The 60551-nt window shown below is 42.9% G+C and overlaps 1 protein-coding gene across 4 annotated transcripts; it reads right to left on the bottom strand.

Moving 5' to 3' along the window:
* Window positions 1-1308: 1308 nt before the first annotated feature.
* On the bottom strand, window positions 1309-42542 carry ACSL1 (acyl-CoA synthetase long chain family member 1). 4 transcript variants are annotated; one of them, XM_074588314.1, is made up of 22 exons: window positions 42422-42457; window positions 40799-40882; window positions 33228-33455; window positions 26750-26864; window positions 26290-26354; window positions 24897-24998; window positions 20999-21098; window positions 20660-20838; window positions 17873-17905; window positions 17645-17696; window positions 16771-16844; window positions 15647-15724; window positions 13194-13328; window positions 11521-11655; window positions 10495-10590; window positions 9435-9507; window positions 8616-8704; window positions 4700-4816; window positions 4009-4152; window positions 3356-3457; window positions 3206-3277; window positions 1309-3003 (listed from the first exon to the last, which is right to left on the bottom strand). In XM_074588314.1, the coding sequence occupies exons 3-22, from the start codon at window positions 33420-33422 to the stop codon at window positions 2863-2865; spliced, it is 2097 nt and encodes a 698-aa protein (XP_074444415.1). In that variant the 5' UTR covers window positions 33423-33455; window positions 40799-40882; window positions 42422-42457; the 3' UTR covers window positions 1309-2862. The 4 variants fall into 4 exon arrangements, with proteins under 4 accessions (XP_074444415.1, XP_074444414.1, XP_074444413.1 ...); XM_074588313.1 differs by lacking the exon at window positions 40799-40882 and having other exon boundaries at window positions 42422-42542; XM_074588312.1 differs by lacking the exon at window positions 42422-42457 and having other exon boundaries at window positions 40799-40897.
* Between the last annotated feature and the right edge of the window lie 18009 nt (window positions 42543-60551).

Below are 60551 nucleotides of genomic sequence, written 5' to 3'. Positions count from 1 at the left end.
TTTGATGGGATGTATGAAGAACATAAACCTTAGATCCAGCTCTCAACCCTCTCGGCATGGTGACATCTCACTCCTTTTCCAAAGAAAAAGAGTGTCAAAAATTTGGAGTTCCTTCAGAAGGGAAGGAATGTATAAAGGAACATACAAAATTACACAAGAGAAAAAGTCTACCGTGACTGGGAACATTAGCGTGCTTGTTATTTCACAGTAACATCAGGACAGCTCTAAACATTATTTTGGTGGTGATGCTTAATCAGTGATGGTCTGATGAATCTGCCCAAAAAAATCTTTCATGCCATACCACTGATGAAAGCCATGTGCATGGTGTAAAGGGGAAAGGGGAAGAATAAAGACCAAGTGCAAGGTCCTCCATCTGGGTCAGGGCAATCTCAAGCACCAACATAGGCTGGGCAGTGACTGGCTTGAGAGCAGCCCTGAAGAAAAGGGCTTGGGGGTGCTGGTGGACAACATGAGCCCCTACTACAAGGAAGATATGGAGGTGCTGGAACGTGTCCAGAGAAAGGCCACAAGGATGATCAGAGGGCTGGAGCACCTCTCCTAGGAGGACAGGCTGAGAGACTTGGGCTTGTTCAGTCTGGAGAAAAGGCTCCAAGTAGACCTCATAGTGGCCTACCAGTATCTTAAGGGGGCCTACAAGAAGGCTGGGGAGGGACTTTTTAGGATGTCGGGTAATGGTAGGAATAGAGGGAGTGGATTAAAACTAGAGATGGGGCGATTCAGACTGGATGTTAGGAAGAAGTTCTTCACCATGAGGGTGGTGAGACACTGGCACAGGTTGCCCAGAGAGGTGGTGGAAGCCCCATCCCTGGAAGTTTTTAAGGCCAGGCTGGATGGGGCTCTAAGCAACCAGATCTGGTGGGAGGTGTCCCTGCCCAGGGCAAGGGGGGTGGAACTAGACAATTCTAAGATTCTATGATTCTAACACAGGAAAGACAACCACCACCACCCCAAAAGCAGCATAAGAGTTTAAGAAAACCCCAGATTTCACTCAAAAGTTGTTTATGATGATGGTAAGACCACTACCTGTCAGAAACCCTACTGAAGACATGGAGCATGGAACAAGTTACATACAAGAGCATCCCTTTCTTACAGATAATGGCCAAAACCTTACACATAAGTATTAGACTAAAGCAGAAAGTTGCCTTCCAAAACAGTGTCAAAAACCAGCATTTACGCTCTATTTAATGTTTGCAGCAGTGGAAAGTTTTACAGCTTGTCAGTCACCAAGTTACAGCTCGGCTTGTTGGTCAGCAGCACCTTTCCTTGATAAACAAAGGCTTCACCCAGTTGAAATGCAGAAATATTTATTTTGGTTTCCTTCATTGGTTTTGAAAATTGTTTTGGTTTTATAAAACATAGAAATAGCCAACACTAAGCAAACATTTGAATTCCAATGTAACAAACTACTGCTCTAACAGTTGACTCAGATTTGTGTACCTTAATTGCACACATGTATGAAATTATGCTACAGAGTAGTGCATTACAATCACACACAAATCTTAGTGCAAACCCTTGTTGTGCTTGTATTTTACATATATCCATGTTTTCAAAAAACAGCAATGAATGCTAATGCAAAACCAACTCTGTTAAGGATAGCAAAAGACTTATGCTGTAATAAGGCTTATTTCTGCTGATTTCTCAAACAAAAAGGTAACTAGTCATTTTGTAATTTCTCTGGGAATTAGGTTCTTATCCCTGAACAAATACCCATCCTGTGCCAACACACCATTCTGTTGGCATATTTAAATACTTCCAATTGCTGCAAAGCATCAGGCAAAAACAAAAACACATTCTACCTGACCTATTTTGCTATTCAGTGAATACTCAGTGGCTCGTACGTAAAGCACAGAAAACTGAGAGGTTACATCAGAAGCTCTTCTGCTTATAGAGGACCTGGCACATTTTTTTTTTTAAAAAAAAAATGCATTTTAAATACACGTTCATTGCAGGGAAACAAGTGGCTAGTACAGGCGCAGTGACTACCTGACTGTTAGCATAGCCCGCAGCCTCCTGAATGGTTTTGGTTTTAGGTCTCTAGCGTTCTTGCCAGAGTTCGGATCTGTTCATTTACAGGGCTGGCGTTACTCTGGGGGCGTGTTAATGTAGCAAAGGCTGCGCTGGCTGAATGAACCGTGTCCGCACCTTCAGTGCGGAGCCAGCACATACAGGCTTACTCTGAGGACTTCAGCAGTCTCCTTTGGGTAGAGTTCTGACTTCTACCTTACAAAAGCAGATCTCAGAACTGGCTGCAGATACAGAAGGGAGAAAAACCACTCAGATGCCTTGCCCCAGTTAATACCAGGACTAATGCAAGATGCGATACCAGCTGTACAACTGTAGAGGTGGGGGTTTTTTGGTGGTCGGGGTTTTTTGTTGTGGGTTGTTTTGTGGTTTGTTTTTTTTTTTTAAACAGATTAAGTAGTCCTTCTGAGGATGCAAGATACTTAGAGGCATTTTCAAACCCACTAAATCCTTTGCAGAATTGACAACTGTGAGATAGGCTGCAGACAGCAAACATGCTGGCAATAAGAAAACCTTAGCTCCTTGGTGAAGGAGAGTCCCATTTTTTTTGGCCAAGGAAGTCTTAAATAACTTACATATAGTTACCATTTATAGTTAAGGCTCTTTTTGGAAATTGTAGGTCACCATAAAAACAGTATGCAACACAACTCGACAGTAAGGCAGTGTTCCATTTCTTCAATGTTCCTATGGCAAGTACCCATTTTTGTACAAGTTAATGATTGCACAGTTTCCTTCCCTATGTTTGCTGTAGTTAAATTACAGATATGAAGGCCAACAGTAGACATCAGACGTGTGCCACTTTCCTCATTCCGTTCGCAGTTACATTTTGGCATTAGCATAGAGTTCATCTATCTGTGACTGGAAATATTTTCGCAGTTCTGGTCTCTTCGCCTTCAGTGTCGGTGTCAGCAGGCCGTTTTCAATAGAAAACATTTCAGTGTGGATGAAGATGTCTTTAACCTGAAAAATAAACAGTTACTAGCCAAGCTGCATTCCTGGGAATAGACAAGGCCATTAAAAAGAGACTGCCCAGAGATCATAACAAAGCCCATCACTTTAAAGATTTACAGGTGCAAATTAAAACCAGTTTCCACAGAGTCATATTGTATTGGTAGTGAGAAATTTAAAAGAATGAGGTGTTCAGTTCTCATTAGCATCTTACCTGTTCAAATGACTTCAAACCAGATTCTTTCCCAATCCTCAGCATGTCTTCCAGAATGTGTTTTTTGAGGTCCTGTGGAGACAGGAATACATTATATAGCTTGAAACAGTTGATGCAGAACAGCTAACTGTTTCGTTAGGTATGACTCACCTTGTTTTTGCATAGCTCTTCATATGAGCCTTCAAATCCCCTTTTCTTGGCCCAGTTGCGCAAAGTCTCAGGATCAGGTATCACAATAGCTACTAAGAAGGCCTAAAAAAGGAATTTTTGTCAAGCTTTTTTTTTTTCCTTCCTTTCTTTTTAAAGTCAACACTCTGGTTCCTACACATTTCATACTCTGTGTTAGGTTTTGGGCAGCAGTTCTCATCCTGCTGTAAAGTCAGCAGCTTTCTGCTACTTGGGCACAGGAGTGCAGTTCAGAAGCTTGCACTTAACAAGAGTAATTCTCTTAAGACCCACATTTCAATTTACAGTTGTAAAAACCTGGACATCTTGGGTTTGTGGTTTGGGGTTTGTTTTTTTTTTCTTCGATTTTTTTAAATTGTTTTCCCTGCACACTGTTAGCAACTTATGTACAGTCAGTAAGTTAAATTACTCCAGCTCTACTACCTAGTCTGAAACTACATCAGTAACATGTTATAAAGCTGTTGGAGTTGAAAGCGCATTCAGAACCAATATGTGTAATGTTAAAAGAATTTAATATTCCAGTCCCAAAGTTCGGGGTAAGGGGAAGGAGGAAAGGAAGAATCTTTTCTGCAGTCTCCTTTTGCATTTATTTTTTAAATTACCTGAAGAATGCTTACCTGCAAGCTCTCTCCATGGACAAACACTTGAGCAAGTGCTTCACATCTCAGGTACACGTTTTCTATTTTCTCCGGTGCTATGTACTCTCCCTGGGCTAGTTTAAAGATGTGTTTTTTCCGGTCAATGATCTTCAACGTACCATTCTGTTGACAGAGATAACTTCCGCTCAGAAGAGGCACTTCAAGTCAAAAACCAATCTGCACAGCTTAAGCATGCCACACTAGATCACGTAACATACCAGAATTAAAGCATAAAAACCAGAGCTTGTTTCTATGTATTTCAACTTCAGGTATTACTGTGCAACCTTAGTTAAGCTTTCAGCAACAGACCAGAAGTGCTATTGCCTGAATTCTGGCTTAATACAAACTTAAATGCTGGGAATGATCCAAGACAGTTTAAGGTACATCATGTAATACAGTAAAATAGAGGTAGAGCCAGAGTACTGCCAAACTAATGTTAGAAGAAAACAGGCTCTGCACCCACCTAACTTGAACTAGGGAAAGCCTCAGGATTGGCGCTGCTAATACTTTTTTAGCCCCAGGCGCACAGATTTACTTACAACAGTCATTTATCCTCCTCCTAAAGTTACTGTCTTTCACTGAATTCGTTGTGTTTAATACCAAATATTTTGTTTGTTAAATTACTGCTAATAACTACAGAAGTACATTTCAGCTATATAAGTTAACTTACTGGTAGCCATTTCCCAATATCTCCTGTGTGAAGCCAGCCATCTTTGTCCAGAGCTTCCGCTGTTTTTTCTGGATCTTTCAAATAGCCACGAAATACATTTGGCCCTTTCACACACACCTGAAAACAGCCATTTGTTAGTGTGTGCTACTATGAAGGGAAGTTAACAAACACTCTTTGCAATGAACGCTTTCTCCAGTGGTTCTCAATAACCCCCCACTAAAAAGGCAAGCTGAAGTTTACGCATTAGTACAGAAATCTCTACTCGTGGTTTTTGGAGACGTAACATTTTCCATCAGTATAAAGTTTGATAAGAAGCAACTGGAAGCATCTGTTCTCTTCTAGTCTAGCAGCAGTGTTCCTACCTGCTATTTGAGTTACCTGAATTTATCACAGGGAAATTTATTTTTTATCTGAAGAAATTCTGCTGGATCCAGAAATATTACCCTCGGCCTGGAAATGTGTCTGTTTCAGCTTTGGTAAGCAGCAGGGGCATTGTGCTAAGACTAGTGACAAAAGAGCTGTATATCAAGCAATTGCGTGTTTGTTGTCCAAAATAACAACTTAGGGCTTAGAGCACTCAAGACTTCTCTACAAAGGAAACCTGCAATAAATTGAAGGTTGGCTGGATTTGTCTACCAAGTGGAAAACTAAGAACAACTTCTCTAGATATAACTGGACATCTATGCATGGACATTATAAGGATCAAAGAACATGCTTACAAGGTGTGAGAAAAACACCAGCAAGATAAAAGGTTTATGGATGAAGAGGTTGCTAGAGAATCAGGTCAGCCCTTACAAGCTAAATTAAAACAATCTGCAGTAAGAGAAGATAAAAGTAGAGCAATTGGTCAGGAACATGGAGTAGAGAGGGCCTGAAGTATCCAGAGATGATCCCAGACTTGGGTATTTTCTCCTCAATGTAACACCCAAGGTCGTTTAAGTTTTCTTTGGTGGGCAGAAGGGGACACAGGACAGGACTCTTGTTATTTAAGGATCAGCAGGACAATAAAATACCTCATTAGAAGCGAGGACAGAGACATAGGCAAGATAAGCAAGACTGAAGCTTGAGATGCCCACTGCACACAATTGTTAAGGAATCAAAAAAAGGGGTTTTTGGAGTCCAAAAACCTTGAAAGCTCTACACAGGAGTCCTCAGATGCAAGAAAGGATTCAAACCATCACACCAGCTTGGGAGTGGCTTGGCATGCCTGGATGACAGGGGAAATAAGAAGGGTCTGATCAATTGTATCAGGGCTCTAGAACAAATCTAGCGGAATGGGACAGAAAATCCAGTTTTAAGTTAAGGCCAAATGGATAATAACTATCAATAGGGGCTGATAAAATACTAGGCCAACTATTGGTCTAGAGGATTAGTACAGTTATAAAATGAGCAAGGAACTGGCCAAACAATCTTCACGCACTAATATAAATTCTCAGACTAGAAGAAGTTACCAGTGTAGTTCAGAGAACATTTCCTGAAAAACCTCATCCCAAATATTTTCAGTGCTTACCTCAGCATAAATACAGACGTGCTGTGAACTACAATACAGTGAACAGGAGATGTTGTCAATAGGAGGGAGATGAGAGTGTTAGTGAGGGTTCTGATGACCTTGTAGAAACAGCACCAAAACTCATGACCAAACCAAGGTCATGTTTTAAGAGCAGAGTCATTTCTGCTATAAAACAGAGCTTATCAGGAAGGATATGAGTAGAGAACTCTGTACGTCCCAGTCCAGTCTAAGGCTGGCTGATCAAGCATTTCATTTGTCAGGGCTCCTACAATCACAGGGTGGCAGCAGGTGACAGCTTTTCCCAGTAGAGACAGCAAGCCATTTATCTGTATCCTCCTAACTGGCACTAAGACCTCACCTGCATATGAGCATATAGAATTCAATTCACAAATTTATCCTTCTTGAACAGTGATAACTGGCAAAAGTGAAAAGCAAGGCTGACAGAATGGAGAATATTGAAAGCGTACTCAGAAAGGAGGACTAGGAGTGTTTAATCCAGCTGAAGAGCAGATAGTGAGGAGGAACAACTGTTTTAGGCAAAAGATAACCAGAGCCGGTTCTACAGCTACGGGCTTCAGTTCTGTGAAACCAGTTACAACACTTATTTGTTAAATTCACACTGAGGAAGGTACAAGTGAAAGACTAAGATAGTACCTGATAATAAATACAGTAGCCCCTTAATGCAAGTCCAAAGAAACTCCTAATGCAGCAAACTTTCACAGTAAGTGCAAGCCAAACGTTTAGATTATTTTTTTTAAACTGCTTAACTGTTTCTCATTATGACAATTCGTACGCAGTTCCTCTATCAGACCAAGCTTTAAATGCACAAAGTGAAGCAAAAATTGCCGATGAAGACTGAACATGGAGTCATATACAAGACAGGAAAGAATCTTGACATTGCTCTCTACTTGTAAACAGTTTCACAGAATCGCAGAATGGTTCAGGTTGTAAGGGACCTTAAAGATCATCCAGTCCCACCCCCCTGCCCTGGGCAGGGACACCTCCCACCAGACCAGGTTGCTCCAAGCCCCGTCCAACCTGGCCTTGAACCCCTCCAGGGATGGGGCAGCCACAGCTTCTCTGGGCAACCTGGGCCAGGGGCTCACCACCCTCACAGCAAAGAATTTCTTCCTGATATCTAATCTAGATCTCCCCTCTTTCAGTTTGAGGCCGTTACCCCGTGTCCTATCATAACATTCCCTGATCCAGAGTCCGTCCCCATCCTTCCTGTAGGTCCCCTTTAGGGACTGGAAGGCCGCTATAAGGTCTCCCCGGAGCCTTCTCTTCTCCAGGCTGAACTCCCCCAGCTCTCTCAGCCTGTCCTCACAGCAGAGGGGCTCCAGCCCTCTGATCGTCTTCATGGCCTCCACTGGACCTGCTCCAACAGGTCCATGCCTTCTTGTGGTGCAGGCTCCAGAGCTGGTTGCAGTACTCCAGGTGGGGTCTCCCCATAGCCGAGTAGAGGCGCAGAATCACCTCCCTCCATCTACTGGCCACCACCAGCCCCAACTAAAGCCTTCAGTATTACTGGGAATTAAAGCCTAATGATTTATCTCTAGTCTCATACAAGTTACAATCAAAACAAACGATGATTATATATTGTTTGCAGTTCAGATTTGTTACTTTCTTAAGCTACTTTTTATTTATCCATTTCTCACACACCAACTGCCCCCAAAGCCTCCTGAAAGCTTATGAAAGACAGTAGTTAGTTTGCTTTCAGGGTCTGGGGAAAAAAATAAATCACTACATCAACATATGTTCAAGTCTATATACAAAGTTCAAGCTTTATATATTTTACTTGGGGAAAAAAATATTGGAAGAGAGATCATGTAGCATTACATACAAAGGTGAGTTCTCCAAGGGCAATTCGTAAAACATACAGTTTGTGCAGGCTGCAGAAAAAAGTTCAGAGGAATGTTCAGGCAGTTGTCACGAGTCATTAGCAGCCTTCATGGTATTTTATCTCCATTTCTCTTAATGGTGTTCCAGCCACTTTAAGTTACCTCATCTCACACATCGCAAGCTGGGTAACAAGCTACACACATCAATACTTGGCAGGGGGTGGGGGGGAGCCCTCTGCTAGCATTTTACTGACGGACACGTGCAGCGTGAGATTGTGAGCTTGTCTGCTATCTCACAGCCGGAAGGCAGCATGTGGTCATACAGCCATAAATACATAGTAATCTGTTATCCACAGTAAGCTGCATTTTCTCCTCTCCAATACACTGCTTTCTGTTTTCCTTCTGTGAATCGTCAGCTGACGTTGCATGCAGGCAAGGCAGGCATCTGATTTTAGGTAGCCATGTTCAGCACTTTTAATTAACTCAGTTACTTGTTATTTCTGGAACAAAAAACATTTTCCAAGATTCCAGAAGAGGCTTATATTGACCTTGTGAAATTACTTACCTCACCCTCTCCTCTGGAAGCCAAGTAATTCATTTCTTGTACATCAACAAGCTTGATGATACTGCATGGCATGGGTGCTCCGACATGCCCTGTTAAAAACAGTAACGCTTCAATACCCTGAACTGCTTTTTAGTCAGGTTCGTAAAACAGTAAAAGCTGGTTACATGCTAAAGTAAAAGAGATGGAAAGCTGATTTCTGGTAATGTACTACACCAAAACCAGTACAGTAATAGCTTAAGTTTGCTGGGACTGAAACATTCTACGATTCTATGATTCTATTAAATTCTGAGATATCTCTGGAGTGTTACAAGCAGAACCATGTACTTGGGTTTGCTTTTTCTCATAAGCTGGATGGACATATTTAAGTAGCAAAAGTCCCACTATAGTTTCAATTATCAGTATTACTTCAGTTAGGGAGCTAGAGATATAACAGCTGAAAAATGGCAGACCATTTGTTCCAACACCAAAAGATGCCATTTAGGTTTCCAGCACTGTGTTTATACACAAAAGATTCCTGTAAGAGTAGATTATACACAGCAGATTCCTGTAAAAGTAACAAGGGTTGATACTATGACCTCCCCTCTCCTAAATCCGCTTCAATTTACAAGGACAAAGCCTATTACAAGCTTGGATTACTGAACGTTCCTAGGTTTTTAGGGGTAGAAACTTCAAGGGATCCCTTCAAAACTTTTTTAGTTCACTCAAACGTAAACAGAATCTTATGCTTCGTGACAGGTTTACTGAGGACTAAATAATGTGATCAGGGACCTCTCGAGCATCCTGAAGTGTAACAGACAGGCAGAGCGTTAAACACCATACCTGCTGTCCAGTCGCCAGGCAGCGACAGCGAGCATCCAGCTGTGCATTCAGTCTGTCCATAACCTTCATAGAACTAGGACATGAAACCAGACAGTTATTTGAAATGCTTACTTTTCAGCAGCTTTTTTTCATAAACATGAAGTTTGCTTCTTTTCCTAGTTGTTTAAATTTGAGTTTAGCAAAATCCTCAGCATCTTCTAAAGAGAATATCGCTATAGTAGGGTTTTATCACAATACACGATTTAAGTGTTAATATTCCACCTTCAGTTCCACTATTGGCTCAGTTTCACTCAATTTTACATGCTATGTGGCACCTGTCTAGATCAAAACAGAAAGCAACAGATGGAGAAAGAGGAAGAAACTAAGAACAGTGGCACTAGCCATGACTTCATTTAAGGACAGGTTCATCCAAGACAGCCAGGAACGGAAACCCCATCACAGCTCTGTGATTATTATATACAAGACACGTTATCCTTTTCTGCGCAGAATGCATTGCTACACCAGCACACTACTGAAGAACTTCAAGAAGTCACAGAAGCCTCACATCTTAGTGTGTTTTCTATCCTTGAAATTTCAAGGCATTTGGTTCCATCCTGTGCCATCGTTATTCACATTTTACCTCAAAAAGCATATACTTTGAAGAGGCTCTGAAGATAAATGCAATATGCGCAATCTGATTCTCTCCAGTCTCATCTTCAAAGCAACAACATGACAGTTACCATCATTTAATTAGATTCTCTGTAGTACTTATGAATACCTCTGTAAGCAAAGCAAGTGCTGTAAACTTAATCCAAGAACATTAATTATTGCTTACAGCAGCCCCCCCCCAAATCTTTCCCTTAAGACAGGTTACTTCGGTTATGATAAAGACTTTGGGACGAATACAGAAATCTCAGGAGACAGAGAGAAACTCTGGAAAGGAGTGAGCACTTATGTAGTTTCCAAGAGGAATGCCAGAAAGAGTTAGCCATATAATCAGACTACAAGGAATGCTCTAACATTGAAGCTGGAATGAGGTACTAAAATCTTTGTGTTTCAGGATTAAGGCCAGGAAACTCACCTGACAGCCAAGAGCTGTTCTCAGGAAGGTCAGTACGCTTGCAGATACAGGTGCTGCTCCTGTGACCATGAGCCTCACTTTTCCTCCCAAACTTGCCTACAACAGACACAAGATACTGTGGACACCAAAAGCATTTTAGAGAAGTTTCCAGAGTCTTTTTCCATCCCTCCCTCAGCCACTGTTCACCTGCAGTGCCACCCACAACTGTTACAGATTAAAGTTTAGTCTCCTATTGCTAGCTGTCTTTCTCGCAGTGTTTTCAGTCTCGTAAGTGGCTGGAAGAAGCAGTATCTCAAACATACAGTATCTACAAAGACTATGCTGCAGTGTCACTGCAACACACGCTTGGCCAAAGGTCTAAAAGAGCTTAAGTTATGGCCTTACAGCAATGACTATTTTTAACTGCCTTCTGTCAGCTTCTCATCCATCCTGAGTGCTATGAAAAGCAGCCACAGGGGCACATTGTACAACCAAGGGTAGGGCCATGGCAAGTGAGCGCCAGATACAATAGCAGGCATAACTTACTAGTGACCAACAGCGCGGAGACAGTAGGGGCTACAGGCGGCACTAAGTCACATTTAGCATTCCTTCCTCCTTCAGAAGGCCAGTGTTTGCTTTCAAAGTGGTAAGAGAGAAGCACCGGACTGTTTTAGAGAAGCCTCCCTAATACAGTTAGCGGATGTTATTAGAACAAAAGGGAACTAAAAAATGAAGTTGGCAATAAGGCAATTTTGGTTTTTATTCTGAGTCGCCAGGTAGTCTTTAATCAGCGATGAAAGCCATACCAGGTTATGAACATTCATATGAAATTCAGCAATTGCAAACTAACACCTATAAACTAGTAAGTAGATAGGATATGTAGTGATGCTTCACACTTCCAATATTGAAAACACATGTCAAACTGCTGTTCTGTAACACAGTAAGCACATTTGGAGCTCCGTTCTCAAAATAACCACAAGCAAATAAATGACATAATAAGAAGTTCCAGTATCCACCATACAAAGACTCAGAGGCTTTCAAGCATACCTGTATTTTGCGGAAGATGACTTTATCCCAGAAACTGTTATTTCTAACTATACCACTTCTGAGTTCTGCTTCTTTCCTCTTGGAAGCAAAATCCAGCATCCACCTCTTTAATGAAGTATCTGCCTGTCCAAAAATCTGTTAAGAAAAATGATCTGTTGTTAAGCCTCACAGACTACCATTCCCTTTCTCACAGAAGCATGCACAGAGACTCTTAACAGTGAAAACCAAATAAATTAAACAACTTCTATTGGAAAGCATCTTAATTCTGGTAAGAAATACTTGGATTTTGGCCTCTTTACCTCAGTTCAAGAGATGTCCGCTAAGATTATCACAATTCTTGTTTCCCATCCAACTGTGTGGTGCTTTTTCAATGTATAGTTTCTTCATTAAAAAGCATGAATGAACACGAATGTTTTACTTTTTATTCCACTTTGATCAAAATTAAGCATAATCCTCACATATCCTAAAGACACGGGGTTTTCTGAGGAGATGCAGTCCCTTCAGAAATATTTGAGATGTCTGACTTGTGTATATAACCTTGCTTTTTAGATTACTTTTCAAAGGCTCCCCCTGGTTGTTCTCAGCAAGTCAGGGCAGACTGAGCAGCAGACCAGAGATTAGTATATTCCCTTGGAAAGAGACTAACCCAGCAGCTCTTCCGCATTAGCCCCCCACCCCGCTCCCCCCAATTTCCCACTTAGCTTCACACGCTAGGTTACTGCAAGGCTGGGTGAGGTTGAAACAGTGCCACAGAAGTGTGAACGCCTCAGGGCACCAGAGTCAACAAGCAAGACGACATCGTGAAAGAAGAGTCCCAAGCTTTAGCTCAGTTTCACAAATTCCAGTAGAGAATGCATAAGCAGAAATGAAGGTGTAAGTTTTAAGTACTACAGGCAGGGCTTAGAATTCCTTCCCTCCAAACGTATCAGAGTTGCATATTCGTTCCTGGGGCCAAACAGAGCCTCGTACTACTTGCTGTTCCTCTAGTCTCCTGATCAGAGCAGTATCCTAGCTAAGACAGCATAGACAGGTCTGTCATTTCTTTAACAGTCACAGGACTTCTTGCTCTCCTTCAGCTCCTCTGGCTGTATCCTAAGAAGAGTCAGTCATCCACCAGATGTCTTAAAAATCTTAAACTCAAGAAAGAATCTACTTCTCAGATGACCCTGAGGAGGCAAGCAGCAAGCACAGGAGAGACTGGGGCTGCTGACACACCCTCTCCCCAGCACTCCCGACTGGCTGGTTTATAATTCTCCCTGCTAGAACACGCTGGCTGCTGCGAAGGAAACTTATATGCATCCATGCAAACATAGGCAAACACCTGACCTTGGTTCGCAAATTCCACTCCATGAGTCAGATGCTAAACGCGTGGCACACAGATGCTAAGCCTCGAGTTCATGTTGTAGGCTGGACTTAAATAACTTGCTCAGAGCAAAACAGTAAGTCGTTAATCAAGCCAGAGAGAACCAAGTCCCCTAGTCAGTCATTTCAACACTAGCATTTGCTGCCTGAAAGTGTTTTAATGCAAACAGTGTTGTAGAGCGCTTTCAGCTCTATTTTAGGAAGATACACCAATTTGCTAGTGTGCCCATTGAACGTCCCAGAGCACAACAGTTTCAGCACAGTCTGATAAAACCCTGCACAGGTGCCAAGACTCATGCCTGTAGACTTACCTTGTCAAACATTCTGTTCAATAGCCTTGGTACTACAGGAAATACGGTTGGCTGCAGCGTTTTTAGGTCATCCATAAGGAGTCTGATATCCCCTTGGAAAAATCCTATCCGAGCTCCGTGGCACAGAACCACACACTGTTAGAAAAAAGTAAAAAAGTCTGAAAAGACAACACGTATAACATAACACGTTGTAGCTGTATCTGTACAACAGTCCTGCGCAGAGTAGACAGTGCAGAATCCACCTTAAATCCTGTCAGCTTCTGGACAAGTTCCGCAGCTATAGGATGGGACGGGAAAGACCAAATCGCAAGACATGCCTGGTGTACACAGCCCAAGGACTTTGACAGAACGAGATATAGCACAAAAGCCCCTCTGCAAAAAGGGGCAGTTGGTCAACTAAGGCAGTGCCAGCAACTCAGAGGTAGCAAGAGACTGAAAAACAGAACTTTCCTATTTTAAATATTTATCAGGCTTATTTTAAAACACCAGAACTTTGTTCCCTGCTATATACTAAAAAAGACAGCACATGCAATGTACTGGTCCAGCAGGGATTTTTGCCTTGTGCTATTTCCTTTTCATTCTCTTGCACTTTCCTGTTTCACAGGACTGCTACAAGCAGATTTGTTAGGTGATCAAGATGTTCTTTGGAAGATTCTAGCAGACCCACTGATTATTTTTGCATCATTTAAGACCTACACCAAGGAAAGCAGATTTAATCCTATTGTGTTCTATATTCCCTATGTTAGAGGCTCCACCCCCCACACCTATACACCCATTTCCTTCCTATTTTGTTTGGGTTTTATTTATTCTTTTTAATAACATCCCTACTCTTACTGAGTTTCTCTATACCTACTTGTTTTTATTTCTTCCGCTTCCTCTGTAACACCTCTTGTTTCATTCCCTGCCACCCATTCTCATACGTTCTGCACACAAGATGAGCTCAAGTGTCATTTTTCCCCTTCACCTGTGCTTTGCCACCATCTGCTAAAGCTGCAAATGCATCAGTCCAGATGGAAGGAGCAGGAACTGCCTTTGCCAGGTGGGAACACGTTTGTCCTGTCAAGTTCACTGCCCCTCTAGCTTCCTTAGGAAGCCAAAAAAAAAAGAGGAAAAAAGAAGAATCCACAAATGTGAACTTTACAAGAAGGGCAGACTGCTCATTTCTCACAGACCTCTGTTCATACCTACCCCAAACAGTAATAAGTCTTTTCTCTTTCCCACCAGAGGTGTCCTTGCCTAACCTCCTTATGTAAATATACAGGTAAACACCTACTTTGTGAAGACCTCAAAACAGCTGAGCAGTGCTGAGAGCCAAACACTTTCTTCTCATTTTATCCTTTAGAACACAAGTTCCCACCCTGTTTCCACTGCATGATGAAGAGCAGAGCTTTTACCTACAGAGCTTGTACCTTCAGATGCAAGACCAGCATCAGTAAAACAGACACTGAAGTTATAACCAGTATCCAGGTTACCAGGAGAAAGAGTGTGCTGAAAGCCCACAGCCGCCTGTACACCTCAGTTATGTATGTTATGAAGACTGGGAACAGAGCTTACGTACAGACACATATGTATGTACACGCTTTTATCTTTTTTGGTAGAAAGCTGAGGATTCCTAACTGCAATTACAGGATGATTTCTGGCCCCATGTGTCTTTTCACACTGGCGCAGAGGCTGTTTATTTCCCTACATAAATTGGGACATGACTACCTTCAACATACGTATAAGGGAGAGGTGTTAATTCAGTTTCAATAAGTATGGTAATTAGATATCTGTGCCTCTACTGTATGTAAGAAGCTTGAGGAAACTGCATCCTTTCAGTGATGCATACCACTTAATTATGGGCTCAGAGGTCCTTATTAAGACTGCCGGTATTAAGACAACACAAGCCCCCCTTCCTCAAAAACTGAGTCCCAGGTTTTGCTATATGGTAAAACAAGCTATCCGGGAGAACTTTAAAGTTTGTGATTAAATAGCATTAAAAACCATTTTCATTTCCTGCAGGAGTACTCCACTAAAGCAAACCCCCTTCCTTTTATTGAAGTTTCTTGGAAGCAATGGTAAGCTTAACCAGCTTAAAATTAAGTTTTGCGTAAGCAAGCAGGATGCCACAGAGTAAGATACATTTTTAAAGTTTACAGACTAAGGAATGGCATGGATTTTTAACGCACTGATTATATTAGAGGGAATTTCTAAGCAGTGTACGTGTGCTAAGGAATTGTCTCATGTTCTAGTAAACCAGTTTCTTATTAACCCTAGCTCTAAGGTTAATGTTTATATTTCAGCATGAAAACAAATCATCTGGTGCTCACTAGATGTTGTTTATGGGATATTGTTTTCCTGAACCTTACCTCCAGCTTTCATACGTGTCCCATGTATCACTGGGATTCAAGAGACATGCATTCCGTAAGAAAAGCAAGCTTCTCAGTAGTTCAGTACACCAAACGGATGCTTACCTCAACAATTCTCTCAAACATATGAGCCAAGGGCAGGAATGATATCAGAATGTCATCAGAGGAGGGAATAAATGTTTTCTGAAAGTGAGAGTGTTAGCAAAATTAAATTTCATTCTCATTGATTCTCTAAGTTAAACACAACAATGAAATCTGGTGTCTAAACTGTGGAGCATGGCCCTCACTTCACTTTTGTTTGTAATGAAGCTGCATCAACTTTCTTTTGTTAAAAATATTGCAGCCATGACTTCTAGCATACATAAACACACACTGCAGAAATGGTAGTCTTTTAGAACTGGGTACAGTGAACAGATTATTACAACTTATCACTCATGTGATTATGAATAGAAGAAATTCTGAGAGAAACCACAGAAAGTTCCGTTATATACAGTGGGAGGGGGAACAAAAAAGTTGAAGTACAGTGCCTTAGGGATTTAAAAAATACTCACTTTCGTCTTAGATTAGAAAGTTTGTTTATCCAATTTACCATAAGGGTGATATCAAGAGTACCTTACATGATCTAACTGTGAGACCAGCTGTGTAATTGAAAAACAATTCGCCATGCAGCCAAAGAGCACTTTTAAAAATATAATTGTACTTATTTTGTCATTACATCTGTGTGTGTTAGAACCATCTTAGCTAGCCTGCCGATGAACTTTAGTAGTCTACTGTAAACAACAAGTTAACACTGTATCAAGTAAAAATACAGTCTCATGCTTCTTGCTCATTTATGCAAATGCGTTAAGTATTTTAGGGGATTAAAATACATGATAGCTTCTCCCATCCTTAGTGGGAAAGGTTAGCCTCTACACCAACACTCCGATATAGAGCTTGCACTAATGACAAATCCTATAAGCCTGTGGCAGAATGTAATACATATCCACATCAGGGTCTTTATAAGATTTTGCTTGAATCTAACCAAATTAAGTCTGTCAGGTTCTTGACCCTGACAAAAGAATCCAATAAATATTGACTTTTGACCTAGCACAGGCAGGGCGCTGTCAAGTTACATTTTCACTTGGATCTTACTAAACGTTAAGACCAAAGTTAATGAGATTTCAATGTTGGTTTTACTTCTGAGATTCTTCCCTTCATGCAAATCCGTAACATTAACCTTTGCAGTTTACCTCTGTAGTTTTCACAAAAGCTGAAGCATTGCTGACTATGTTTTGATGAGTGATCATAGCTCCTTTGGGGTTTCCTAAGGAAGAAGCACATTAGGATGCAACAGTGAAATTTTTAGATCCTTTAAATCACCGAGCAGTGGCAAAACTCATCTAGTAGCATTTCAGTCAATCGATATTAATACCTTTCTTTGTAGATCAATTAAACAAAGGCAGAGAACTTGCTAACACACTTTCAAGCATGGCTGGTAACAGTTAAGTAGGAAGTTTGTGCTGTAGTCCTCAAGTTTCATAAGGAGAGCAAATCCTTAAGAAATTGCCATGTTTCTTGGATAAGCTTCTCATTCAAAATTCAACACTGCTCTGAAGATGCAGCTATCAAACCCAGACTAATTTCTATTCTCACACTTGCTTTAAAAGCACAACTTGTCGTTGTACTCTTCCCTTCTACTCCCTGCCAGCGCCGGGTATTAACTCACAAATGTCAAGTGAATGACACCTAGACAGTCCTGCTGTTTTTGTCTTACAGCAAGGTTCCTTAGAGCTAAGGAACAAATTTTGCTAATACAGTATAAAAAAAGACTATGGAAGAATTGAAAGTCTGATGCAGAGCCCTTATAATAACGGAAATACAGGTTCAGTACATTTTTGGACTTGGAAATAAGTAACACCTCCACACACACCCCTCCCCCCAATACTGCAACTCTATTGATCAATGGGAAAAATCAAAGGGAGCCTTACCATAAAACTTCCCCAGCTACTACTTGCCAAAAAGATGCAGCAGCAGGGGAGAGTCTTGAAAAAAAAAGTAGGAGGGCTTCTGAATTAGTTTTGCACATACAGGATAATAAATTCTGCATAATGTAATGAGGTGTACCTGTCGTTCCACTGGTGAAACAGATGACTGCTAGATCTTCTGGCTTTGGAGGCTATGAGAGTTAAGAAAGTATTAGTATGGTTAAGATAGCAAGGAAAAAGATTTTCCTGGACAAAATACTGAAATACTAATGTTACTTTGAGCTATGGAAGATAGGGAGATTTGCTAGTTTGATCTACAGAATACTATGCAGCTTCAGATTGTCACTTTAACTAAATTCATACTTACCATAGGTTTTTGTCTGTGTGCTCTTCCCAGCTCCTACAGAAAGGAAAGGGGAGAGAGACAGTTTAGACATGAGCATGTAGCTTCATTGTTTTAAATTTACCAGCCAAACATTACCAAGCACCATAACATTCCATTATTTAGACTGTCTGTTAAGGCATTTTAACTTACAAGAAGAGTAACAAAGGCTTTAAAGGACACTTTAAAGATATATAGAATAACTACCATGTTCTACAAATACAAAAGTGATAACTAATCTAGAACTCATAGGTTTTTTTTCCAGCTAGTAAGCCAGAAGTCGCTCAAGGTTAAGCAGTGTTATGACAAGCCACAGCAGGCAGTCAATCCTAAACCTCATGCAGAAGACATGTGCCACTGACAGCCATTGACCAGATGAAGCAAGATTCATCTCAGTGAGCACCCCACACCATGTGAGAAGGAAGACTGTTTCCCCATGAAGGGTCATCGGTGGTTTGTACTCCTTTTCTACTGAAGAGCAGAGAGCACAAGATTCTCTCCTACAGAACCTCTTCTCCTCAGGATGATTCAAGCCTGACCATTAATGATGGCGTAGTTCTTTAGGCAGCAGGAAATGGATAGCAAGAAGATCCTTTTATCACCGAGGATATAAGGATCAAGAGGAAAGTTTTGAAGTTTCAGTATCTATGAACTTTAAAATTTCAAATCAAGACTTATTATTGTCATGCCTATTTAAGACTAGAAACGATACTAGTTTAAGGGCTTATGCAAATTAAAACGGACCTTTTGTTATGGGTAGCTTTGGAAGCACCCTTTGAGGGCTGGCACATCAACTTCACCTTTACATTCCAAGTACACAACAATAGCACTCTGCATTCCTTTATGCCCTCGACTTCCTTTAGTACGATGCACCCCTCTGATTACCCAAAGAGGTTTAAGAAAAACAAAGGACTGTCCAGGAACACAGTTAACATTCCCATACCTGTAAGTTTGCCCTTTTGAAACAGTGCCATTATGCAGAAATTTGCCACTATGAAAACACAGCTCAAAACAAAAGCCTCTGCATCTCAAGTACCACCAGAAGCTCAGTGCTTCTCTACAGCCTGTTTTGAGTAAGAGCTGGTATTTACTGAACATACAGCTAAGATCTCAACACACATCTTTCAGTATCCTAGAACAGAACTCCCAACATCTCTTCCTACTAAAGAGCCATTCACCCACAGCTACTCAGCTCTCAGTAACCACAGTATGTGTGCAGATAGTAGCCATCAGAAACCTGGGAGATACATAGAGGAACTGGTCACATAACCTATGAAGCACACCTGAACAATAAGTTCAAGCCACAAGTCCAGAAAACAAGTACTTAAAGCTAGAAATAGTCATTCTATTCTAATCTAAGCTCCTAAATATTTGGGAGACCTCTCAAAAAAGTGAGGAAAAAAAACCTTATTCCTGCTCACTGAAACACTATTAGAAGTGTTCAAGTTTGTCTAACTTCTGAGATTTAGACAAGAGGCTCTTGAGGCACCTATTACTGCATTAATCCAAACATCAAGTGGTGTCGTTGAGTAAGAATGACAGAGCACTACTGGAAGTCACTACTTAAGCATCTAAATGTCTAACTTAAAGAAAACATTCACTCCCTGTTTTTGTTTTCCTGTAGCTAGGAGATCCAATGGAAAGCATCTTCCTCTGTCAAAAACTGGAGTTCAACTCAAGGAAAGAAGCTGATGTTAGTGTACCAACTTGCAGTTGGGCCAATCTTTTCCTGAAGTTTAAACCCAACCCCTTTGCCAGTGAGCTACAGCACAAAGTCACTCTGCATAATGTTTTTAGCCCCATTTCAACCTGGCAGTCTTGCTGAGGCTAGTTAGCTATGATACAGTTAATCATCTTTTTTTAAAAGACATGCTAGCATTTTTGTATCTTTACCAGAAGGTGGCCCTGTTAACATGGCAGTTAAGACTACTGTGAAAACAAGTTCAGTGAAATGAAGTGTTTCACACCAGTTACTGCCACTTGCACAAGACAAGCACACTTATTTGGAGATAATTCAAGTCCCAGTGAGCCAAGTCTTCACCAACTCCAGCTGGAACCAGGCTAAACCTGGTTTCATAATCTCACAGTAAAGATGCACTTTGTCCAATTCGATCCTGGGACAGAGTTCTCCAAACAGTGAGTGCAGTTATGAAATAGACTTGCATAAGAGATCTATACAGACAAAATAAACTACAAGCAAAACCAGACTTGAACACTAAGTGGCTAAGAAAAATGGCTTCTACTTCCAAAACCTGGAAGTCTCATTCCCCTACATTACCATAAGCTTACCCTGGAACAGTTTGCTGCCATTTTCCTCCTCCCCCAGAAAACATTTTGTAGATTCAGCACAAAGGGGAAGATGCCATTTTTCACAAGACCAAAACCTACTCAGGCTCTTTGTGACACAAGTATTTCTGAAGTATTAGTCACAGCATATAATTATCATATTACTGCTTCACATGGGCAAGCCTTAACACTCAGATCTGATGTTTGCTCTGGACTATGTTAACAAGCTTTCATTCTGTCATCTTGGCATACACAAATTTTACATTTTGAGTATTGTGAAATACTAGTAGCAAGTCGTTTTCTTTCTGTTTGTTTGGGTTGGTTTTTTTAAAATATTTTTCTGTGTAAAATTCAGTCCAAGAGATGGTTAAGTATTTTGAAGCTAATCCACCACGTTTTGTTCAGTCCTAAATTCTGTTAAACAGACACTGCCTTCTTCCACAAGTAAATGGGATGAAAGCAGTAAAGTAGGTTAAGTGTGCATACCTCTAGTTCTCTCATGCTGAAGACTTCCACCCCACACTTTTTGCCACGTTCCACAAGATCCATGCCAAAAGACTCCATAATAACAATGGTGTTGAGCATTGGAGTTTCCCCCTTTTCCACATTGGTTAGCAGAAGTTGGGCCTTGTCAGGTTTGTCACAGAAAACCAATGACAAGTCAGCTGATGAAAGAGAATAGCATTATCAGTATGACAAGTTTAGAGTAGATCCATACTTATTTCAGAACATGGTAATGGAAGACTTCTGAAGAAGGCTACAGTTCTGCCCTTGGTCAGCTCTGCCATCGTACATTCAGTCACTGAGCTACTGAAAGCATCCTACCTTTGTTCACAATGTAGGTAATTGCTTCAGTTCCCAGTGTATCGTAGAGTGGCACCACCACCATGGAGAATGCGTAGCATCCCTGTTCAATGATAACCCACTGCACAAAAAGAGATGCAAGTCACTATGTGTTTGCTTATCATAACAGACCTCTAAGAAAGGCTCGTATTTGGATTCCAACAAGGAAGCTAATAGTACAGAGCTCCTTTGGACAAGTCTTCCAAAAAAGAAAGTGGCAGTTTGTATCATTTGTTTACTTTGAAGACTTACTACATTTTTATCTGTGGAAAGAAAACCAGCAAGGAGCTATGGGAAAGACTCCAATTCAATAAAGTTCAACTCTGTCCTTAAGTGTAATTCTAAGTACTTTTGAAAAACCAGTTAACATTAACTGTCTCCTTAGTTTACCTATTAACAGAAAGAGACTTTGAGTAAGAGTACAGTATTTCTTCTTGGTTTTAGGTTATCAAGGTAGCCAAAGCCTTCAGTATTCTATATTACCATGGTGTATGAATCAGTGAAGGACTTGCTCATGTCTTGATGCACATTAAATTTATATATACACACAGTATTCTTATCTCTGCATTATACAGTTAAACTAGAAGTCCTTTGGAAAGCCAGCCCCAGAAAGTTTTTCATCATTTCTCAAGACTAACCATTCTTCTTTAAAGGAATCTAATCTGAAGACTTCTATAAAAAAAAAGCAATGACATCCCTACAAGCTGCAATAAGAAGGATTTGCCTGCTAACAAGTGCAGTACTCTATAAACACACTGGATATTGCAGCCTTATTGTGCGTGATGCAAGCTGGCGGTGCTTTACAGCAAGCCTGATTTCATCCAGAGTACCACGAAGGTAAAGCAGTCATGCAATTCTTTTTCCAGATAGTAGCTATCGGGTATAGTTTCTAAATAACAAGCTACACCAAAATACAGGGTAGCATGTGACTCTTGAAATGGGAGCCTCCAGACACACGAAGAGGCCAGTGGAATTGGAACATTTCAGTTTTTCTCATCAAAGCATGGCAAAAGTTTCTCTGACACTCTACCTTTAGTCAGTGCCAGTTACAGGAACAAAACAACGTGCATCTTTAAAAGTTATCAGAACTTACAATTCAACAAGCATTGCATTAACAAGGGTGCTTGTTTCCCTTCCCCACCCCCAAACTTTGTCACACTTTCCAGTGTTTTTGCAGGACAGTAGCCAGTTACCTCACCCCCATACGATGACAAGTTTAAAGACCATTCAGCTGGTTATGCCACATAATATCTAACATAGAGGCTATGTTAACAAAGTTGCTAAATCTCAGTTTTACACACTGTTTATTATGGGCAAGTCTCCTAAAGTAAGTTCTCTACCGATTGAGACAGCCTTAAATACAGGGAATTTTTTGAGACCATTTACGCAATAAGCCAAGTTGTACACCTCTTGTCTAAAAACACTTCTTATAAAACTAGTGCAAGGCCAGGTAACTTGACATTCATGCAGACATTAGACATACTGATGAGTCTAAGCAGGCACACCTATAGCAGCCGTGAAAGGGTCCACCGAATATTTCTTCCTAGAGAGCTTCCACATGTACATGGAACAAGGGGGACGCTGTATTGCTCTTCAGCAGCCTGAAGTTTAGGAGTTGTTTTAATAGGGTTGGGGTCTACTACAGCAGAAGCTGCACACAGCGATAAAAGCTTCCTGTTGCAGCCTCCAACAACTCTTGCACCCTGTCATTCTCAATACAGCCACCAGCATCTCTATTTTCTGAACTACCGAGACATTTTTCTTCCATTTTAGCTTCTAAGTTAAGAACATACAAATACCAAACCTTGACACTTGAGTTCTCTCTCAAAGCCTGAGCAAACAACTAGTACTGAATACAGACAGCAGTCTGAAAGTTTTAGTTTGTTTTCTGACATGGCTCTGATTTTCTATTAAGGGACACTGTATATTTCACTGTCCTGTTTTCTCAATCCAAAACACAACTTCCTTGCTTGCAGAAGAGATCATCTGTTTCCCAGTTACTCAAAGAGAAAGTAATATTTTTATTTATAAATCCAAGTTTGGTTTTGTGGTTTTTTAGTGAACATTTAAGCAAGTAACATGCTAGGATTTTCCCCATTAGGGGATTTCCCCAGCAGTTGTTCCCTGAACTGACAAATGTGAATCACTTCACACACAAAAAAAACCACCCTTCAAATAATCTCCTGTCTGGATTAGTGATTATATTGGGGATGTCACAACACCCATCCAGTGTGTTTCAGCAGGGAAAATCCCAGATTTAAAACTGTTGGTTTAAACAAGTCTTTTCAGCTCATTCCAGACCCAACTCAAAGCCTGCTGGCTGGAGCAATGCAACTCAAGCACATTTTGTCTCTGTGATCCAAGAGCAGAACGCACTACCGTTGCTCTCCTCCAGAAAATCCACCCACCCAGCAGTCAGAGAGTTTGCACTCAAAGGTCTATAGACAAACAGTTCAAACAGGCACAACACTAACACGTGGCTCCTTTTTTACTTCCAGTTCATAATGTTATAAGCACAGGAGAATGAACTGAAGAGTCTGCAACATGATGTCATTTAACAGCTTCCTGGTTAGAGCCATCCCAGCCTTTTTTATTACAGAAATAAAACCATAACTGTTAGACCCAGAATTCCAGCAGGAAAATCCAAGCAGCAAACTACTGCAGATTTCAGAGTCTGGAAAAAAAGTGTTTTCCTTCACCTGTACTAGGCTAGAGTTAGGGTTGGTTTTGTGGTGTAAGTTGGGAGGGGAGGAAGGGGGTCAAGGTCACTTGTCACACAGCTTGCATTTTAATGGCAGCAGGGAGAGCTCTGTGACAAACTGAAATCAGAAGAGATCCAAGAGCAAGCAGTTGTCCAGCACAACTGAGACACTGATTCAGCTTCCAACCCTGTCAACACTGTAGATGGCTCTAGATAATGGCATCCAGCTGGGTGCATTTAATCAAGAGGGACAGCATATTCTTGACAAAACGTAAGAGCCAGTCTCCTGTCTTAATACAGGTTTGGATTGAACTACCTTAATGAAGCAAGTACCAGCTCAAGCTACTAAGGACATAAACATAGGTTAGAGAAATTCAGTCCTATTAAATAAATTTAATAAACAAGTCTAGAGAATAAATATTTACTGGATATTTCATATTGTTTAGAAACAGCAATCTAGAACCACTTCACGGTTAAAAAGGAGAGACTAGCTAATCAATCGAAATATCCCTATGGTTGCCTCAGGTTTGTAACATCATTTTGCTTTGTCAGGTGATCTTCTTTAATTATGTCACTTTTAATCTTTCTGCCCCTTTATTAAACTGCAATTAGTTTTCAATTTTTGCCTTCATCAGCAGTTCTCCCTCCCAGAATCTTTGTGCCCAGGGCCTCTGGCAGAGATAGAGCTATCACCTTGAGCCATCTTCTATTTGTCCAAATATTTAATCACTAAGTGCTTCTTTGGGTTTTGAAGGGTTTAAAAACCTCCTTACGACTTCCAGACACTTTCAATTACCTCATACTTCAACGCCACTTTTTTAAGAGAAAGCAAATGGTGATTACATTCTCTAAGTACTGCATTAGCTTCCCATTAAACAGCCCTCCTCTGTAAACTGGAAAGAGCAGAAGAGAATGAGTTGAGTTCTGCATTCAGCTCTGGGAGTTTAAAAAAGCCAAAAGGGTATAAGAGACTAACAGTTGTATCAATTATCAGTTTTGTTTCTTATATGAAGATGCCTTGTGGGTCTACAACGTCAGTCTTTAGCCTTTTCCCCCCAATGCCAAATCGACTCTTAGTGGGGATGTTCACTACACTATCAAAAAGCAACAACAGATATTAAGAGGGGGCCACTTCAGTAACAGCTCAACCACCAATACACACACCGTCAATTAAGTTACCTCAGGTCTGTTTTGTGAAAAGATTCCTATATATTGAACATGAGACGGTTTGAAGCCTCGGTGGAGTAATGCAGAGCCCACGCATTCAGCTCTGTCTGAAACCTGGAGGGGCAAAAAAAAAAAGACAAAAAAATTGAGAGCAAACTCATCAGTATACACTCCTTAACATTATTTTACCTTAAGTCTTACAAAAAGAAGGCAAATAAGTGGTACGAAGTAGACAGAAGTTCTCTAGGCTATTTTGGATGTCCTCTGTGACTTTGATAACCTAAACACTGCAGTGTCATTACACTGCACTGATTGTAGATACTACACTTGCACTCAATATACATCAGAAGAAACACTTAATCCAGTTGGACTTCAAAGTGTTAAGTGTAAGTTTAAATGTTAAGCTCACATACAACAAAACAGCCTTTTCTGTGTGTCTGTATCAAACCCCAGAAGTGACCCTGGAGTGATTCAGCATTATATTTCTGCTCAATCACAAGCACTACATATGCCATCCATCTGCTTCATTCAGTGCCTAAGGGAATAGCATTTCTCCCTTCAAAAAGCAGGAGAAAAGGAGGCAAAACCCATCTAGTTTTATAAACAAAGCTTGGGAAGGCAATTTTCTAAATTCTTTCCATATAGCACATGACCTGAATCCGTGTTAGTCACATGACTCAAACAGAAAAGCTTTATTAAAGAGAGGTCACACCTAACAAGCGCCCAGCAAAATGACCTTGGGAAAAGTGAGGTCTGCTACATACAAAAGGCCTTTAATGACCTTAGCAGTATGCAATAGGCAAGCTTTATGCAAATTTGAAGACAATAACTGATTAAATCAGGAACAACCTAAAAATGCACAGCTGTTAGAAGATTTGCATAAAGATATTTTTAGCAATCATGAAGGAACACGCTACTAGTTAGAAGCGTATCTTAACACCCTATGCAACAACCATTCAGCACTACGGAGACACATTGTCAAGAAGCACAAGTAACATCTGTAGATAGGACTTTTCCTAGCATAAAATGAGCCTCTCACAAGCAAGCAGTAGCAGCCTGAGTCCCCAGATACCACTTCAAAGCTGCAGCCCTTCAGAGGCAGCATCCAAGTTCTAAACAATTCAGCAACAAGATGCTAAAAGCTAGCAAGAACTCAAAAATTCTGAAATAAAACCACTAATAAACCCAGGTGCAGGAGATACTCTTCTTTTCTTCCCCTTGCACTTATTTGATGCTGTTCCATTAAGATACTCTAACAGGAACTAGAACCTTTCTGCAATATTCTGCTACTACTTCTAAAACATCTATAAATAATTAAGATTTGTTATATCACATTACTGGATGTTGTATCAGTGGTCTCAGCAAGCAAAAGCAGGTCTAGCACTAGCTTAGAGAGACTACTTACCTCTTTATAGGAGATCCACTCATACGGCTGGTTTGGTTTTCTGACACCTAGACATGGACCATTATCTAAAAATGATAATCAAGAGTTACTCAAAATTTACCCCTGGCTCCTCTGACCTGACACCACACTGACTACGCTCTCTGTGTTAAGCCTCTAGATTCTTTGCAGACACCTTCAGAAGACAAACTTTTTTTTTTAGGGGTTTGTGGGCAGGGGGGGAAGCTGGGGAAGGACACAGAGGCAGCAAGATTGGTTTAGGCTAAGGAGCAGAGCGCTGACTTTATTCACACAACTGCTTCGCAAGAGGTCACAGTTAAATTTCCTTCAAGAAAGCCCACATCCGATACATTCACCATATTGCTAGGTAGATGTGCCCTGTTCCCAACTGCATTTCAGATGAGCCCAGACCTTTAGTTCTTGACATGTTGTTGAAAAGAGTTATCTGCGATTTTAAACTTACTTGATACTTGCACGCCCCTTTGGAAGACGTCATAAGCTGTTCTGACATCATCGTAGTAGTAAATTAACAGTTCATCACTCTTAAGAAGAGAGGACCTTCTAGCATGCTCACTACCCTAAGAAAACCAATTAGGAAGGTTAGACACACTTGTTGGTTATAAACAAACAGGAATTTCCTGAAGGAATAAAAACATCTCATCCATTAAGTTTTGTTAGGAGCCTTGGCAAATTCTGCTTGAGAGAACTTCAGTTCTGTTCACCACCAGGGGAGAGATCTGCAGCATCTCACAGGATATTGTTTAAAGAGTCAGGCTGCTCCCTGCATTACTAAAAACCTGACAGGAAAAAAAAAATCTTATTCCTCAGCTACCTATGATAACGCAGAACAAGTGAGAACCACAAAATGCCGTTGATATTCCTTACTAGACACCGGGTTTTTCTTAAAAAGTGTTTTACTCTATTATTGCAGTATATAGCATAATTAATTCCATCAAGCTTTCTAAATCACTCCAGCCTCCGAGCTCTCTGGATACAATATTAATGCCGAGATCCTAATCTACTTTTCTAATTAAGATTACAAAAACATAATCATGCTTCAAACTGTGGTTTCAAAACCTAAATGATTTTAAGGGTGGTCAACAACACCCTAAAACAAGAGTTCTCATAAGTAAAATACTCTGTACCAGATAGAAATTTAGTCTTTAATCCAATTTAGAGTTCCATCTTACAAAACAGGTTTCCTCCTGATCTAGTTAGAGGCAGTCGAGACAATATTACCTTGAGGGTTAAAATCACCGTTTTTCAGCAGGTGAGCATTACATAGGCTACAATTGGAAGTCCATACAAAAGTTCAATAATTCATAGTTTTAACATAGCCTTTTTTAGAGCAATTAATTAAACAATCTCATTTGATATCAGTCTCATTTCACAAATTGCAGTTATACAAGCACTATTGGGCCACATTTATTAGTCCTGCTATGACAGACACCTACAAGCAAGTTCTTAGCAGGAAGAGCCCAGCTGGTTAAACAGAGGGTCTTGAGTAAACAATGCAGAAGATTCTGTCTCCATCAGTGGTTGTAGTCAACTCTTGGCTCTTTCACAAACTCAAATCCTGGACTAACTAAATCTAAGCCTCAATTGTGCCATCATCTACAGTGTCAAAAAACCTATTCTCATGCAATCATAGGCTATTCCCGGCCATTGGTTTATTTTCCTGTTTTCAAAGTCCCCTGGAAGACCAGAGAGCACCTGTTCATGTTTAAGCTAGATAAACACAGGTTTATCTGCAGAAGATGTCATATTGCCCATGTCCACAGAAAGGAGTTAACACATTAAAGGCACAGAAGAAATATTTTAACACCAAAACAAGTCTAACTTGTTTTAGCAAAACACTATGCGTAATGCAGTGCTTGCCACTCCTTTGACAGTAAGCAGAGATGTACACTGTGAACATGACCCAGAACAAATTAATGACTGGCTTACCTCTAAAAATTCAGAACATTAGAAATTCAAGAACATACTTGCACTCAGACCAACATCTACTCTACAGGAAGCGAGGAGTTCACTAATGCATGTCTCTGCCTGGAACGAAGAGCAAGACTACTTGCTTTATTGCACTGGTTTCACAGATCTTGATTATCCAAGGTCAGCTTCTAGATTTTTCCCCAGTTTTACCGCTTCTGGAGCTAACCTGAGGAAGGTCACATACTGTAGTTTGTTGGCATTACCTGTGACTGTAGTTACAAGTACAATGTATCAGTACCATGTTTGATGTGCTACAATTCCCCTGTCAGATGAAATACCATATCCTAAGCCATTCCTGGGCAAAGCCAAGAAATATTTGTTTTCTCCTCATCTGAGCTACCACCGTTTTATTTACACACCCTATTACTCAGCAACACAAAAGCCATTTTTGCAGGGCCTGAGGCACTCTACCAAATTTGAGAGACTTAGACAGACCGCACGCTGCTCAGATACAAGACTGACTGCACCCACCTTCTGAAAAAAAACAGCAGCTCTGTAAAACTACTGTTGAAGAGATGCCATCAATTCTCATGAGCTTTCAGTAAAGGGAAACATAACCAACTTGTGGTTCAGCTTACTTCATTCTTTTTCCCCAAAGTAAAGTGAAATTAATTCAATTTTCGACAGCCCTAGAATAAGAGTTTCGCTGAAAAACACCCAGCTCTGTGTGTGAAGGCCATCAGGAGTTCAATGTTAGTCTTCAGAGATGCAGTAAAATACACCTGGATATGCTGAAGATCATTTAGACCTTACTTATGCTCCCATTCATTACAACCACCAAACATTTGAATCTGAGGAATGGAAAGTTTGGCTGGTTTCACAGAAATTATTCTAATGGGATCTAACAGATCTGTCCGGTACAAAGGTAAGCACTCAAAAGGGCTGTCAGTTTTACCCATGTTCTTAAGGAGCCAGGCAATAAAATCTCATTAACGTGAGAACAGTCTCTGGTTACTCAAGCAAAGCAGCCCATGCAGGAGCTCAGGGAGTTGCAGGGAATTGACCCATTACACAGCAAGAGCTGGACATTAAGAAAAGCCTTGGCATTTGTTCAGAATAGCAGGAGCTGAGGGAAACAGATTTATTCTACAACAGAGGCATATCTTACTCTATCAGTGCCTATTTGGGTCACATAACAAGGTAGCCACTCTTGTTCAAGCCCTGGGTTTGCTTCTTGTTGACACAGGCTGCTTAGGATTAGCAGTAATGTCAAAACGCTCTGTTGGCTCCACCACACCTCAGAGGCGGGAGACCCAATTTCCATTTTCCTGAGAGGGAAAGTACACCAGCAAGTGGCACTTAGGTCACCAGCACGCATATTGTGAGCGGCAAGAAGTATAAACTATTGGAGTTTTCAAAGCAGCCATATCATTTTAAGCATGCTGATGCCTAGGTAAGCACACAACAGCTGAAACTGATCACTTAGTAGGGAGGCAAGCACATGTCTAATCAAGTGATTCTTGAGAGACAAGGCAAGCTAGAGTTCTGGTAATGTATCAGGAAAACGCAAGGGGGTTTAAAAGTTTTCATGAGTTGAATACCTCTCTCCATATTTGAATGTCTTTTCTTAAAGGAAGAAAAATGCCACAGATCCAAACTCTTTACAACTAGAAAATACTGACATCCTACTGTTTATTTACATGCTATCTTTCTACATGCTTTAGCAGAAATTGAGCCAGATAGAAGTATTTGGGTTCTTAAACCAAGATTTAATATATTTGACAGCCATACACCTGCACTCAAATCAATAAACGAAGTTGTTGAGTTAGCAATCACCAACAGAAAGCAGAATCTACAAGCAGACAGATCCAGATACGCCTACAATTACAGACATTAAGGGTGCACAAGCTTTGCAAAACACAGGACTAATGCTCTACTTCTGCCATTACCATAGCACTGAAATTCTTAACAGTACGGCACATGATAGAGTATAGCATGAGTCTCAGTAACGCAGTCCCACACTAGTCAGACTTTACTTAGAATTACTTTTCATTAGCCTTGTCTCCCCTCCTACAGACAATGGATTCAAGTGGATCCTGAAAGATTTTCACCTATATCTCTGAGAAGTCTCCCCTGAAGAGAGGCTGGGAGCTTTGAAGACAAGAGGGTTTCTTTTAGTAAACTGTAACTGTAGTACGCATACTTAAAGATGATACTCCACATCTTTTAATTACAGCATCTACTCTAGAAGAGCTGATACTTTAAGTAACTCTTTGTACCAATATTCGACTAAGCATGCAATCTTTATGCTCACTCAGTGATGATTAAAATGGGTCACTGAGTGCTAGCCTACCAAATCAAAGCTTTCCAGAGATGGGAAGTGACCTGGAACAGCAGTAAACATGATCTTTCTCCTCTCATATAAAGTTATGAAAAATTATTACCAGAACATGTAGAAACCCTACTCCAGTCACTGACTTCTTTTAACTTTGTTAGAGGCCAAGGAAATAAGTCACAAGTAAGAATTAAGCAGGAGCTTATTTATAGTTCAAACTTATTATCATTAATGAATAGGTAGATCAGATATTAAAACAGTAGAGAAGAGGAATTGCCTGCCTTCTGCTACGTCTTTTTTGCAGCACATTTCTTACTCCCTAGACCTTTTAATATTGTATTGCTTAGCCAGAAAAAACGTTAAGACATAATTTGAGAGTAGTATTTGATGTTTTTCTTCTGTGGAAGTGACAATACATCTTAACACATGTATAAGAGAATGGAATAAGAAATTCTACATGTAGTGAGAAACTGGATCCCAAGCACTGTATTACATTCTTGTTACTGTTATAAAAGAACCAATTCTAACAGACACTTGAAACTTGCTGCAAAACATACACTCTCATTTGATTACACTTTAATACAGTTTATAACATTGCATCAAGGGCTGTCAATCATCTGAACTGTCAATAAGCAAAACTGGATAGATCTTGCTCATTTTAACATGTTCTTAAGGTTTGAGCGCTTTTATCACCACAGCATGCTAACACTCATCTGTTTTTCATTTAAGTTTTACTACTGTTCAGACTTCCTATTAAAATGTATTTTCTGAAGAGGCAATGAAAAATAATGCTGTTATACCTATCTTGCTCTGATCAGAGAACCGATGTTAATTAGCACAATATAGATCAATGATGCATTAAGTAGTTTAGTGAAGACTCATACTACCAAACAACGATTTCAGTCACAGAATCCAGCAGTGATGAGCAATTTCACCTGAAGAGGTAAAGGCAGTGAAGTAAGACTGCTTGTCAAGAGTCTCAAGCAAATAAGTATTTGTCACTGATTTTTGTAGCCAGTTAAGAGCCCCTGTTTTACCATCTTCCAATGCAAAGCCCCACAAATCTGCTGAAGTCTATATTGACTGGTGAGGCGCTCCACAGCTGGAAAGCTTTCACTGCGAGTTTACTCCAGCCACCAAACTCTGCTACTCTACAAGACTGTTCCACCCACTGTCCAAGCAACTGCTGTCAAGATTGCGAAAGCTCACCAAGAGAGGCAAGATCTGACCTCTAGATCCTTATTCTACACATGTTCCTTGAAAGGAGACATTTTTGGCAATTATCACATTGCCAGAGCACATTTTTGTTTCCCCTTTGTGTACGTCTAATAGCAGACCATTACTTGCTGTAGTAACACATGTCAGTTAGCTTACTGTATACTATACTGGAAAGAAGATTAGGAAATAAATGGTACTAAATAAACTTTTGAATGGAGGGGCCAGCTAATGCTTCATTCTTCAATTTCAATAGCATGAGACATTGCAAAGTGCCTGATTTGAGACTATGACAGGATTTTGCTTTGCTACAGTTCATGAAAGTCTACCTACTGTAAGTTTCAAACTGCTCTGCCACATTTGTTTACGTGAGTTTGTAGTCACATCTACTCTTCAGCACAATGAGAAGTCACATTAATTGCATTTGATGTAGGACAACTAGATGCAGTCTATTCACACAGACAAATGTGCTCTAAAGGGAGACTTCAGTTGCAAGTGTATATATATAAGAATATCTATAGTGGTATTTGTTGACTATCAAGAGTAATGCAAGAAACTGTCAGCCTTACAGTCCTACATTTTGTAATTATCTCCCTTGAAGATCACAACTTTTCAAAGCTGTATCCTTCTTTCCCAAGAAGAAAACACCTTGTGTACCCTGAAGAAATACACAGGCACTCTTGAAAGAATTAAACAAGCAGTAAAATTTTTACTCTGTAGTGAACAAGGGAATTGATATAACTGCTGCTCAGGAAACCCCAGCCATGTAATCAGTTGTCTATATTTGCTTCTAAGCAACAGTAGCTCCCAGTCAGACTTTCCATATTTGACTTTGCTATTTAAAACAAAAAAACACCTAACAGCAACTCTGTCTGTTTCTAAAAAGCACAAAACAAAAGCTAACCTAGAATATCCAGAGTTTAGCAGGCAACTGCTTTAATTTCAACTTACTCTATTGCTGGGATCTCTTGGCAGGACTAATATATCTTTCCACAGATCATTTGAGGACAGTTAGTACCCTCTTCAGGCTTGTAACCCAATATATAGTCTCATCTGTCAGCTATTATAAACTAATTATTATAACAGAAAATTAACGCAATCAGTATACACACTCTGACCCCAAGACCTAATTTAATAGGTCAACACCCAAACACGTGGCCAGGAATTGAAAACTGCACTGTGCCAATTCTAACAGTCACAAGTCTCCTCCCACCAGTCAGATCAGAAGCTCAGTTTTCTCAGCACAAAGACTTTTTCTCCCATGCTAGTTATTACCACTGACATCAACCCTCAAAGTGTTTTTTCCATTCAAAAAGCTAAAAAACCTGAGTGCAAGCCATATTTCAGAAAAAACAAACATGCCCTGAAGTGTGTTCCCCCCACACTACAAGTTTGGAAACGGTCTTATGTAAATCAGCATTTGGTATCTCTCAAATGACAACATCCATCAAGTGACACTTACCTCTACTTCCACAGATTGCATTGCTAAATCACATGGTGGTTTTAATGCTTTCGGTCTTGTTGCATACCAGTAGGTCGTGAGAGCTGCAAAAGCACCGAAGCCCATCAGCGTATTTGTTGGAAGGGTGCGTACATACTGTCTGACATCCCCAAGTTCTGGCATTCGTAGGTATCTAAACAACTCATGTGCTTGCATTGCAGTTCAGTGCGGTTGTCCCGAGGCTGGAATCTGTTGATATGAAAGAAAGTTACACACAAAGATTTGAAATCGCCTTTCAATTCACTGTTGTTGTAGGAGAGCGATGTATACTTTGTCCTGCTAGCTTCCCACTATCAAAATAATTTGATCCGCCAGCAGGCAGGCAGAGGCAATACCTTTAGACTTCTGTGCTGCAATTAAGCAAGCATACAATTACTGGTTCATACTCTAGAAAAACAGGTGGGGCTGACAGGAGGCAATTTCTGCAGAGTTTTAATATGGCTTTTAACAGACCTTGCATTTTAGAAAAAAGGCAAAATATTTAAGGACAACATTTCACAAATCCTAAACATTTACTTCTACGGTAGCTGTACTGTAAGACTGTTCAATCAGTAAATGGCAAACAGGGAAGTCAAGGAGAGGGAGGGCAGGGGTATAAGATGTTAACTTGCCTGCATTAACCTAAGAGAGAGCATCCTAATCCTATAGCAGCCTAGCAGGATTTTTCATCTCTTAGGTCTATTAAATAAACTCACTCTCTCTTTTCAATCGTGCACAGAAAGCTCACTACAGCAAGCTGCCTTTGCAGCTGATATCCTCCCATAGCTCCTCTATGCTAGCAAGCTTCCTATTTCTCCCAGCACCATACCAGCAATTTATCTCTGGTCACGAGGCAGACTCAAGCAGCATCTAAGGAGGCCCAGGGCAGCAGTATAATCAAGCACAGGAAGCACATTTGATTTGTCACGTTCGCACAGAAGGAAGAGCCGAAAGAAGCTGCTCCCCGACATGGATATTCCACAGCAAGAACCAGCCATGGAAAAAAAAAAGGGATGGCAGTCAGCTCAGCTGGTGCTCTCCTCTACAGCCAAGGTCTCCCGGGACGTTTGTCACATGCCAAACCCCCCAGCTCCTGCCCAGTAGGTGAGAGGTAAGCAGCAGGCAGCCGGCCTGCCTGGGGCCAATGGCAACGGGCCCCCGGTCACCCCACTGCCTGCCGAAGGGCTCCCGCCTGCCCGGCTGGCAGCAGCGCTCACCCCTGCCTGTCACCCAGGGACAGATGTCGGGAAGCGACGCGCTTTCCTGCTTGCTTGAAGGAAAGCAGGATTTAGTCAGATTGTATTTAGTCAGATAATTTAGGTCCAGCCTCTTCCGATGGACAATAGAATTAAAACAATGAAGAACGTCAGAATGTGTGTTTAAATAGCTACAATACACTGTATAACAATACACTGCTGCAGGATGGCAGCGTAGGAGACGCTGAAATCCAAACAGGCAGAATGATATGCTTATGAGTTTTAAAGCCAACCATACCAGGCTGATATTTCATATTTCTATAGGAAAAATCTCTAGTTTACAGTCTGCCCTTGAAATCTTTGCTGCTGCAATCAGTTATTCAACCAGGCAGGAGAGAAGCTGTCTAGTTCATAAAAAGTCTAACCAGTATTTGGACAATGATTTGCTAGAAACAGCAAAAAAAAAAAGTGCCACAAAAATAGTTCAAAGGGCCCATGGTTTCACAACATTAGCAGAAGGATAGGCTGAAGTAAGGTCACAGATGGAATCAAGTTCCATCTCTGGAAGGGTCCTGGACCCACCAAGAGCTTCCCAGCCTGCAGGCACTGTCCATCCTCCCCCCTTTTCTTTGCTTTTATGGTATAGCCTCAGGGGACAGGAGTCCCTCACCTAGATAGGCAGTGCAGGGCCACTACAGAAATGCCTTTTGGTTATTTGCACTGTGATACACAGCAGACTGTACTCAAAATCCACAACACATCAGGCTGTGGTAATGGAAGGTGGAGAAGAACTGAATATACTAACAAGGAATCTCTCCATCTTCCCTCGACATAAAAAAATAAATAACAAAAACACAATTACTGACTTAATAGTTAGAATTACCATGCTGTTGCTTTTTATGCATCAAATCATGCTCATTAGCATTGCAGGCATGAAAACTACCTCATAAGTTTTAATATACACAGATGAACAGTAAGACTAAGAAGTCATTCCAACAAGGAAGTCTTATCTTACAAGTAAGTTTTGGGCATATTAGAGACACCCTGTTATGAAACTAGAAGAAGGGGGCTATGATGTACCTAAGGGTTAAGAGCAAGCTCAGCTCTTTCCTCCTCAAGCCCTACAATAAGCACCTTTGACTTAAAACAACAGATACTTGCTTTCCTCTCTGCATTAGTCATGATGTGCCCCACACACACACTATATGACTTAGGAATGCAACGTAATTAGAGAGTTACTCTTCCAAAAGGCTGTGGTGCCATTACAGCTAACAAGAGCTGAAGTAAACATGATCATTTCATTCACAAGTCCCATTGTAGTCAAGGAGCTGCTATGATTTCAGCCTAGGTGAAAAGAGATGCACACCACTACTTTTCATTTCCTTGACCAGTTTTTTTTTTTGTAGAGAAGCCCGTAACATAAAACCTTTCTTGAGCAGTTATACTGCAAGCTGTCAGTTACGTAATGATACATTTTATTGCTTAGGTTTATATTGAGGGATGACTTTTTTTTTATTACACCTTCTGCCTCATCAGCACAAAAACCCAAGGCTAGGACAGAGTTTTCCACAAGACTAAACAATTCCTAGCTTTAACACTATCTGCTAAGTCCTATCAATTCTTGCTTTCTGTATTTAAGACAAAGCCAGATGCAACAGGGAGAATAAATTCACATTCTTAACAAATGCATCCAAATATGCCCCATTAAGAAAGGGGGCTTCAATACCTCCCAGCCATCTTTGATCCACCTCAATATTTACTCAGCCCATGCTCCAATCACATCAGACATCCAGGGTCTTTACTGTGACCCAGGAGGACAGTTTAGAGCCTTTAGACTGAGATAGAGATCCTCCCAGCAGAGCCAGAGTCTGGCTTTCAGTCCTTTTCCTCAAGGAAGGACCCAGCTAAGTCCGCTCACTCAAGACAAGCAAAAATAGCCACACTCTCTTCACAAACTCAGGTCCTGCAATGGCCTCTCATCCAGACAGGATCTAGACCACAAGGAACAGACTCAAACTCAGTCCCAGTGCGAGACAGGACATAGCAAATGATTGGAAGTTACAGCTAGAGACCCAAAGGAAGAAGATCCCAGACAAGAGAGGTACCAGTTTGTGATACTCAGGTTGCTACACGTAGCAAAAAAAACTTAGAGCAGAATGGGTAACATTCTAGGTCAAAAGCACTTGTTCCCTCAATGCAACCAATACGCCTTGGTTGGTTGGCAACTTGAGAAACAGTAACAGAGATATGGGAAAGTGGTTTTAGTAACAGGGCAAAAACTGCTTCAGAGATAGCTACCTGTCCTGGCCAGCTCCACAGAAACAGCAATTCCCAAAATCCAGCCCATGAAAGCAATGGTATCAATTCTGTTAAGGCACTCTGTACAGCTCAGACAAAGGCAGCTCTCTCCGCTCACACACACCCTGCAGCACCCAAGACTCATTCTTTACAGCAGAGCCAGTATCTCAAGGCAACGACCCAAGTTGGCAGGACTCTGCCGTTCTTTGCTGCTCCTACTCTGGGCATACAATGGGCTATTTACAGCGGGCAGCAGCCTGCCTATTGTCTATCCATAGCCAGACATCGTTCGAGTGCAACAGAAGAGAACAGGAGAGCAGCCGTCAGCTTCTGTATTGCAAAGAAAACAACCCCAAGAACCAATGGCCTCTCTTCCCCTCTATCCTAATATTTAGATGAGCGACACACTAGTGCCGCAGTGGCCTGCCATAAAGGCAGGTCCACCACACGGTGTGAAAGAAAGTACGTTACTTCCACAGCCTCTTGCAAGCAGGGGAAAGCTATGAAACACGTTTCCCATCTCTTATCATGATGAATATGGCACCAAGATGTGTTCGCTATGATAAGCTGAAACAGGGGATCAGCCACCCATATACCTTTAAGTTATCCTGACAGCTACTTGCCATTGCAGTTTGTTGTCTTCTTACTGAGGCAGGTTACGCTGCACAGCTCCCACGGTTCTCTGTTTTACTTAAGTCTTTCACCACTCATCCTTTGAAAGAGCAATTGCAGAATCATGTTCAAGCTCCTTCATTAAGTATAAGCGGGTGCAACAAATAGCTTTGGCTATTAACAAGAGAAATCCTTTTGTCTGAATAAAATACATAATCCTAATCTCAGAGTGCATTACAATCAGCTTAAATTTGAGATAGTCCAACCTGTCCCAGATACATGCACCCACAACATTCTTGGTGCTGGCCAGGCACTCAGCTGGTTGTGCAGTCACACAAGGGAGATGACCCAGCAAACACCATTTTCCTGGGTTAGTTCTGATGCTAATTCTCAGTTAGAACAACTCTTCTCTGGATGACCACATAGCCACTAGCTCCCAGAAGCAAACAAGACAGCACAGCTGGGGAAAGGTATGGAACTCTTGTAATACTACACCTTAAGCATGCAACTCCAAACACTGCATGCAAGTCCTCCCAGGATTTTCTCCCCCTGCCCTGCAGTCAAGGCAGCAACTTGCCTGAGGTCTTGCAATCACCTGTGGCAGAGCCAAACTGTAACTAGCAAGAAAAGCATAACCACCCTAAGATACAGCAAAGGAGCATAGGTAGAATGAGAATCTAGCTATGAAGGAGAATCCTCAGTTTAAGCCTTGTATGATGTGAATACACCAGCAAGGTGTCTCCTGTGGTGCAGTCTCTCATGTCATGTATGATGTGATAGTCCCTCCCTAGCCACAAAGGAGTTTTCCAAACAAACCAAGTACCACTGAACTGTCTAATCCACTACTCTGCCACCCTCCTCCTCCACCAACCTTCCCCAATTAAAAAACTAATTATCTCATCTTACCCAGAATCACCTAGATCACCCAGCCAGGCTTCAGAGCTATAAACCCTCCTCTTTTACAGCAGTAACTGACAGATGCACTTTCCTGCAACAGTAAAGAGGTAGGAACTAAAAAGCTGTTAGTGAGGAATCCATCCCATGTACAGAGAGGAACCAGCAGGTCCTTAATATTCACCCCCACCCTGCTCCTTCAGACCCCTAGTCTGGCTCTGAGCAACACAGAGCATCATCAGTGGTTCGGATTGCCTCTGCTGGTTCAGTTTCTGTTCCTGCATTTGGGATAGGGCAGGACCAGAGGGAAGCATCCTGGAAGCTGGATTCAGCCCCATCAGTTGGGCCACGTGTGATTTACTTCATAAACTGCAACTGAAGTTAAAACTCTTGCTGCAGCCTTTAAGGAGCACCACATCTGACGCTGATGTGTCAAGGCTCTGTCCCCACCTACAAGAAAAGTCACAGCCCTGTCCTCAGACATTTGGCTGCAATCCTCCTGCAATCAAATGGAACAACACCTGGATTCTTGCCTGTTAATGATGTCCAATAAGTAATCTGAGTGCACACCAATGAGGTCACTGGAGTTTATTCGAGTTCAGGAGCTGAACCACATGACAAGAACCTGCTCAATGCCTTTTGTGCAATTACAGTCCTCCAGCAGCACTCAGTCACCCTGTATATTAAGGAAAACCAACACTTCCCACTAAAACTTTTGAGGCAGTGATCGATTTAAGTTTTCTTTAATCCATGCCTATACACACACAACATGTCACTGAACAGTCTTGTCAGTTTCTCATCTTCAAAGACCACAGAAGATGCTTACAAATAATCTATTTTGCAGCCTAAATTACTATCCATTAGAATTGCATCCCTACAACTCCTATTTGCAAGGAGATCATGGCACTAGTCTGTTAATTTAACCTCAATCTAAATACAGTTTAGAGGAAAACCACCCTACAGAAGCAAATTGCTACAAACCAGGAACTTTCTTGTGGCATTAACAGCTTGAGCAAATCATGCCAACTTACTCATTCCACTCCTCTCAGGAAAAGGCTACTATTCAGTAAGCCCAGTATGCAACATCAAGTTAACACATGCTTTGAGTACTCACCTGAGACTCTGAAAGAATGAGTTTCTTACTCATGCTTCTGCCTCCTGAAATCTAGCAGAAGGCAACCTGGGTCAGGCACACTAAGCCACATTGCATCACACTAGATATGTTTTTGGGTTTTTTTTGTCCTTCTGAATGTAAACACTAACCCTTCACATTGTGAGACTGGACAGATCAGTAAGCACTTAGGAGAAGCAACCCGTTCACCGAGTGACCTCTCAACACCAGCATTACAAGAAAGAGTATGACAAACCAAGCAACCTTTTGACCTCAGGTACTGAAGTACCCCTGTATTTCCTCTGACTCAGTAGTAGTAAGCATTTTCTTCCAGCTTTCCTAGGAAACTAATCCATCCTTGCCAGGCTATTAATGCAGCCCAACTGCAGAGGCCAAGTTTCAGAACCAAGGCACATGCAGTATCAAACTAAAAAGCTTAAGAGTTCTGAGTTTAAGAACAATAATTCATACAAAAAGCTAGAAAGCCTTTTCTGCAAATGGGACATGATGCACTTCCGCTATAAGCCTTAAATGGTCTGACTACAAAAACAAAACCCAATTTTCCTCTAAATCTCTATAAAACCATGCAAGCTGTTTTCAGTCAGTTTTGGACAGGCTACACAGTGTGACTGAGATTCAAAGCCTAACCAAAAAGGACTATTTTACTATCATATTTTACTCTGTAGATTAATATCTCCCAACATGAAAGGCAGCAAGAGAGAGCAGAAGCCTTGTGTTATCCAGTGTTCTTGTTTCAGGAGCCAGGCGGGACCTGCAGAAACACAAGCCCCCCATCTGCAGCCAGGGTTCAGCCTACTGCCTGTAAAGGTCAGTGCCGTACAGCAGTGCTTCCTCGGGCGACACGGCATTGTGAACTCCCACACAAAACCACATACTGATGAACAAACCGTCTGCCCTCCTATTTGTGAGGATTTCTGGGGAGTTACCACCAGTTATATTTAACATGTGATAATCTTTAACATATCTGAACTCGCAATTTAGCAGAGCAGGGAAGTAGGATATGGCTAGCAGTCTATTCTTCAGACTACCAGAAGCCCAATTTATCAAGCAATGTATCCCCTTGGGCCAGAATCTATCTCCCTCTCTGCTGCACACTTGAAAAATTGTGTGCCATTAGCCTTTCTGGGTCTACTCATTTCAATTGACTGTATTACCAAAATTTAGAAAAACAAAACATAAAAAACTACTACTATCTCCTATTGCTCTCATTAGTCAAAGTGTTATTTGCTTGGAGGGCAAAAAGAGAGAGAAGAAACCATTTACTCTTCCCCACTGGGGATCAATACACCCAGGCCAGAGAAGGTATAACCCACCACTCTCTCCCCTGCAAAAAATCCCACGCAATACTCATTTCTAGTGGAGCCATGAGGTAGGAGGGTCAGCTACAAGGACTTTACGGAAGAAACAGAAGAGTCACTTACCAAGATAACTATTTTAAAGTTGTCTTTCCTTCCATTCTGAATTACTGGTTTTGTTTTTCCATCGACATCAACCTTGTACTTGCCCTTGAAGCAAAAGGCTACTTGAGGGTTTGCTTCTTAAGAACCAAAGACCTACTTCCAACATCATGTTGGCTGATTTGTAGTTGTAAAACAGCATCTACCAAATTTAGAAGCTGCCTTTTAAATTCATTATGATCATGCTGTCCTCCGAATAGGCTAAGGCCATTTGCTCAAGACCTTGAATTGAGTACGCTACACACAACAGCTACTTGTAATTACAAGCCTTAGATTTTCCCCATCAGCCATCCTCAGACATTTTCATATTCCAATACGAGCAAGCTAGATATCCTTGGACTTTAAAGAATCAGGCAGTAACAGTATGGTTCCATGAGGAACTTTGTATTTCAGTTTTTGTATTACTAACACGATAGCTGCAGGAGGAAAAGAAAGGTATTTTTCAGCAAACTGAATGCCTTCTTACACTCAGAATTTCTTGATCCATGAAATCTGATCCAAATCTCTTGACCTGAAAAATCTCAGCTTGTGAGTTTGAGAGCACGTTCCAAGCAGAAAGGGGAATACAAACACCCCGAGCAGGCTCAGGAGATACTGCACCATTCTCTGTAAAGCAATGTGGAGGAAAAAAAAAATCTGCCAACACCACATGGAATAGCTCTGTGGTCCAGGTACAGATATAGAACCATGGGGTTTGGATAGCAGTCTCTTTAGATGTCACTCTTTCCTATCACAGGACCTGACCATCATATATCAGACTCTAACCCAAGCAAGGCATACGTTTAGATGCATCACCAGGTCCAAGAGGGTGCCTGTAATACCCCAGACAGCTCACAGACGTGCCCTTTAGAAACTCAGAAGGCTTCAAGTGTTGCAATTCCTGTTCCACAGGAACGAGAAATGTATGCATCCTAGAACAAAAGCATCGTGTACAGCAGGCTGAATCGCTGCGCTGAGGCACTGCAAGCCCTACCTAACAGCAGAGAGGAGGCCTGCAAAGTCAAAGCCGCTCAACCTTCCATTTTAGGCCAGTCTGCCTCACACTGCATTTCCATACGCGCTCCCAATTGCTTAAAAAGAAATAGAAAACCAAGCTGCTTCGAGTACGTGCTGCATTCACGCCCGTAAGAACAACCTATTTGAAGACAAGCTCCAATGACCAAACACGAAACCCCTCGGGTTAGCAGGCAGCACCGAGCGGCCAGGGAGCGCCGAGGGCTACTCGGGGACCGGCAGGGGCGACCACCGCAGCCGCTTGCCCCGGGCCGTGCCAGGGGCGAGGGCAGCGCTGGAGCCCGGACAATGCCCCGCAGCGCCGGGGATGGCGGCGGAGCGGGGAGGGAAGGCCGGATCTCTGAGGGGACCGGCGGCCGCTCCACCCCGACACCCCTCACCGCAGGTGACAGCGGGCGCTTAGGCCGCCCTCAGCCCCGCGGCGAAGGGCAGGCCCCGGCGGGGCCATCCCGCCTCAGCGGCGGCCGACGCCTCCCTGACAGCCCCCGGCCCTCAGCGCGGCCGGGCTCGCCGCCCCATCCCTCGTCTCCTGGGCGGCAGTGGTACGAGGAGCACCCCCTGAACCCCGCTCACCTCCCGCCGGCAACGACGACCACAGCTCTAGTGTGCGCGGCTCCCCCCGGCGCCGCCCTATTTAAGCCGAGCACGGCGGGAGCGGTGTGTGCGTCTGCCGGGCCCGCCTCCTCCGCCCGCCCGCCCTCCCGACCGGCGGGCGCTAGGGCCCGGCACGCCCCGCCCTCCCTCCCTCCTTCCCGGCCCCCCTTCCCTCCCCGCCCCTGGGCCGCGGCCCGTCCCGGTCGTTCGCCTCGCGGCTTCGCGGCTCACGGGCCGTCGCTTCATGGTCCCCCGCCTCACGGGCAGTCGCCTCATGGTCCCCTGCCTCAGGGCCACTCGCCTCGCAGGCCGTCGCCTCACGGCTTCCCGCCGCCACTCCGCTGCTCGCCACCGCCTCACCATTTGTGAGGGAGCCGGGGGTTTGAGGCGCATCCCCATGAGGCGCTTAGGGCCGCGGCGGCGACAACTGACAGCGCTCGGAACGGGGTTTGGGTGGCCGCCGTGCTTCCATCAGTCCCTTCGACCTGTAAATCACCAACTCATACCTCAAAATTGCCACCGTGTTGCGCATTCTGCATTGCCTTAGTTGTCTCCTGTGCTTCGTGGGTGTTACTTGGGTTATTTTAAGTGTGGATGTGACCATACACATTCATATATATATATATGTAGTGTAAATTATAGGAGGTACTTTTATTTTACATGAAGGCAACTGCTGTTTCTTGTTGCTTCAATTTATAGTGGAACATACCAGACATAAGACTTCCTGCAAAATAGAGGGGTTTTTAAGCAAATTAACAAATTAACAAAAATTTAACATCATTTTTTAGCGGGAAGGAGGAGTGCGCTTGTGAAGCTGCTGATATTCCCCTCAACCGCTCTTTGGTTCGATTGTGGAAGGGCCCAGAAATGCAAAATAAATGCCTTTCTCAGGAAGGGAAATGGAAGCACGTAGTCCAGGGGTGGCGTCGGACTGACTGCTGGTGGGCACGGAGCCCCCAGCACCACTAAACCCACTCCGAATAAAGCCCCAAAGCACGGGCAGCACAGACATCGGCCGCTTGGCTGGCTTGTTCCTCTTGCACCACGCTTCGTGCTCCAGCCAGGCTCTGCCTAGTGGTTTTTGCGTTACGTTCAGGGTTTTGGGTGAAGGAATCGAGTGATGTAGAAATATGCTGTCTCAGGCACCGGTGACTTCATGTTTTGTCCTGAACACATCTAGCTTCCGTCTGCCAACCACCAAAACTCATCCTGATTTTATCTGCTATGCTAATTAATCCTTCGTTGTCACATCTTTCTCCATAAAGGCCATAAACAATGAGTTTTAGCCCTCTGCCAGAAAAATTTCAGTGAACTGATTTTCTCTCACTGGAAAGAGGGTTTCTAAAAATATCTCTCTCTCTCTCTCTGGTACATACCTCTTCATGAATACTGCCATCAACACAAAATTGCAAAAGTCCCAGCTAAACAATATTTAAATGGGTATCTTGCTAATGCCAGGTATCACCTATCTATTCCTACTTGACGCTCACCAGATTATACATCCAGGGACTACTTTACTCTCTGAAATTGGCTTTTTTTTTTCCAGCTGATCAGAAAAGAGAGGGACCCAGTCTCAACCAAACTACTTAGAAAAAACAGATATAGAAAATATGAATAGAGGGAAGTAGGAGCTGTACATAAAATCTACAATGACAATATTGGGCTGTCATACACAGGGGAGCTAAGGAACCTGGCTCCTGGGGATCAGCATGGGCTAGGACACTTTAACAACCACATTTGCATTTTAAATTATATTTGAGATGTCACCAACTCTTTTTATCGATGTGCAGGGCATAGAGGCTCTAAACCCATTTCGCTAGGGAAATCTGCTCTCATTAAGTTAATCAGATAAACCAAATAAGTAAATAAAGAGATCCAAAAGGAGATTCTGGCTTTCTTGTTTAAAGGGAGCTCCCTGTGTTCCAGTCTGTGCCCGTTGCCTCTTGCCCTTTCACTAGGCACCGTTGAGAAGGGTCTGCCTCCATCTCCCCCGCCAAAAATAGGTATTTATACACACCAACAAGATCCCCCCTACCCTCAAGCTTTCCCTTTTCCAGGCTGCACAATCCCAGCTTGCTCAGGCTCTCCTCAGATGACAAAAGCTTCAGTCCCTTCACCATATTCATGGCCCTTCACTGAGCTCTCCCCAGTATGTCCGTGTCTGTCTTGTACTGGGGGGCCCAGACTGGACACAGCTCTCCAGGTGTGGCCTCACTGGTGCTGAGTGGAGGGGAGGGATCATCTCTGCTTGACTGCCTGCGCGTGGGGATGGACCACTGTTGAGCGAGGACAAGGTGATCCTCGAAAAAATCAACCAGCTTTCTTGGACCCCTCTTCTCCCCAGGACCATTTAGTTAACAGGGAAATTGTGCTGTAAACAGATTACCCAAAACAGAGGATTTCCACTTCAGCAATATATGGATATTATAGAATTTTCAGCATCAACATTTGCTTTTACCAGTAATATTGATATTGAAGTACTGTTCTCATATACATGCATTGGCTATCATTGACAAAGTAAATTAAGTATCTGCCAGGAAAAAAGTCTCTCAGCTGTGTTCTTTTTATTTTGATTTACAGGGCACGCACATCACTCTACTGAATTGGGTTATCCCAAGCGTACCATTTGAGAGCCATCCCAAGTGTATCATTTTTATACAAAACAGACTGCCTAGCCTTCTACCATACTGTATCTGCATCTGCTAACACTCGCGTGGAATCTCAAGAGAAGAAAAACAAAGAAATGTTATGTAAATAAGCACTTCAAAATGTCTAGCATATATTGCAATTAAAAAACATGAGCTACTGGGTCCGTGGAGCAGGCATAGTTACTTATGTCTTGTCAGCCCTCTTCCCAGGGGGAAAAGGAATAATGTTTGGTTTGCATTTGTAACTGTCTCAAACACTTGAGAAAGGGAATGTAAGTCCGGATAGGAAATGCCAGGAAGGGGGACTGGGGTCACTCCTGAGTGGGGAGAGAGCGAGGAGCTGAGGGCAACTCTGTAAGAGGCAATGCTCTCCCCAGAGAAGCAGTCCCAGGCCGCTCGTAGGTGACACCGACTGGTTCTGCTGACAGCTCTCGGCAAATTGAGATAACGAGTCAGGGCTGGGGTCCACGCAGAGACCCAGTGGGGAGGAGCAGGAGCCAGCACCAGGACTGAAGACAAGGCTGGGACACACGTCTAGGACTTATCCAGGAGACGGGGCTGGAGACAAGCTACCCACAATGTGGCTCCAGCCAGTAAAAACAAGGGGACAGTGCTGGAAATGGCATGGCCCAGGCCTGAGCTTAAGTGGAGCCCCTGGACTGCTGTGCAGGGGCATGGGTGGGGGTCCCAGGTGACGCTGCTCAGGGACATTAAGGTCTATAGATGTCCCCAGGGCCCTGGCAGTGACAACAGTGCTCCCCACTCTCGCAGGAATATATGGCATGTCTCTGGTTGCGTGTCACCTGGGGTATTCCTGCCACACATCGAAAGGCAGTGGTGACATAGGGACCTAAGTTTCTTTGAGGTTATGTGACAGCTAGAGCTGGGACAGAAAGGTACTGTGTGAGGAAGAGACTAGAATAAGATATCGCGGGCTTGCAACAGGTGACTGGTTTGTTTAGGACAACTGAATCTGGTTATTTCTGTGCCATTTTTTTCCAGCTCTATCTCACTATACAGGTGCATATTCACCTGAAATGTTCACAACACATCGCGTTGGGCATGACGGCAAATATTCCACAGGTAAGAGCCTCCCAGAAGTGAGAAACTCTGTCCTAGGTCAAGAGAGAAAGATACATTTGGGGGTATTCCTGAAGACCGCAGTCTCTGTCTTCCTTACACACGAATGAACGCAAAGTCAAACATACTGTTGTCACAAATGAGCTGTACTGGCAGATGAAGGTCTGCGCAGGGCCAGCCTAAACCGTGCTTCAGTCACACTTGTTATGTTACTTTAAATAGGTCTTCAACTTAAAAAGACAGAAGTAAGGAAGTCATGAAGCTAATGAGTGCCATGAAATATAGGTCTTCTAAACATTGAGATATCTAGTCAGAAAAATAAAGTGTTTATGAAATCCTCTGTATAGAAGCGCAGGAAAAACTTATTTGCAAAACTTTTATTGCAAACCAGAAAAGAGACATTATATACTTACACATACATACAGATATATATACATTTTATAGAAGACAAAATAGAAACGAAACTAGAAAGCCAACTTAAATAGCAAATATATGTTTTCAAGCATGTCATTACTTTGTTGAGGTTTTGAGGATTTTGTGGGGTTTTTAAATACAGAAAGGATTTTTCAGCTGTGCCTGCCATTCCTCCACGTTGTGTTACTGTCTTCTTTTATCAGATATTTCTCCTTCTCCTGCTTCCTACCTCCTTGAAGATAAATACATGGCTTATGGTTTGGGATGCTCTGATGCCCAGCAGCTGTATGAACTGGCAAAGTCCCCGTTTACTTCACACTCCGCGCACAGGAACTGCCCTTCCCACAGTCCTGGGGTGCCAGTTTGAAGCCCAGAAGGTATGAAGGAGATCGGAGTCCTATGGAAACAGTATATTGTACAGTAAAGAGAAGACAACTGGGCCATAACTGATGCAGCTTGCTTCTGTCAGCCTAGCGAAAATGTCATTTCCTCAAATGACAAGGTACCCATGTAAGGACACGGGACTGGAATAAAACAGCGATAGCATGAAACAGCAACAGAGTGAATTGTGCTGAAGGCAGTTCATTTGCCACTGGTCCTTTTTCTTTCTCTGAACTTTGGTTCACAGGCTGCGTTCCTCCCCTTCTTCCTCCAAGCTGTACACGTGTGCAAGTTTACTAGCAAGTTTACTACTTGTTTCATCCAAACAATCAACATAAAGCTTTTCAAATTTGAGAGTTATTTGAGTAAAACCACAAACAGGAGGAGGATGTTCTTCTGGTTGTTTCTGCCAGCGCAATACGAGCAAGCCAACTTCTTCACTTTTCCTCTTCTAAAATATTTTCCCCAATCACTGTTCCTCTGTATACCTATCTTTTTGAGGGTCAAAGGCATCACACAAAAAAGATAAAGTTTACATGCCTTACTTCTAAAACCTACTTGAGGACAGAAGCTGCAACGTGTAAAGCTATTTTGCAGAAATATATAAATCGACAATAATGTTCCATCTGCTTAAGTGAATATTAAGTGAAATATTGCACAGAGAGAATCCGAGCAAGAAAGCTCAGAAGTTAAATATTTGTTATGTTTAAACTCCAACTAAGAAACAAAGTGTCTGTGTCAAAAAATACCATCTCATCGGCTGGAACGTATCCTGAGCACAATCTTTTCTGGCTGACAGGAGGAGTAGGTCGTTTTATTTGCTGCCGTTTAGTTCGCCAGCACACGTTTAACACAAAACCGAACAGCAGAGCCCTCACCAGCACTGACCTCCAAATGCACAGCGTGTTTTCACATTCTTCACATACCCACACCTCCTTACGACTATTTCCAAGGAGTATTGGTGCGCAAGCACAAGTTCAGCCCTGGGAACCGGCCAGATGTCACGGCAAGGAACATCTGCTTTTAAAGGATATCTCAAAGTGAACGTGCTCATGTGCCCAAACCTGCCAGCTAAAAAGCATCCTCCACCACTGCAAGGATTCATCTGGGCTCCTCCAACTCATTGTTTGCCTACAGGGGTCAGAAAGGGAACACAGAAAGAATTAATGAGGACCCAACCCTTTCCAAAAGCCAAAGAGCTTGTACGTAGCAAATTTTGATGCTCTGATTTTAAATTAGCGCCTAGCATTCAAAAAAGCCTCAACGAACCTTATTTCTCACAAAACATGTCTGCATACTGGAATGTGTACACCAATTCTGTCATTTGCATTTTCATGTGACACCTGTGTCACAATTCTTAAACTGTGTGTGTAATTTGAGCTCTGCTTTTGAAACGACAGCCTCACATCTCATCTGCTTGAGCCCACCAAGTGCCCAACGAGGCGACCCCAAGCTGATGGGTGAGCAGACCTTGGAGGTTATCGGCTGCCTGGCTTCAACAGAGGGAGAAGATCCACAGGAGCCACCCATGTAAGCACAAAAAGACGCTTCTGGAAAAAAAAAGCACAGGCTTCTGGAAAAAACCCCAAACCTTACGATTCCCACATGTGGCAAGTCCTGCTCCAGTGTGTGGCTTCTGTCGAAAGGGGGACTAAGTGCAGGGAGCTCAGGTTGGCAGCCGGAGTAGCTCCGGCTTTAGTTAATGCTCCATCTTGGCTACAAAACTGAGGTTGCACACTCCTTCACACTTCGGTGTGGGGCTGTGTTTAGACAGGGTGAGAGCTAGAGCCAGCACACAGGTTAACGTTGTGGGGAAGATGAGCCCTGGGAATGTTTTTAATGAAGGGCTTGTAGGACGTGGATAAGATCAGCGTGGCCAACATACACCCCATTGAAGTATTCCACAACAAGGTACGTCAGTAAACTACATCTTCATTTGGGATAAACGCCAATCCAGGGATTAAAAGAACAACTTGTCAAGGCCCTTCGTCATAAATCACCTGTATTTTCTTGGGAAACAATTCCACCCTCCGCTCTGCGATGGGGTGATTCACTGAGCTGTGCTGCACAGGAAAACAAATGGCTCTGGCCTGTGAATAACAAACCTTCCCCTGCAAACTCCCAGTTAGAAGAAACAGACATGAAAAACAGGCTAAATATGCCTCTCCTTGGTAAAACGGTGTTAATAAGTGGAAAATAAGCATCATTTGGCCATGTCTGTATTATCAGGAACCACCATTAATCAAATTACCCACTGAGCATATATCCAGTTGTCTATACAAAAGACCTACTGAGTGTTGGCACCATTTCTCTGCCAGCTAGCGTGGTCTTTGCTATACTGCGTGGACCCAAGCAAGCTTCAGAGATGGGACACTGAGTTGTTCCTTGAAATGGAGTTTCCCTATCCCATTCCTGAACAGCAGGAGCCGGTAAAGCCATCACTCCTGACCTGGTGCTTCCCTAGCCCATCCCACTGCCGTGCTTACAACATCCCACAACCCCAGATACCCACCGTGGAGACCTCACTGTATCATACCCCTGATCTTCCCTGGCTGCAGCCGTGTCCTACCACCAGTGCCATCCTCCATCGCCTCAGGTGGCACAGCAGCCCAGCCAGTGCAGAGGGTTCCCTGGTACAGGATGCAGGAGCTTCTGCCCCACACAGGAGCACGTTTGTCCTTGCAAGCTGTCCTCCCCTCGCAGGCCTTCGAGCATGTGTGAGGCTGCTTGAGGTTGCTGCCTTTCTCCTACCACTGCGGGGTGACTCAGTGAAGGGACGAGACGATGTGCAACCTCTCGTCTTGTGGGAGGGGCTCAGGAACACGTCCAGGGATATTTTAATGGTCTAAGTTTATTCTGTATTTTGTTTTATTATATTTTAAGATGCAGACCTCCTAGACCCAGCTACATCCAACACTGCTGAAAGTGATGGGTAGGCACTAATCTTTGGAAAGGTACATTTACTATGCATCCTGGTAATTAAATTCTTATTTCTTATATAGAGGTGGGCCTGGAGGAGTATTTGAGTACTAATTCATGTAACAAACCGCTGAATTATATTAAACATTATTACTTGAAGTGCTTAGCTTCATTTTTATGTAACATTCACGGACACCTACATATCGGTACTTTAGAAAACTGATTTTCCAAAATCTCTGTCTAGAAATATCTAGCAGCAACAAACTTTTACTAGAGACAAAATACTCCTAACTTTCTCTATCTCAAAAGTAACTACAATAAGTTCTTTCTTTATATTTCCTGCTGTGAAACAGTGGCACATCCTATTGCAACATTGTTTAACCTCTGTGTGATAATACAAATTTTATAGGACTACACCTCTTAGGTATTTCTGAGGCTTTAATCACTACCAGATTAGGAGATCACTCAGATGAAGAGATCCGAGTCTCTTAATCACTACCACAAATTTGGAATCTATAAAGCACATGGAGACCCTAAAATGAAGTATCACTGCAATCACTGCTGCTCAGTGGCTGGGGCCTGTTCCCAACAAAACTGTATGGCACCCTCAAAAACAAGGGACCTGAATTTTGATTTTTCAGTGACCTGAAAAAGAAGCCTGAATTTTGATATGTAGGCAAAACACCCCAGCAGTTAGGTCACTATTTAGATCATGAATTTCTTTTTTTCCCACAAGGCAGAGGCAGCATGGCAGCACATGTGTATTCTCCCTGGCTGAAGCGAGAAACAGAGTTAGGAGCTAAGAAATTAATAGATGAGTACGACGGGGGAAAAGAGCAACAATTTTAAGTTCAGACTTAAAGTTTAATGTTAAATAAAAATTATTGAAGTTGGTTAAGCCAAACTTAAGTCTTTACTTATTATTATTTTATTTATTATCATATATTGTATAGTGCATATTATATATTATTTATTATATTATATTATATACAATATTTTGTATATTATATATTATTGTGTATTACTTATTATTATTATTTTACTTCAGGATATGTAAACATTTCCCAATTTCTTTTCCTATTCGATCCCCCATTCATTCTATCTATTTTGAAGTTATTTAATATTACAGCGATGTTCAAAGGGCAATCGTACAACAGATCGATTTGAAAGAGGGATTTCAATCTCTGCTCCGGGCAATAGCAGCCGGCGGTGCCTGGAGTACCTGGTGGTGGTAACAGCAGTGCTGGCTGCGGGCTCTTAGCAGTGGTGACAATGTGTGACGCCCAGGGTTCTCGTGCTGGTGGCAAGCGTTTCGTGCACTTTAAACCAGACGGAGCTGCCAGGGCCCCTCGCTGCCCTCCTGCGCTCTCTTTGCTTCTCCCTGGAGAGCTCAGCGCTGGCTCGTGCTGGCTGGCACACACCGCTTTTGTGTAAAAAGGGCAACAGGTGGCCACGCTGACCCCAAGGTCACGGAGGAGCCCCTCCCTGCTGCCTGGCACCTCGGTGGCCTGGGGAAGAAAACTGCATTCGCATTCCCATCCCACCTGCAAGCGGGTACCCTTGCAGTCACACTTCCCATTCCCATTATATGAGGATTTGCTGACAGAACTTCAAAAAACCACGCGTTTTGGGCAAAAACACTTTTTTTTAAACTCTTATTTGCCTGAAGTGACCGCGGAGAACGAGGACCCAGGGGTGTCAGTGTGGAGCGCCGAGTACCTTTAAAAAAAAAAAGGCAAGATTAAAATAGACTTGCAGCTGAAATTACTAAGGGTTGAAACATACGATTTGGCACAAATCCTTGAGGAATGCAGCAGATATCAGTTTGGCTCGACTGAGTTAATGACAAGCTGAAAATTATCTAATAAGCCCAGACCAGGAAGTATTTGCTTACTCGGTTTTGTGCTTCGGTTACTAACTGCACACCTACCAGGTTAAATACAGGTGCTGCTCTTTTCGCTAAACCCACGCTCTCTTAGAGGGAAGCCACAAACTTCACAATTGTTTAGCAAATCTCAAAAGCGGTAAGAAGTTCAGCATCCTATACTTCCCCTTCAGGTTTTGACGTTAAAAAAAAATAAATAATAAATTGCACGTGTGCGGGTTGTGTGGGCTCTTTCCTGTTACGAGCGTGCCAATGCAAACTTCCCTCCGCTCTCTTTGACTAACGCACCTCACCAGGCAATATAAGGTAACCTTTAGTTAACAATTTAGAGACTAGCTGGTAACAAATTAGAAAATTTAGAAATTTAAGATTAGCGGTTCACAAAAAAAGGAAGGAAAAAAAAATAATCCAAGCGCAAGTAACCTTTCCAGAAAGTGGGATAATATTTTTTCCCATCATGGCAACTGCTTTATCACCTGTGATGGCCCAGCTCCGCTCTGCCGTCAGCTGGCCTCTGAGGTCCCCAGCCCCGGGAGCATGATCCCCGTGTTCTGCACCCCCTTTGGAAAGACAGCAACATTACACCAGGTGCATCCTGTAGCAAATCCCCTCTTACGAAGCACAGGCTCATCTTGAACCGTCGGTGGTAACTGCTGAATCTGAAAAATATCTTTTAGCTTTGTGAAAACATGAGTTCATTCATTTTCCTTTGATAGACTCTGCATTCTCTTTTCGCTTTCAAAGGCTGGTCGAATGCAACTGCCTCTCGACTGTTATCTACCCCATAAGCACAGAAAAAAAACCCTTTCAATATATCAAGCCTGGAGCAGCCACTGTCACAAAGTACGCTGAGTTATCAGAAATCTTGCTTTCACGGGGACAAAAGGACCTTTATCAGGTTCCCAGAAAGCGGCAGAGGGCATGGCTTTGCCCCGAGCAGAAGGACTTTTCCCTCCCATGGGAAGGTCTGAGCTTGCCTAGAATGCCACGAAAACTCGTCGGCGTCCAGCAGCATCATGCGGATATTCAGAACACAAATTCAAAGCTCCATCATCCTAAACCTTAGGAAAATCTACCCGACTAAAGCACACCAACTGATGTCTCCTGAAATCTGTTATCACCTACAGTAGTGTAGGGTGGCCAACCACGAGGACGTTTCTGACAGCTTAATTTGATAAGAGTTGCGAAATGGAAATACAAAAGGGGCAGGGGGGAGGTACGCAGAGATCATCGTCAACGTTTTTCAACCAGGCCATATACAGTAATGGTCTCCTCCTCCTTATAACTATAGTAACTAATAAGCCAGCACTCAATTTTTACCAGTCCTTTAGCATGATCCAACACATAGCCTCATTCGACTTCTTTTGGAGTTGATGAAAATCTTTCCCCTAGCTTCAACAGAATCTAGATTAGGATATTAATAATTCACAGCGGGTGCAGTGTACTGCCTAGAAGATCTATTGCTGCTCGGTGAATTTTTATCTACAGTAAGATGGCACTGGTTTTCCACACTGCCCTTGCTACAATCAGATTTTAGATGCATGTATAGCTTAAGAATGTGTATTTCTTAAAATGCACATTCTCCAGCAAGTAAAAAGTTCCCTTCAGCGTCCATAAAGGATTCCCCTAGAGTTTTGCCCAAAGCAAATGGGTTTTGACCAAAGCGCCTCTGACAATTTTAAAAACTTCAAGTATCCATGCCGTTAAAAAAAAAATTGTCAAGAAAGAACCACGATCGAGCTTTTCCACGGAGAGAGCACGTGGCGCGTTGGCAGAGCAGCAGCACCCTCCCGGCAAGCGGGGACTTCTCTGCGGGACGTGCAAATACAAAAGAGCCTCCTCCCCAGACTGCGGTTGTGTTGTGCCTCTGGTTAGAAGAACAGCAGTCGAAATCTTGAGAAGCAGAACGCTAGAGGTGTTGTTGGTTTTGGTTTTTTTTTTGGGGGAGGGCCTTGTTTTTCACTCATTTGAGACCACAACTGTAAAAGTAATTAGTTCTTTATCCCGAAGGAATAAAAAAGTAAAACAAATTCAAAGTGAAAGGTCAAAAATACTGTTTCGAATTTATAGGAAGCTACTTGTATCTTTCAGATAACACTCCAGTTTTAAGATTTGTGTAAAATCATTTACAAGTGACTCCCAGTCCAATGGAGACAAGTTAACTTCTGGTGTTGTGGGACTCTCAGGTTAGTCTGGCTCTCTCAGCCCTATTTCCACTGAAATCCAGGACAAGATTCCCCTGGCTTTCCATATGGTAAGGTCTGGAAGGCCGTCTCCAACTTGTTTAATGTTTCCTCTTTGAAACAGGAACTCCAAATCCAGACCTAAATCCCTAATTAAAAAAAAAGGAAAAAAAAAAAAGGGTTCATTCTTCTTCCTCAGACACCCCCAAGGTACGCTTGCTCCTTCTTCCAGTAACTTTCCGGCACAAAAGGGTTCCAACTTCTCAGTTAGGGAAAGTGTGGGGGTTTTTTACTAAAACCCGGTATTAGGATCCTTGTTTTCTCTTGCGAAGTGGGAAGAGCGCCAAGAGTGAGCAGACGTGGTCAGTGGGAAGAACCAGGGGGGATTTGCAGCCCTGGTAAATCCCCCTTTCTTCCCCAGGAGCCGCATTTCTGTCCTGCTTCCTTCCATGCAGAAAAAACTGATTCTTTTCCAAAGCAAGCAAACAAATGGGTTTTATTTCAATCCTTCGGGTCATAGAAAAGCACTTGCTTGGGATAGATTAGTCACGATTTGTAATTCTCTTTCCTGTTTGCAAGTATTAGAAATAAGTCTAGAACACACACGCCGTGTTTCAGCATGGTTATGAAACATTCATTTTCAACATGATGCTATCTTGTAGACTTTCATTTTCCTTTATCCGTTTTATTCATACGCAGTCTGCGTGCGTACATTTGAAGTAGACTTGTCCAGAAAACTACATGCATTTAATAATATTAGACTTGCTGATAGGACACAGGGTAACGGTTTCAAGCTGAAAGAGGGGAGATTTAGGTTGGATATCAGGAGAAATTCTTTGCTGTGAGGGCGGTGAGATGCTGGCCCAGGCTGCCCAGAGAAGCTGTGGCTGCCCCATCCCTGGAGGGGTTCAAGGCCAGGCTGGACGGGGCTTGGAGCAACCTGGTCTGGTGGGAGGTGTCCCTGCCCAGGGCAGGGGGGTGGAAATGGATGGTCTTTAAGGTCCCTTCCAACCTAAACCATTCTGCTATGATTCTATGCTACAAATTTCGCAAGCCACAGGAATACAGAAAAAAAAAAGAAGCGTTCAACCAATATCCAGGTTTGTCAAGGGACTGACAAAGCGGGGAATATTCTCGTTTATATGTACAGCACCTGGAAGTACATAGTGCAGATGAAATTCAGAAAGATTGTGGAGAGATGTTTAATCAAAAGATCTTTGCACAACTGATAAGCATGCGATCACTATCTTACCCTGACTGAAGGGGCTTGCAAATAAGTTCAGGATGTAGTGACTACACACCTTATCAGTATTTTAACATCATAACTAAAGCACCAGGCATCTAATGGTATATCCATCCTAAATTTCATCAGGCTACTTGTCCTGATAACATCCAGAGTGTTTTCCAGGTAAAGTCAATAGCAGCAGCAAAATCTTTGGACTGTGGATAGGAAGGAGATATTGTCACAGTAAACCCATTACTTGATGAAAATCTGTTTTAATATCTTAATCTTGACTTCCTAACTTGTTTTTTGTCCCAGCGAGAGTCTCCGTATTGACAGCCCGGATGCTGTCGTCACACCACGACCGCGTTTTCCAGGAGGAGCCCTTTCCTCCACTGCTACCCCAGCACGGTTATTCCACATCTCCCACACCAGGAACGCGGGCCAGTCTTGGCATCAACATTTATTCTATAGCATTAGAAATGATCAGTCTTACACAGGCTGCATATCGCATTGGTAAATTGTGGGCCAAGTTGAAAGATGCAGCGTTTAAAACAACATTTATCTGAGGCTCCGGTAGGGGACTACGGTATGTAACCAGGAACAGGCTGGAGCTGACACACGTACCACTGGGATATCCAAATCCCAGGCTGAATAAAAAGAGCAAGCCAGCAAAGACTTCTGAGACCAGAATCACCGGGTTACTTATAACCCTCCATATACTCCTCTTCTCTCTCTGCAGCAGGGTCCCCCCGAGAGCTACTGTCACATCTGGACTGGGAATCGCTCCCAATTTGGCTCTCAGGAGCATGGCTGCGAGCCAGGAGAGATAAATCAGAAATGAAAACCTTCATGAGCAGCTGTCGGGTTAAGCAAGGTTATAAGGAAAGAAAACCAAGGAACTTTCCGCAAGCTAGGGGGGGAAAAAAAACCCAAATCATCATTCTCGTGACAAAGCCCCCAGCCTGCGCCTTGGGTACAAAATCCCAACCCAGAGACATCTTCCAGAGCCTTTCCATTTGGTTCGCCCAGGACCCGCAGGCAGCTCACGTCCATCTGCACGTGGTGCAGCAAAATAAAGGAAGCATGGGTAGAAACTGGGTAAAAACCACCCAAATGAACAAGCGCTACAGAGAGATCTCCGTGCTAGTGCTCTCAGTGGTACAAGACAATTAGGTAATTGGCAAGATTAGCCCAGGGCTGACACTCTATTTAACTAGACAAATGATTCCAGATGGCTTTGAACAGCTGATTATCCAGCATCCTTGCGTAGAACGAGCATGACCTGAGAAGCCCAGTGAACGCGGCTCCCTCTCTGCGGTCACTAGGAGCTGGAGAGGCTCAGCCTTCAGTGGCCATTTATCTCCTTGTCACAGCAGGAGAGGACACAGTGCCGCTCTTCAGACACTCCCTGTGCCCCAGACCGTGCTTTAGCTTTATTTCCCCCCCAATACGGCAGATCCAAGACTCCTCATAGCAGGCTGAGCAGCACTCAGCATGGATCACCTGCAAGGGAACAGCAGCACATGAGCGACGGGCAAACGCTTGCCTTCACTTTGAGTTCCACTGCATGACCGTAGAGGGCTGTTCGGTACCATTTGGGGCAAATAGAAGGTGGGAAGTTGGTTAGTGCTATCCCTACTGTCATGCAGAAAGGGAAAAGCAGAGGCGTCTCCAACTCCAGGGAATTCTTCCAACATTTTCTACACTCTGCAGCATCCCACACCTTCAGGTGTAGTCCAAGGCCAAATATTGTATGTCAGTTAATTTGGCTTCTTCAAGAAAGCAGGCAGTTTTCTTCTCAAAAAGCCTGCAAGCTTCATTTATGTGAAGATAGACTAAACTTCTCCTTTAACCTTTAAGTTCTGGAAGAGATTAGGATCAATGAATGTTCTTTTCAGCCATCTTCTCTTCTCCATAATGAGTTGAGCCCAAAGCGATGCTCAATCACCCCCAGGCCTCCAAAGATGTTCGAAGTCACACTGACCCTTTGCCGCAACAGGGTGCTCTTCCCTAACCCCCGACCCAGATTCACTTAAACAGCAACTTGAATTTTGAAACCTCATACACTCACAAGCACCCTGCGCTGCTTGCACACACCACCTCTTGAAAGACCAAGCGTCTGAGCGGTATTTTGATGGAAATGCTGTAATATTAGCTCACCTGGATATTTCTATTTTCCTGCCTTCTGCTCCTCACATCTGTGTGTGGAAGGTCACATTCAGGCAGTACATCCAAACCCAGCATCAACTTCCATTATACGATACAAGGCTCAACGACCGCTGGGCTCACAAGGTTTGCTGGCAAGCTTCCTTATGCCTTTTCTACTCTCCTACCAGTTGTGCTATCATTTTCCAGGGAACGCACTTCCATTTTCAATAGGAAATACCTAGTGCAAAGCATCTACAGATAGGAGGTTGATGAATTTTGGGTATAATATTGATATCTGTATCTCAAAAATCTACAGTCTTTTACCATCAAAGCAATTTACAAACACCAGTAACAAACCCTCAGTGAGACAGGAGTGGGTACTATAGTGCTAGGCTGGACCTGAAGACAGATGGCCCCAGATACCTTCCGACTGATAGGAAGGGCTGTTCTGACAAGTGCTACATTTAAGCAAACCATCAACGATCTTAACAGTTATTTAGGACCTCCTTTTTATGGTAGGGCCCAATGGGTTAAAATGCAAGCCTGGATTTTACGGTGAAGGCTTTATCATTTTAAGCAAAACAAAAAACTCAAGCACGCAGAAAGAAGAGCCCTTGGTGCTTGGGAGAGATGGACCAGATAAAAAGCAAGGCCGATTTTCAGCCAATTGTGGCATTTCAACAGTGGCAGGGCACTCGACCACTATCCCTTGGGGGAGACAGCCCTCCAAAACCATAAAAACCGAGAGGGAATACCCACAAGGCGATGGGGAACAACGTTTTAAAACATAGTCCGTCACACACAATTGGCCAGGGCACAACAGGAGAGGAGAGCACGACTGAAGGCAGTCATAACTACATCTCCAAGGGAGCTCTTAGTCTCCATAGGTAGCAACCACAATGCTGACCTACCCTCTTACCTGGCTCTGTACACAGCAGTCCCTCTCTTACCTCCTGACTAGCCCTGCTAGGAGGAAAAACTCCATGACTACCCAAACAAAATGTTAGCTACGGTAATATGTTGAAAGAAGTTATTCAAGTAGCTCCTACTCCCCTGCATTAGCTTTATCAGCTTATTCAGCGTGGATTGCTGATGCTTCATTTGTTTGGTTACCCGCTCGCATCCACACCACACAGGCACGGATGGTGCTTACAGACAGCGGAGCTGAGAACCTGCAAGGCTTACAAAGTAATTTAAAGATGATGTGTTGGAAAGGATTTTTCATTTTTAACCGTGACTGTCTGGTAATTACGTACCTCATGCTTCCTTTCTCCTTAACACAGGTGGACATAGTGATAGGAAATCCATCAGAGATTTAGCCTCCAAATCTAAACCCACCATGTCCGAGGGCAGCTCTCACATTTCTGCCCTACTGATGGCAGCCATCAAAACCAGACCATCTTCTGGATAAATTCAACAATAGTGGTAAAAGTCCACTGAACCCTTGGCACCTGCCCTCTCTTCTGGGTAAAAATATCTACTCTGTGGTCGGATCAAGGATTTTATATGTTAATAAGTTGGGAAGGGAAAAAGTGCTTAGGGTTAATTTTTTTCCAGGTGGGCTATTCCCTCCCTTTCCTGGCTGGAGAGAGGTACTTAGCACTGAAAGGTTTGTTTATAGAGCTGATACCTCTTCAGAAAGGATGGAGCAGCCGGGTTCGGAATTCACCACCCCTCTCTGCAGTGGTGTTCCATAGCTTTGCCACTTTACAGCCCTGCTGCTGGGAAGGGCTTCACGCTGGAGCGATCTGATACAGCGAGGGCTTGAGCCACACATTCATCTGTGCTCCTTCGGAAAGTCCAAGAAAAATAGTATTTGTTCAGGTTTATATATGCACCGGCATGTTTGTTCAAGGACGTGTCAAAGAAACAAGGAGTCCTGAGCTGTCCTCTGCGGTACAAAGATATCCTAATACTGCAGCTGCCTTTAAGGAGGAACTCTTTTTGCTTCTGAGAGCTCTTGTGGTGCAAAGTCGGGGTCTGAGGTCTGACTGCATTAAGTTGTGCCACAGCAACCCTGAGACCAAACTGCCCTGACCAGCCTTCAAGCACTCAGATAAACTCGGCTCATTTACACGAGTGTGGGCGGAAGGGAGAAAGCTTTCAATGCCATCAGGGAAGGACAGACAGAGTAAGAAGCGAAAGACTCTGCTGCACTGCAGTAAGGTCAGAAAAGTTTGGACAAACCTGAAAAACGAGTGCACAGACTCTGTATCTTAAAGCATCGATCACAGTTCTTAAACGGTAACAGAAATAACACCCAGTGCAGAAAACAGGAATTTGGGAGATGGGGCAGTACCTGACCCTTGCACAAATCTCAGCTCTAAAACTTGGTTGCTGACTTAACTGATTATTTGTTTTAAATATGTAGTTTGGCCAACGGTCAGATAGCAGCAGAGAAATAGTCTGACTTTTCCCTCAGACCCGCCGTGCCTGCGAGCACAAGCCAGCCGGCTGTCGAGCCTGCACACGCCTTTCCAAGCAGGCTCTCCGTCAGCAGAGGGGCTTTCTCTCCCTTACTCCCAGGTGCTACGTTGGGTCAGTGATCACAAACGGCACTTGTACACCTGCTCCTGTCTCCCTCTCCTGTCAAATATTCATAGAATCACAGGATGGTTAGAGTTGGAAGGGACCTTAAAGAGGTCATGGGCAGGGACACCTCCCACCAGACCAGGTTGCTCCAAGCCCCGTCCAGCCTGGCCTTGAACCCCTCCAGGGATGGGGCAGCCACAGCTTCTCTGGGCAACCTGGGCCAGGGGTTCACCACCATCACAGCAAAGAATTTCTTCCTAATATCTCATCTAAATCTCCCCTCTTTCAGTTTAAAACTGTTACTCCCCATCCTATGGCTCCCCTCCCTGATCCAGAGTCCCTCCCCAGCTTTCCTGGAGCCCCTTTAGGGACTGGAAGGGGCTCTAAGGTCTCTCTGGAGCCTTCTCTTCTCCAGGCTGAACCCCCCCAGCTCTCTCAGCCTGTCCTCACAGCAGAGGGGCTCCAGCATCTTCGTGGCCTCCTCTGCACTTGCTCCAACAGGTTCATGTCTTTCCTGTGCTGAGGCCCCAGAGCTGGAGGCAGCACTGCAGGTGGGGTCTCCCCATAGCGGAGTAGAGGGGCAGAATCCCATCCCAGAGAGGGAGAATCACCTCTTCCTTCCTATTCTCTTTTGCCTGCCCTTTATTCCCAAGGCATACCCTCCCTCTCTCCTGGCAGTAGTTTTCCTGCTTGC

This window comes from Larus michahellis, chromosome 5 (genome assembly GCF_964199755.1).
Source record: "Larus michahellis chromosome 5, bLarMic1.1, whole genome shotgun sequence".
Lineage (NCBI taxonomy): Eukaryota > Metazoa > Chordata > Aves > Charadriiformes > Laridae > Larus > Larus michahellis.
Note: the sequence above shows the minus strand (reverse complement) of the source record. Positions and strands in the feature narration are given on the sequence as shown.

Coding starts and splice junctions, on each gene's coding strand:
- ACSL1 (XM_074588313.1), bottom strand. CDS start 33,422: ATGCAAGCACATGAGTTGTTTAGATACCTACGAATGCCAGAACTTGGG. Junction 16,845..17,644: donor TTTCACCAGTGGAACGACAG/GTACACCTCATT, acceptor CTTCTTCCTTAG/GAAACCCCAAAGGAGCTATG. Junction 10,591..11,520: donor TCATCTTCCGCAAAATACAG/GTATGCTTGAAA, acceptor TGTCTGTTGTAG/GCAAGTTTGGGAGGAAAAGT.